At 41.1% G+C, this 61,253-nt stretch overlaps 6 protein-coding genes across 11 annotated transcripts; 4 read left to right on the top strand and 2 right to left on the bottom strand.

Moving 5' to 3' along the window:
* Positions 1-1,822: 1,822 nt before the first annotated feature.
* On the bottom strand, positions 1,823-12,057 carry LOC306790306 (coiled-coil domain-containing protein 81-like; the record flags this gene model as incomplete). The annotated part of the gene is made up of 16 exons (XM_079286490.1): positions 1,823-2,050; positions 2,199-2,324; positions 2,410-2,519; positions 3,175-3,285; positions 4,401-4,479; positions 4,563-4,732; positions 6,600-6,698; positions 7,919-8,065; positions 8,337-8,430; positions 9,411-9,513; positions 10,688-10,817; positions 10,912-10,986; positions 11,081-11,265; positions 11,486-11,639; positions 11,769-11,830; positions 11,982-12,057. The coding sequence occupies 16 exons, from the start codon at positions 12,055-12,057 to the stop codon at positions 1,912-1,914; spliced, it is 1,860 nt and encodes a 619-aa protein (XP_079142616.1). The 3' UTR covers positions 1,823-1,911.
* Positions 5,252-18,748, top strand: LOC306796558 (interleukin-18 receptor 1-like). 4 transcript variants are annotated; one of them, XM_079295558.1, is made up of 12 exons: positions 5,252-5,479; positions 11,431-11,607; positions 12,677-12,805; positions 13,901-14,140; positions 14,920-15,106; positions 15,197-15,341; positions 15,434-15,496; positions 15,582-15,705; positions 15,819-15,961; positions 16,167-16,310; positions 16,432-16,584; positions 16,676-18,748. In XM_079295558.1, exons 3-12 carry the CDS (start codon positions 12,687-12,689, stop codon positions 17,044-17,046), a joined length of 1,689 nt encoding a protein of 562 aa, XP_079151684.1. In that variant the 5' UTR covers positions 5,252-5,479; positions 11,431-11,607; positions 12,677-12,686; the 3' UTR covers positions 17,047-18,748. The 4 variants fall into 4 exon arrangements, with proteins under 4 accessions (XP_079151684.1, XP_079151686.1, XP_079151687.1 ...); XM_079295560.1 differs by having other exon boundaries at positions 13,888-14,140; XM_079295561.1 differs by lacking the exon at positions 5,252-5,479 and having other exon boundaries at positions 11,559-11,570; positions 12,699-12,805; positions 13,888-14,140.
* A 3,501-nt stretch (positions 18,749-22,249) lies between these two features.
* On the top strand, positions 22,250-26,016 carry LOC306790298 (interleukin-18 receptor 1-like; the record flags this gene model as incomplete). Its single annotated transcript, XM_079286477.1, has 8 exons — positions 22,250-22,378; positions 23,939-24,080; positions 24,167-24,232; positions 24,345-24,468; positions 24,581-24,723; positions 24,979-25,122; positions 25,241-25,393; positions 25,485-26,016. The coding sequence occupies 8 exons, from the start codon at positions 22,250-22,252 to the stop codon at positions 25,826-25,828; spliced, it is 1,245 nt and encodes a 414-aa protein (XP_079142603.1). The 3' UTR covers positions 25,829-26,016.
* Positions 26,017-26,679: 663 nt separating this feature from the next.
* Positions 26,680-36,252, top strand: LOC306787922 (interleukin-18 receptor accessory protein-like). Of its 2 annotated transcripts, none has more exons than XM_079283234.1 (12): positions 26,680-26,808; positions 26,928-27,123; positions 28,157-28,322; positions 28,412-28,580; positions 30,782-30,850; positions 31,394-31,514; positions 31,772-31,842; positions 32,551-32,688; positions 33,773-33,883; positions 33,974-34,117; positions 34,210-34,325; positions 35,512-36,252. In XM_079283234.1, the coding sequence occupies exons 1-12, from the start codon at positions 26,721-26,723 to the stop codon at positions 35,767-35,769; spliced, it is 1,647 nt and encodes a 548-aa protein (XP_079139360.1). In that variant the 5' UTR covers positions 26,680-26,720; the 3' UTR covers positions 35,770-36,252. The 2 variants fall into 2 exon arrangements, with proteins under 2 accessions (XP_079139360.1, XP_079139359.1); XM_079283233.1 differs by having other exon boundaries at positions 31,688-31,842.
* Positions 36,253-36,266: 14 nt separating this feature from the next.
* Positions 36,267-39,788, bottom strand: pcnp (PEST proteolytic signal containing nuclear protein; the record flags this gene model as incomplete). Its single annotated transcript, XM_079283222.1, has 5 exons — positions 36,267-38,303; positions 38,422-38,477; positions 38,590-38,667; positions 38,874-39,103; positions 39,743-39,788. 5 exons carry the CDS (start codon positions 39,786-39,788, stop codon positions 38,192-38,194), a joined length of 522 nt encoding a protein of 173 aa, XP_079139348.1. The 3' UTR covers positions 36,267-38,191.
* A 530-nt stretch (positions 39,789-40,318) lies between these two features.
* On the top strand, positions 40,319-46,433 carry stk16 (serine/threonine kinase 16). 2 transcript variants are annotated; one of them, XM_079287209.1, is made up of 8 exons: positions 40,319-40,362; positions 40,767-40,891; positions 41,263-41,482; positions 41,933-42,066; positions 42,461-42,548; positions 43,461-43,589; positions 43,722-43,843; positions 44,481-46,433. In XM_079287209.1, the coding sequence occupies exons 1-8, from the start codon at positions 40,357-40,359 to the stop codon at positions 44,617-44,619; spliced, it is 963 nt and encodes a 320-aa protein (XP_079143335.1). In that variant the 5' UTR covers positions 40,319-40,356; the 3' UTR covers positions 44,620-46,433. The 2 variants fall into 2 exon arrangements, with proteins under 2 accessions (XP_079143335.1, XP_079143336.1); XM_079287210.1 differs by having other exon boundaries at positions 40,342-40,394.
* The last annotated feature ends 14,820 nt before the right edge of the window (positions 46,434-61,253 follow it).

Here is a 61,253-nt window from a genome sequence, read left to right as displayed (position 1 = left end):
GTATCAGTATGTTGTCGTTGGTCTCATGCTGTCTGCTTCTCATGGAGATACCCCATGAGGCAGTGTCCTCCACCCCTCTTATTATAACCCCTCAATGCTCTCCAGTGGCTCGGCTCAGACAACATATTCACCAGATATTGATTTCAAGTCCTAAATCCTCATTTAATTCATCACTCAAACCCAAAGAAACCACCAGAGAGCAAATAATCCACTCTGGAAAATAAGATTAAAGCATGAGTAGCTTTTGTGATATTTCAACTATAGTTGTGGATTGTTCATCATTTATAGGGAATCTTGAACCTAAAAATGAAACACATTTGGCCTCCTTGAGCACAAGCCCGAACACCAGCATGCCAACAAGTTCACTCCCTCAGTTCGTCAAGGGTCGATCTCTTGCAAGTCCAATTGAGTTTTCAGAGTATTGCAACATCACTTCAGGGGAAGTCCATGAGGGTTTTTCTAATCTGTTGTAGAACACACCACAATACTCTGCGGGGGGTGGGTGGGTCCTACACACACACATTCAAACACTTGAGGCAGAGGAGAAAAAAGACGTGGGTGAGGGATGTCTCACTCACTAAATTTGGTCTACTGTATGACCGTGTGTCTGACTCTGATATGGAGTTCCCCATGCATAGCTCATCGGGTCATTTTTTACAAGCTTATACAAATATGTACCCCCCAAGGATAAGTCATGTTTTCAAACTACTCCTGTGAGTTGCAGTAAGGCTGCAGCAGTAATTTATTGTACAATAAATAGTTTAATAGCTTCAGGGTGGATCCTGTTCTCGATCGCACATCTCTTTCTCTGCGATATACAGAATGCGTTGTGAGGTACAGTATGTTTTCTGCACCACGACACACACTAACACACGTTTTTATCCTTACACACAATCTGTCCCTCAGTTTAATCACCCAGAGTGTGTGGGGCAGTTAATTGTGCATCTGTTTTGATACGAAGACCTTCAAAATGCCTCCATGAGCTCATTAAGGGAGTTCTGGTTCACAGAGAACTGGGACTACAGCCAGAATTATATTGTCATGATCCAGCAACACATTCATCATCCATAGAAACTTCCCTCTGCATGAACCCATCCTCCCATATCAAAGCCACATACCTTCTTTCATCCTCATCTTGTTTTGTTTCCCTCACTTTTCTCTTTGCTCCAATTTGTTTTCAACCTTCTGAGGAAACACACAATGATCTGTAATGTTTTGCGTTTCCTTCCTTTTAACCCTGCAGTCCTCACAAACTTGGGGCCCATGTTGGGGCCCTCTTGCTTTTCATCTCTGTAAGTTATGTACTTTTTTGTATGTATGCCTACTGTAGCATATAAAACGTCCCCCATCACTTGTCAGGGTCAGACATGGGACCCTCAAAGTACGTAACGCCCAACAGTCTCTTTACTCCCTTCGCCACTGCTGCACTGGTGAAAAGCATGAATTTTCAAAGTATCAGAATCTGAAAAAAAACAACAGTTTTTCCTTAATCCTTTCGCTCATGTTTTGAAACAGTCAACATTCTCTAAACAGTATTCACCACAGCTTTCTTTCTGTAGATGCCGCACGCGGAGCGGCCATCTTGGGTTTTGAGGTCTTGGTGAGGTTTGCCTGACTTCAGGCTGCGTTCCAGTTGAAATTCCTGGGAGCTGGGAACTGAGAAATTTGGAAATAACAAAAACAACCATATTCTAGGGAAAATAAAAGTACAGCAAACAAGAACTCTGCCCAACAAAAGGAGAAAGAATAAATCTCACATTAACACAGCCGATTAAAGTATGTGCTTCACATGCTTAACGTATCATTTAAATCTTGAGTGACTTTCACATGATGAGGCACAAGGGTTGAGGTCTTGTTTAGGTTCTGAGGTATTGATGTTCAAGTTGTAGCTGCTGTAGGCTACACTGTTCATCAGATCATGAATTGTGAGCCAGAGAGGTATTGAGAGTCCTTCCAGATGTGGGTCTGTCCACAGTTGGTGGTCCTCCTCTTACACTGGCAGCAGCTCCTGTACTGTGCCAGTTTATCGACCAGGAGCTCCCCCGCAGAACTGACCACAGGGAGACAGAAGAAAGCATGAATGATGTCAGCCGTGATGTATCTTTTAGGTTGGTGAGTAAGTGTGTTGAACTGTTTACTTATGATTATATAAGTAGATGTAAATGCATGCTGGCGGAGGTGATCCCACGTCCACAGACCTCAGGAAGCGCCTCTCCTCTTCCTCTCGCTGGTGTTTGAGCATTGCACTGCGACTCCACTCGTCCTCCAGGGACTTACTGATGTCCCGCTTCTTCTCAAAGCGATTGATGCGGTCCACTATAAACCTGGACAGGAAACATAGACAAACTACTGTAGTTTCTTCATGCTCATTGTTATCCAATTCTTTCATTCGTCCCTTCCTTTACTCACTCCATTTTGTTGTGCTTGAGAACTTCTCTCTCTTTATCCAGCTGTTCATGATGATTGTGCAGTTCTTCTTTCTTCCGCTGAGTGGCAGCACTGAAATTTACTCGGAAGAGCTGCCAGTAGAAACAAAACATATACATACATATAAAAAATAACATTACATCAATTTCAATAAATAGTGGATCAATTTAAAAACAAGACTGACAATTACAGGACTGATACTATGTGTAGGCCTGTCAACCAAAAAGCAGTGGTGGAAGTACAACTCAAGGACTGTACTTTGGTTTTACATAGTATTTACATTTTGTGCTTGTTTATGCTTTAACTTCACAACATTTCAGAATGAAATATTTTTCTTTTTACTCCACCACATTTATCTGATATCTGTAGTTTGTAAACATTTTGGAAGTTAACATTTTAGATATAAAACATTTGATCAACTAATAAATCGGATTCATTTCTAAAGTTTATGCCATTCTACTGTATAGTATTTAGCTACATAGCTGCAACATGAAACTGCTTATTGCATGTTAATGCAACAATAATATTAATCCAAGAATATATAATCACAAAACATATTTGCATTTTTTGGGATTACTTCTTTTTACTCAAGTAAAGGATCTGTGTACCTCTTCCACCACTGCAAAAACCCAAAACCAATGCAGAGACTTTTAATTGAACAACAATGACATTGATTATTTATGACATCTGCATGAGGCCAAAAATGAAACAATGAGGTTCATGGCAGCGATAGGAAACAGCGTTAACCTTCTGTGCCCTCTCTCGGCCGTCTGCGTTGTTGGCTGCTGTCGCACAGCGGTTGAACCCGGAGTTGTCAGCTTGGCACTCTGGAGGATCTGTGCACTTCTTATCTCCCACCTCAAGGACAGAACAGACTCAGTTTTATTGGAAGGTGGCGGCCATTGAGCAGACGATGACTTTCTGGCCCACTAGGTCAAAACTAAGTCAAATGAAAAAAAAAGTTTCTGGCACCCTTTGTTGATACTCCAGAAAACATTGTTAAATTCTGTAAACAAAGTTCTCCCTGAAATAAAAAAAACGTGACTTTTATTTTGAAATAGAGGCCCACACTATCTGCATATGCTAAACATAGGACACAAGCATCATTTCGGTCCACAAAAAGAGCAGCTGGTTAGGATGCAAGCCTCTCCCCAGATTTAGCATTGCACTGCTATAACACTGTTGCAGAACCAGAGATATTGTTTTTTATTCCATGCATTCCTCTTCCTTGTCAAAACCTGCCGCCTACATTAACCACAATGCAACTCATGTGTTAGTAACAGCAAATGCAGCCTCCTGCTGCCTCCAGCAGAGACTAGGAGAGGTCTACAGCGGTCTGGTAAGATCTTTTCATCGCAACTCCACTCCTCCAGATAAAAACAAAAATGCACTTCAACAACGACTCCAACAACCAACGACGACTCAAATGACATCGCTGAAGGTAATTTATCAGACTTCACACAGCTCCCTCTGGAGGCATAAAAAACGATATAAACCTTTTAAAGAAATTACGTGGCGATTCTTTATTACCAAAGAAACTTAAATGATTTTGTTGTGAGTGAGTTGGAAAAATACGATCTCTGTTAAAAGTCTTACAAGTAAGGTACACTTGTTATATAAATCCAGTAATTGAACAATACATTGTTGTTAAAAGAATGTAGGAATCAGGGCTGGTTTATTTAAGTGAAAGTTTAACGACATGATGTAACTCTGACATCTTCTTGTGGTGCAATAAAGGCGGCAGCCTCTGGTTCTGTAAAGTGAAGCCAGTTAGGAAGTACCTTAAACTTGATTTATTACCTCAGTAAACATAAGTTCATGGTCTACTACTTACTTCTAATGTTAACTTGAAGGCAATTTTTTTAATATATTCTCTAAGCAATACTGAATAACTGCTATTTTACTCACTCAAAAAAGTTTCACCAACATCCTTGCAAAAGTCTGAAAGTCAACTTTGTGAAGTATTTCCTTGCCTGCGTGTCCAGAGCCCTCTTGTAATGTGTCGTTCTCTCGTGTTTCTGCTGGAGCTGCTGAGCCTTCTGCAAAGCTACCCTAGAACACACACACCAGGTTACACACTCGCTACCACAACAGATGAGTATTTGAACTTCCCGAGCAGTGCCGCTGTTACTCACTCCTGGACCAGCTGCACCTGGTCTAGATGCTCCACGAGCCAACGGTTCTGCTGGCCTCGAGCCTCATGTTGCCGCCGGGTGTCTATCTGGCTCTGAAGCTCGTTCATGTACCGATGCTGCTGGATCCTCCTGGCAGGGGTGAAGGGCCGAGCCGGGAAGACGAATGAAGTCTAAACACATTTTAACAAGCCAATGTTACACTAAAAAGATACAGTGAGTGAGCTGTTAAGTGTGATTTCATGTATTAAAGCAGGGGTGTCCAAACTACGGCCCGCGGGCCAAGTACGGCCCGCGGTCCATTTTTAATTGGCCCGCAGCAACTTCTAAAAATATAATGTCATATGGCCCACACTTGAAACTTGCGCTTGACTGTATTGTACTTCTTAGTTTCACCACTAGGTGGAGATACTGTGTTGAACAAGGCAGCTTCTCCACAAAATAAGAGCAATCAAAGAAACTTTTAGCCCCGGATGATGACACTGGTGCCGAGCGAGAACAGAAAGTTAAATGGCAGTTAGCTCAATAAGAGTATTTTTTTCCGTGCAAACAAAACACAAGAAAAAGTCACAATAGCAGCCACGAGGTAGCTCAACTCATTGCCACGGGAAACCTTTCTCAGATGGTGACTTCATAAAACAGCGCCTCACTAAAGTCGCAAGTGCCCGGAATAAATGCAGGAATTCAACAACGTCAGCGTGTCCAGAAACACAGTTGGGCGGCGAATCGAAGACTTGTCAGCTAACCTAAACCATCAAGTGTCAGATAAAGCAAGTGCTTTTGCGTTTTACTCCATTGCATATGATGAGAGCACAGATGCCACAGACACCGCACAGCTGTTCATTTGTTTGCGGGGAGTTGACGATCATTTCTGCATTCGGAGCTGCTTGATTTTAGGAGTCTAAAGAGCACAACAACAGGTAAGGACATGTTTGAAGCTGTGTCAGATGCAATTGACAAGATGGGACAAGCTGTGTGGAGTTATAACAGATAGGGCTCCAGCTATGAAAGGCGAGCGCAAGAGAGCGGAGGTGAGGCTGTTAAAATGCAGCGTATCACCCACCAAGAAGCCCTCTGCGCTCAGACAGTCCAGCTCGGCGATGTGATGAACACGGTTGTGAAAACTGTCAACATAATTCGAGCACGAGGGCACTCTACGCAACTTCAATGTTGCGCACTTCCCCACGCAGTCCGAAGTCAAATGTGCTTTTCCAAAGGCCAACCTTTCTGCTAAAAGGGGGAAATACGTGTCTGTGATAACGTCTCTCGTGACAGAACTCAGTCAGTGCTTACGTGGCGGCTGGGCAATAGAGGGCGATAGGGCGCCGCCCCACCTTGAGCCACAACAAATAAAATAAAATGAATAATAATAATAATAATAAACTATACAAATTGTCAATATTCGTGTTTTTGAAATATGGAATCACCCAGTAATATGTGTAAAATATGACAAGCAGAATCGGTTCTGCCCCAAGCTGCGCGTTCCCGTCCGGACGAGTCTCTACAGGCGGGCGCGAGCTCCAGCGCGAGCACTACTCCTCCAAGACCCGTTTGAGAGGAGAACTTTGAGGAGAAACTGCAGTGCTGATATCAGATCAGCCTGACCTCACAATCAGACAGCAGACTAGCAGGAAAGGGAAGCAGTACATGCGAAGCTACCAGCTGTAAATAAGATGTCCTGACGTGTTTGTCAAAGTGTTATTTTTTTCTGTATGTGGCCCTCAGTGAAAAAAGTTTGGACACCCCTGTATTAAAGTAATGCTCCTTAACATTTTCACAAACTCAAACCCTATTTGTGACACAATTTATGTTCAAATTTCTTTCTGCAATAGCCTTTCAATGTATTTACATTCTGACCATGATCATTCACCAAAAATGTGTATACTAAACAAGACATTTTCACCCCTTTTACTTTGACCTGCTGTTGTGTGGGAAACTATTTGCGCCGTATACAGTTTCTTTGGCTGCAATGTAAACAACTGGCTGAGTGTTACCTAGCAGGACTGAAATCTTACAACTTCAATATCAAGTTCTACTCACAGGGAAGAGAGGGCAGCAATTCTTCTCTCTCTTCTCCGACATTTGCAGGTTGAATGTAGCAACCTGCTTTGCATGCTTACGTTGCTCATTCAGCTTCTCCTGCCAGACGAACACACGAAAACACGAGCCTTGTATCATCATATTGACTGGAACAGCAAAGACATTGAGAGCATGATACTCACCAGGGTAAAAAGCTAACTTTTTCAGAGGGCAGTTTTATTGATCCATGAAACAATATTGGCAAAAACATCATGCAAAGCACTTCAAGTTGTTTCATTTTGAATTTTACTATCCCAGAAGTACCACACCTCTCCCCCAGTGCTGCAAAGAGGATGAAGCTGTTTTCTCAGCTCTCTGGCCCCAACCAGTCTGGAACCACCCTCAACGCCTCAATTGTTGAGATGTTTTTGATTGTTTATGATTTATTTTGCATTTTTTACTCTTTTTTTGACACAATGGTATGAGTTTACTTCTGCCCTCGGCCTTGTGAAACCAACATTTTTCACATCCTCAATCAGTGTGCTGTTTTCTGATCCATATTTCTTTCTCTCTCAGAAACCACTAAAAAAATCCCCAGAGCACTCACAAAACACCTTCAATAACCCGCAGCAGATGGTATGAAATAGGTGTTCATTCAAGCATTTTACAAACTTTTAGCAGACAGATTACTCAGCTGTTTGTGGACTGGCAGTTCCATTAGCTGACTGCTGTTAGTGAGACACACCATCCAAAACTCTAAAAGTGAGCAAACTGTTTTCCCTCGACTGTGTCTCTGGCCGCAGAGCAGCGTCCGAGAGGAACTCAGCATGTTGTGTACTGGTAGTTCCGTTAGCTGATAGCAGTTAGCAAAACAACCCGCCCAAAACACTAAACGTGAGCAAACTGTTTTTCCGTCACTGTGTCTGGCGGTCGGTGATGTGTTATCACTAGCGGCCCCTACCTCCATGCCGCCATGCTCAAGACCTGCGACCTGTCAATCACAGTAAGTCCGCCCTAAAGCATACTCAGCTTTATGGTCTATTTTACTTTAAATGGGACTTTAATTTACGAAATGAACATCATGCTGTATTGAAGAAGACTTGAGACCATAAACTAATGTTTACAATGTTTACTGAGGGAATAAATTAAGTGAGAAGTAGAGTCATTCTCTCATAGACTTCAATACAATCTCACTCCTTTTTGCAACCACAGGAGTCGCTGTTTCTAGCTAGCCTACAGCTAACGTTTGCGCAGTCCAACTTGTGCTTTTTTTTTTGTCAGAACACACGTATCATCGAAAAACACTCAAACACACTAAGGGCACACATGCATACACACACCTGTTCTTCGTCCATGGACTGCTTGTCTCTCTGTTGTTCTTTAAGCAGTAAGAGTTTCTCCTGAGCTCGCTCCTCTGCCTGCTGCTGCTCCCTCAGGTAGACTGGAACATTTCTTTGGGCCCGCTGCATACACAGGTAGCACAGTTCCTACGACGACAAGACAGTAATAGCAATTATACACAGTTAATAATCAGGAATGTGAACATAGTTATTTACACACTGTCTAATTTAAATACTTTGTAGGTAATGCATTGCTTAGGTTCAACCAGTGCAATATTATACTCAAACAATCATATCAATAAAATGTAATTTTCTATGAATAACATCTAATTTTGGTCTCACTTTCCAATCGCGCCAACAAGAAAGTGAATCTACCTCTATGAAAGCCAGATTGGATCTACGTACAAACCAAACACACCTGTCCAGCGCGAGTGTGGCCAGTGCAGCTAACGGTCACGCGAGGCTTCTTCAGTTTGGGGGTGACCTCTGGTGGTGTGACGGAGGTGGTGGGCCTGGGAGATGAAACGGATCCTTTGACATACTGTTCAGCGAAGAGAGCGACTCCCTGGTGCGCGTGTTATCTTATTACAGGAAAGTGACCAGTACGATTCCCTGCGTAATAAATTGCAACTCTTCTCAAAAGTATTGTTTTGGAGTTTAAATGTCTGCATGAACATGTCAATCTGAGGGCTGTCCTCCACCAAAGAACTTCTTAGTCGACTAACAATATGATTTTGCCAACTAATTGATTAGTTGATTTAATCGACAGATCTGTCAACACATTATTTGTCAGATCCTTCCTGGATTGTTACTAAAACAGAAAAAGAGATGTACTGCTGAGAGAATTTCTATTGAAACCCAATAAATAAACTTATAGTGTTTAAATTAATACCTGTTAAAAGGACCATAACTTTTGAGTTAAAGCAGAAAAAAATACCTCATCATAGTTTAATCGCAAGATAATTGTTGAACAGCTTGACTTGAACAGCTGTTGTATTTGTATGAAGGTTCACATGGGGCCTTGTTGCATCATGGACATGTGTTTGAGGTGTGAAGAGTGCTCGAGCTGTTCATGAGGATATCATAACAGAATCAGTGGCTCTAGAGTCCTCCTGTTATCTGAATTTCAGAGTCACTACAGCTGACACTTGCAGGTGCACTCACGGTGGACTTGCTTGCAACAAGATACAAATAACAGGGATGTCGTTTGTGATCACAGTCAGTCCTGTTCTCAATTTAAGAAGAGTGTGTGTGTGTGTGTGCTCTAACAGTGGAGGTGAGGTGATGGCAGAGGAGGAATCTGTCCCACAGGTAGTTGTGCATCATTGATGGAGCTGGAAGCTGCCTCCGGGCTGTAACAATGTAAGACCACCACAGAGCTCTCAGCTCACACTGACTCATCTACCTGCAAACAAGAGCTCTGTGCTCTGCGAACTGAACCTTTCCATAGACTGTGTGTGCTTGTCTGTCGGTGTCTTTGTGTGTGTTGTACTTGTCTGTGGCCTCCATGGGGGGTTCTGGATTCAGTTCTTCAGACAGGCTGACAGCTTTCATCTTGGCAGGCTGATGGGATTTAGATTGTCTCTGTTGGGGAACTTCTGCAGAGACACACAACACTCTGAGTGGGTTCACTGTTACTGTAACTGCACTTCATATGACAGCACCAGCTCTATAGTTATTCATTCTAGACTCAACCTCTGCTACATAATTCGTTTTTTTGAGATGGGTTTCAATTTCCAGCAGTCATTTTTTCCAAGAAGTCTCAAGTCTCTTGTGGTTGTAATGAGCGTTCTATCATCCAGTCTGCTCAGAATAGACATATTATCTAAGGAACTCAAAGCATGTACTCTAGCATCCCTTCTTTATCGATTTCAAACATCAACATTAGTTGTTTGGTATATGTTCACTTTTACCAGCAATGCAGTATGAAAATAGCATACAATAAAAACTTTCCTTTTAAGTGAATATCTACATGTTACCCTTTAAAGTCCCACAGTGAAGCTTTAACAGAAGACAGTCATAAGAGATTTTTAAATCAAATCCTTTGCATTAGATTGGCTCGCTTAAAAGTGAGCCATTAGACTCGACTCAGAGTCTTGTATAATCCAGCTGTTTATCAGAGATGTCCATTCATAAACATTGGCTATCGTACACCACGTTGAAAGTAACAGCCTGAGTAATTTTGGATAAGGTGAGAACCGGTGCTCCAGCTCATCCTGCTGGTGCAACCAGTTCATCAAGTGCAACGACACTTAGCATAACGACTGGAACCAGGCAACCAGCCAAGACTCCAGAAAGTCACTGCTCCACAAAATAAACACTTTGGCACTCCCTTTTTTTGTACAGATTAAATACGCACGATATAAAGTGTACATTTGTGAGTTTAGGAATGCAGTAGGTGGATTTTGTTATGTTTGTGCAGCTGTCCCCCCTTCTTCCAGTCTTTATGCTAAGCTAAGCTAATCGGCCGTTTTCTGTAGCCTCATATTAAACAGAGTCAACATTTCCGCAAGAAATCCAATAAGTCCTATTTCCCAAAATGACCTCCAAACACATTGATATATGATAAATGTTGATTTACATAATGTCCACATCATGTTTATTTCAGCTGCTAGCTACTGTAGCTCCAGCCTTAACAGTGAGGAACACATATCGTTTTCCTTTGCTGCAAGATTTGAAAGGATTTGGATTTGATCCAATGTTTAATTTAGATTCATTAGAGCGCTATCAAACCCCAAATTGTCAGCCTTGTGCCAAAAGCGCTTTCACCTCCTGCATTCCTCTGGTCTGGAGCTGGTGACAAGCACCATACGTCTTTGTCCCCAGCTTTGTTGTCTGGCTGAGGAGAGCAGACAGTTGGCAGGCCACCAGACCGCAAAGAGACACTGCTCCCAGGTCTCTGCAGGGACAAGAGTACAGATGATCTGTCCCAATGCATACGCATTCATTATGCACCATAACATGCAAACACACATGTATGTATTTATACTCACCTTGTTAAAGGCTGACAGCAGCTGACCAGTTCCATCCATAGCGTTCATAAAACCTCTGTTGAACTTCATCCGCACCTTTGAATAACATCAGACGAGATTACATTTAGCAGAAAACCAGTGGTCATAGTCCCAGACTTATAAATATACAGTAGATGAGCAGGCGAGCCACCTTGTTGTTCTTGAAGGACAAAACTCCAATTCCCTGGAAGGTGAGGAATATGTTTTGTCCAGAGGCCAAAGCCCTGAAGAGGAGAAGAAGAGTTTCTCTAACGCAGCCCTCCACTACGTCTCGAATGAAAGGAGTCTCTTGTGACACAGCTGCAAAGTTCAGCTGCACCACTGGTAGGTGTGTTGCTGTGAGGGACACACACACAAACCTATATTATGATATTATAATCCCTATTTATATATCACTCATAAGAAGCTGATTGAAAAGTAACGTTTCCGGGTTCTTAAATTCTCCTGATATGTGACGCTAGATTTGATTTCTGTTTCTCCATCTTTTTTGTTGTTTTTCAGATGAGTTTGTGGTGACATAAATCCTTAGAAGGCATTTCATCACAAAGGTGCTCACCTGCAGCCAGTGGCCTGACCTGCTTGAAACCCAGAGACTGGACAAGTTTCCCAGCCAAGAGGAAGATGGGTCGTCGGATGATGGTGTAATTGTTTCCTATGTCCAACTTCTGCCGAGAGAAGGTGAAGGTCCCCAGTCCGGTCAGGTGGACCCCCTGTTGGATCAATCAATTATGGATGGATAGATAGATGGATAGATGGGTGGATGGATATATGGATATATGGATAGATGGATAGATGGATGGATGGATGGATGGATGGATGGATGGATGGATAGGTCTAACCTTTTGTAAGGCCATCTGACGTTCAATGTAGGCAGATACGTCAGCCCAAATACATTGTATATCTGAAAAACACAAACAAACATGAAGTTTGGTTATATGGCGACATGGAGATGCCTGCACACTTTATTAGCAGTGTATACACCGAACTAGCAGTGGAATAAACAGTTTATCACGCTCACTCTGGTATAAAAAAACAAGAAGCTTTTGTCTGACCATTTTCTGAGAGCTGGGAGAGAGTCGGTAAAGTCCGCCCGTCCGCTTCTGACAGCAGCCGCAGAATGTCCGTCATGTCTGTTAAACAGTTTGAAAAATCATCACAGGATGAAGTTTTTAGAAACGTCTCTCTATAACGTCCGTCTTCTACCTGATGAGCTGCGACTGCCAGAGATTAAGATGAGCACTCGAGAGCAGCGGTTGCCCGGAGCGATTAATAATTCATCCAATTAAATAATTGATTACAAATAGAAGGGTGGGGTTTTGCATTTTGGGGAACTTGGACTCAGTTCAATCAAATCAATTGTATTAGTACTTCCCAAAATTACAAAAAATGTACAAGGACAGCCTCCTAAAAAACGGGTTCAGGCTTCAAGTGCAATCATTTGAAAAATGTGTTTACGGGAAGTTGTGGAGCAGCCGCCAAACACTGATAAGACCTTTACCCCTCCAGCACACTTGCCATATTCAGAAATTGAAATGCCGTGCGTATGCATGGAGCTGCATACATTTGGTTGTCCGTTACTGAAGTCAACACAGATATAAATATTTAAGTGCTTACTACAGACAGCCCATGTAGTGTAAATAGCTGTGAGCTATTTTAAATGTTATTACTCAGCCAGGCGGCATGTCGGAAGGAATTCCAAGGACTCGTTTATGTTCCAGCTCCTCTTTCATTTTCATTTCATTTTAAGGAGAAGCTGAATGATTCCACAGAACACCGAGACGTTTCTGAGAGGACAATTGTGGATCCCTGATGTGAGGCGTTTTTATCATGATGGAGAAAATACTGATGATTCTGATCCTCCTCACGTCACTGACAGGTAGGTCTAAGAAAATGAGCGCTTCATCAGCTAGAGGTTGAGTAATGTGTTTGTCTGTTTAGATCATGTGGTGTGAAATATCCAACATTCAAAGTACACTGATATGTAATAGCCTAACTATACTACACTCCAGTGCTGAACTTAAGGGAACTCACGAACCATTTATTTGTTTTTCAGTTTTATACTTTACCTTAAACTGTGCTCTATTGTCATCTATGAGTTGTTAGAATTGCCATAAGAGTCATTACCTCTCTAATCTTGGATTATTAATAAATTACCCAGACCCAGAGAGCTAAAATGATTCAGTAGTTCACACAAATGGAAATAATAGATTGATGTTGCAGAACTTTTATATATTTGACATTTATTTTTATTTTCCAGACCTCATTAATCCTCTCACAACCCCTTATTAAATTTATCATGCGACTCTCGGGACACTTGAAGGTTGGGAACCACTGGACTAAACTAATTAAAAGTATCTAAAGCTAACTCTAACTCGACCAACAGTAAAATGCTCCTGACACATTGTTGCATCAGTATTAACAATAAAAGGGGTTGTTATATGCGTAATGAGAACTTTTGACTCAAACATTACTTCTGCATTTTGATGGAGTTGGAACGTTTAATACATATACTATACGTTCAAACTTGGAGGTGAAAAATACTCTGGTACTTTGATTAGGGTCTTGAATAGTCTGTATTCAGACTCCTGTAATCAACAATCCTGCATTGTGAAATATCCACGTGGTTATGAGACATGCCAAAAGCCATACAAAGCTTTCTTAAGTCCTGAGCGCCCCCACAGACTGGCCAACTTCCCTTTGGAAGAAAATCACAAGACGATTAAAGCCACCAATAAATTGGGATGTGGCCGGATAGACAAGTCACCCAAGCTCAAAGTATTGTCATACAAAGGGTGACATACCAGGCTGTTCTCATCCAGCCGTAAAAAGTAAAATAAAAGTAATAATGCGCTGTCATTTCTAGAATTTGTAGGTTTCTTTTCTGTTGGTTGCCTGGCAACTTCACAGTAACAATAGGTTTACATAATAATATGAGTTAACATTTCTGACACTTTGCAGGCGTGTGTCCCAGGAGAACCACAGAGACAGATGTCAAGGCAGGTGAGATGGTGGCGCTGTACTGCCCTCATGACAGAGGTTCTAGTCGTGGTGATGCCAAAGTGATCTGGACCAGTTACACCACCCAGGAGATGGACCTGACCGACATGTCCTCAGCTGAGCAGAGGCAGATGGGGGTGCTGGTTCATGGGAGGAGCCTCGTGATTCTCAGTGCTTCTGTCGACCATCAGGGGAATTACTCATGCTCTCTGGGGTAAAGTCCAAACAAGTTCATAAACAGCATTCCTCTCTTACAAGGGAGCACAATTACCAAAGAGCACGTTTAAACCATGTTGAGTTCCCAACAAGACTATAAAAGTTGCATAAATAGTTCAGGCAGGCAAATGCATTTTACCTCTAAGGGATTATCTTGGCTCTCAGTTCTATGAATGAGGTTTTACACTGGTGATTTCTACATATCTTCTCATATCTAATGAACGCAAAGTGTAGATGTTTTAAATATTTGCTGTATTATAAAATATTGTAGAGCTCATGTTCTGAAAGAATAATTTGTTGATTGTTGTCTTATCTAACATCTGCAGTAACATAAATGTAGTTAACCAGCTACAGCTTTTTTCCTTGCGCTGAACCTTTGGACCAGTTGCTTGTCATTATAATGAGCTGTCTGCATTAAGAGATAAAGCCACGCCAGCAGCTCTGTGATGACGCTGCTTTGAGCTAAATGCTAACACTAACAACACTAACATGTTGATGTTCAGCAAAGAGTGTTCACCATCTTAGTTTAGCTTGATAGAATGCTAACATTCGCTACCTGTCACTAAACACAAAGTACAGCAGAGGCTGACGGGAATGTCATTACTTTTGCAAGCCTGCTTGGCCTGCTGCCACCGCGACCCGACCCCAGATAAGCGGAGGAAAATGGATGGATGGATGGAAACTGATCTTTTTTTAGCTGTCTCCACAATTCATGCATGATGTTTGAACTGTGAATGTGAAATCTTCATATTAACCTTTTCTGTGATGACATGACAGAAATGCCAGCAGCCAGTTCTGGTTCAGGCTGACGGTATGCACGACACAGTCCAGAGAGTATTTGAAGAGGACCCAGTACCCTCAAATATGTTACACACAAGAGGCCTGCACATTGAATTGTCCCGAGGTAAACGTACCTGCTGTAAACACGCCGAATATTACCACCAACGGCATTATATGGCACAAGGTATGTAAACACAGCTGATTTATTTTTGAGGCAAAAGCTGGTTTGCAGTGACTTCATGATTAAAATAAAATGTATTTTTCGATCTTGTAGGAGGGCGAGTCTTTGCCAAAAGACAGCTACTTCTCAAGTGTGGAAGTGAATGACCACGGTGAATACACCTGTAGCAGATCCTACCTGTATTTTAGACAACTATATAACATGACCTTTACAGTGCTGCTTAAAATTAAACCAAAAGGTGAGAAAAAAACGCTTTTTGGGTCTGTTTATTGTCATAGACTTCAAGATGTTTTATTTGTGTGTTAAATGTTTGCTCTTTTTCCTGCACAGAAAAATCTGGACAATCAATGATACTTTCACCACGCAAAAATGGTGTACTTAATGTAGATTTAGGTGAGTGTCTGTGTTATTGTGTAGTTACAGATACACATTATCTTATAGCTTTAAAATGAACTTGTGGACACTCTGCTTTTTCTAGGCGCAACAGTGGTGATTGATTGTGTGGCTGTTATGTATTCAGACTTTGACGAGGTGCTCTGGTTTGACGGGAAATCAGAGTTGAAAAGGAACAACAGATTTCCTGTTTTCTACAATTACACACGGTAAACACGTCACACAACTGAGTCTGGAAGTGCAAATGTTATGTGTATCCACGCACGTCGCACGCACATCATAGCTAACAGTCCTTCCGGATACATTCCTTCATGCATTCCAGTGAAAATAATGCTGGAGAAATAAAGATGACGGCATCTCTCGTCTTCAAAAGCGTGTCAGAGGAAGACTTATCAAAAAGTTACACCTGTAGACTGGAATCTGTATCTGTACCCTCAAGCGTCACCATCACCTTGGCCCAAAAAGGTATACACAACTTGTTTTTTTACTTTTGTATGTGGCTGTTGCCAGCAGTGTATCGTAAAGCTCAAACCAGATCAGCTGATGATGCTGATGATGTTGATGTCTGTCTCTAATCCACACGTTCAAATGACATGGAAGATTCATCTGGCGTCTGCTGCTTTAAATGAATTGTAATTTGAGGGGTTATTTGTCCCTTACGCCCCTACAGCTTCTCCCTCCTCCCTCTCCCTGGCTCTCGGCATTGTGGCCGTCATGGTGGTGATTGTTGTTACAGTTGTTGTTTCAGTGAAACTGAAAATGGACATCGCTCTTTTCCTGCGTGGCACTTTTTGTTGCTGTCGCAGCACCTCAGGTGGGATTCATGTTTTTGTTCGAAGACTTTTGTGTATCAAGTGCACATTGTTCTCAGCACTGATTTGTAAGAGCAGCCAGCCATGTGGTCTCCATACCAAAGCTGTTTGTTGTTTGTTTAGATGGAAAGCGCTATGATGCCTTTTTGATGTGTTACAAGAGCGACACAGACGCAGGACTAAATGAAGATGACAGAAAATATCTGGAGAGTGTTTTGGAAGAGAGGTTTGGGTACAGCCTCTGTCTTTATGATCGGGACGTCTTACCAGGGAAAGGTACGCACGTAAGACATACTCTTAAAATAGAGAAAATCTACCTACACATCTTCATGAAGCGATGTATAATCTGAACTCTGGTTGGTTGCAGCTGCAGCGGAGGCAGTGCTGGACTGCATAGACCAGAGTCGGACGGTGGTTTTGGTTCCCTCCTCCCCAGATCCTGGTCCAGGGTCCGGCCTGCTGAGTGCCATCCATGCAGCCCTTGTGGAGCGGCAGACTCGCTTGGTTTTCATCCAAACTGAGACAACAGAAGCGTCGAGATCTGGTTCGTTACCGGAGGCCTTGCAGCTTCTTGGCGAGGCCGGAGATTGTGTCACGTGGAAGGGCATGAGCTCCATGTCGCATTCTTCCGCCTTCTGGAAGCAGCTACGCTATCACCTACCGGCCCCGCAGCAGGCATCCGAAATAAAGCTTTTACCTCAGACAACCACCCAGGATGATAACTGTTACAGTATTTAGTCATATCCATGGTTTATATGTCATTAAGTTATGTCATACTGCAAGATGGTTGGCAAGTTTCATACTATTTATAAGAGAGAGTTCATGTTTAACATTGTTAATCATTACGTTTTTTAATATTCTAAAGCTTTCTTTGGATTTACAATCGACCCTAAATGTTTCTTTTATCACTACCTGTTCTCACTCATGATGTTCTCCATCCCTTCCTCACCTCCTTATATTATTTCCCCTACTCCTCCTTATATCCCAAAATGCCATGTTTTAGTGTTGTCTGTTGTCTCACTGCCCGTACCTGATCAGCTCGTGGTCATTGGTTGAACACATCTATTTGAAGGAACCCAGGCGTTTGTGTTTTTGTAACTTAACTACCAGGAAGTCATGACAGTGACAGTGAGCCAGCATGCACAGTACCAGGCCCTTGAAAACAAAGTATCTAATTGGAAGTCAGCCATCATTGGTTTGAGTTTTTAACACCTTTTTCTTTCTTCCTGTGAAATGTCCAAATGTGTTCTGTGAAAAAGGCCTATCGGGTGTGGGCACTACAGGTCACACGTCAAGATATTAAAAATGCACTTTCATGTTGTTTTTGTTTTACCACTACTTTTAAACCTGCATTAATACATGTTTTTTTTCGACATCAACAATATGGCAATTCATATGTGTAATGTGAAAAGATGAGCTTTTTAGTCTTGTTATTGTTATTGTTATTGTACATTTTGCTGTCAGATGTTCTCATCAACTCCCTGAAGGCAGACACACTCTGATAAATCCACAAACACTAAACAGTTCTCAAGTTCTCAAACCACAACTAAACCAAAAGGTCGGTGAATATTGGAGAAACACGTTTCTCCATGTCTGCTGAATAAGTGGACTATTGATTGCATGATGAGGGCATTTTATGTCAGCTTGTTTGATGTTTTTCTGCCACCCAGTGGAAGTTTTTTTAGTTGAACAATTGCGGTTAGCTTTGTGATAAATACAAGTCATCCCCCTGTGTTTCGCCAGTTAAATACTTCAGAATACCAATAAGATTATTTGCCAGAAAGAGAAAGTAGGTTTCACTTTCAATTTGCCTTGGTATTTGGTGCACACATATAAACATTAAAAGGAAATAAAAATTCAGGCAAAGTACAGCAAAAGTCAAGAACATATATTTAGAAATTACAATAAAATATGTCATGTCATATGTATAACAAAATGTCAACGCTTCCTGTAACTGTCAAAGAGGCATGTGTAGTTGAAATCGATTACGTTTATGTGGTGCCTCAAGGTATCGTAATTCGTAATGTAATACCGTAAAGTAACGGGCCGCACCCAGAGTTGGCGTGGGCCTATGACCGTGGCATTGTGGGTCGTTTGCTGGCACAGAAGCAGAGAGGAGTGAAGGACCCCAGATTAAACTGATTCTGCACGTGGTCCAAGAGGTGCACACGGTAAAGTGTTCATTTGTACAAATAGTTGTGTGTGTTGTTGTTGACCTGCATTCACGTTGACATATGTTGCATTTTTTTGAGGTTGTAGTTTGTGTATGTCATTATTATTGTGCTAATATGTGCTGGCCTGTTTGGCAACAGCCTGAGAGACTCCCGGAAGAGATCGCAATTTATGTAAAAATGTTTATGTTTTGTTTATAGTTTCCACGGTGTCTGAGGTGCAGAGAGAGAGAGAGAGAGAACGCGGCAAATAAAGTTCATCAAAGACATCGGTACGAAGCGTCGCCATTTTTGCTGGACCAGTGCAGCTACACAAATAACGGTCTCCCGGACAAAAGTCCTGTGTTTCTTTGGTAAGAGGTGATTTTGGGGTGAACTGTCCCTATAAGTTAAGATATGGCAAACTTGTTTGCAAACAATTGCTTATTTAATTGTGCAGCTGTTGAGGAGCAACACCATCATAGCGTTTGAGTCATGTTTCTGGCCACTTGATGTAATGTAAGTCAGTCAATCTCTTTTAGCTCTGGCTTTGGTCTCTCCCAACTCCTGAGGGAGACATCTGTCTCTTTTAACTGCTTTGCTCTACTTTCTTCCCCAGCTAGTCGCTAACTGCACACCTTTCTGATGCTTGGTACTGAGCAGGTACAGTGGATTTTCTGAGCTTTTTCTCTAAAAACAGCCCCCGCTATTGTGTCTGTCAGCTATGTGTTTGTGTGGTCATGGCTGATGTGCCAGACCACGTAATGCATCCACGTTTTAAACGAAGAACATGGCATGTCACATTTGTGTGCATGGTGAATCAGTAAGTACTGCAGGTATTGAGTGGAAATATGTGAGTCACCTTGTTGTTCTTAAAGGGAAACTGTTGATTTTACACATAAAGGTCATGTCATTATGGGGATTAACAGCTCACTCTGAAAACAGTTGCATAAAAGTAGTGGCTGTGGAGAAGCTTCGTCAAGTCTCCAACAATAACCCAAGAGGATGCCAGTGAAAAGAGGCTTTCGGTTGCATTGTGGGAAGTGTAAAGGACCCAGTGTTTTTTGGAGCTTGCTTGACTCATGCTGGGACTGACATTAAGGATCCCTCTGTCTTTATCTGGCACTTCATGGAAGTGCAGTACTGTATCACTGGACTTTAAAGCAGTGGGTTTGGTTGATCACATCTTAAAATGAAGCAGTGTCTACCATGGCTGAGATTTTCTTTTCTTGTTTTATATTTTAAACGTTTAAGCTTGAAGTGGTAACACTTATCTCAAGAATTCACAAGTAAAAAAAACAATGATAGAGCAAAGTCTTCAAATATAAACATGACTTTGTGTGGCAGAAATGTTTTCTCTGCAGGAACCTGTTAATCATCTCAAATGGCACGACGGCAATAGAATGCAGCTGCTATACAGGTACACACTCATGAATCAGTAATACTATTCTAACACTTGAATTGAGCCATCGTGCATACTTCTAACTTTTGACCTCTGCGCTGTTACTCAAGTAAGATTTTGAATGCAGGATTTCTTCTTGCGATGGAGCATTGTTTTCATCTTATTATACGCTCACTTAACTACAGGGTACCTACTTCTTCCACCATGTCAAAAAAGCAACAGCAAGTTGCATCGATTTTAAAAGTACTGATACTCTTTGAATCATCCTTTTGCTCATCATGTCGAATGAAATTCTAAAATCCACTTTCATTGAAATCCAAAACTAATTTCTATCTCATCAGTGCAGCTCTCTTTGTCCGTCCTTCTTCCTCTCTGCTGTTATTCTATTTTCCCTGCTCTCTATATCTTTTATCCGTTCTTTGAAAGCATCCCTGTTTAGCCCTGTTGGGCTTACCTGCAGCCAGTGGCTTGGCCTGCTCTAAACCCACAGAGTGTATCGCTCCCCAGCCAGTAGGAAGATTGAATCATTGTGAAGTTGTTTCATTTGTCCAACTTCGACAGAGAGAAGGCGAAGGTCCCCGGCCCTGACCCCCTATTACAAGGAGTTAATGAGTCAGCCACATTGTTGCCTCTAGCTATATCTGAAACTGCCTCCACACATCTGCGCACAGCACGCATCGATGCGGGTGTCCCTGCCCTTTTTTTCCAGAGCGAATGTCTGCATGGTTCCAACTGTCAGTGCGGAGGACACAAAACCACAACAACAGGGAGTTTGTATGACTTCAAGTTTCGTTTCTCGACATTTATCACGGAGGGAAATGATCAACAACATTACATATCACCATAACACTGATTGTGGAGATCATGTATTGGTAGGAGAAATGCAACGGTTGATGAGCCTACACTGCGGTGGCAGCAACGTGACGCTCTTCCTTACGTTTGACTTTTCATCGTCACCCGGTGTGGTTTCACATGATTTTGGGAAGTGTGCAACTCGGCCACACTACGGCTCTAACGACGCCCGTGTGTGTTTTGTTGTGCAGCGCTGCATGTTATCATGATGGTGAAAGTACACTTGCTCCCTCTCTTCTTACTCCTTGCATCCTTAACAGGTAAGAAAATGCTCTCAGGTTGACTGTTCCCCCTTTGACACTCAACTTGATATGTTGTTTGAGATTACATAGACAGACAGAACTGAATCTTTCAGAATGATGCCACCTTTATGATGTAATTTAATTACTATTATTGATGCATGTGTAAAGCTGGTATATGTAGTGGTATTTTGTGATTACAGTCTATATTTTTAACCTGAATATGCAAAATAACTAGTTACAAAAGTCATCAAATAAATGTAGTGGAGTAATACGTGCAATATTTGCCAAAGTAGTATAAGTATATGAGTATGAAGTAGCAGAAAATGGAAATACAAGTTCTTGAGTAAATGTACTTGACGCTGCATGGGCAAAACCACTGAAAGATAATGTAGTTAGTTGTATTATATTCATGATTCATATAACACTGTTTCTATACACTGTGACATGCAGATGTGATCATCATAGATGTCAAACGTTGTGCAAATGTTTAAATACATTGGCTGAAATCTCTTTGTTTCTTTTGTTGCACTGAACAGTGCTGACTTCCACAAACGTCACTCATTTTCCTTTTCACTGAAGTCACAAGACCAAAATGTACCGAGAAATTAGGATGTGGTGAAGAGCCTCCACTGTGCTTTTATAACGGACACATCCGCCTGTTGATCCCGTACGAGGCACACCAAATGTAACTGACAACTTTCTTTAAATAACAAATCTGCATGCCTGATCAGAGATATCCTCTGATAGAGTGGCCGCTTTAAAGTTTCATATAAGCTTCATATATATATATATATATATATGAATAACAGAAAATGTGCCATATATATATATATATGGCACATTTTCTGTTATTCTTTAAACGGGACCATTCAAAAGTGGAGATTCATTTGATGTGACAGTAATTCAACTAAATCAATATAATCTGTGAGACATGTGGTAAAATATAACCAATAAATAACACAGACAACTATTTAATGAACTCTTTACGACCACACAACCAAACTTTGATGCTCACCTTTTGCTCGGTGCTGGTTCAAAGACGGGTTGGAAAAAAAAAAAGGGTCCAAGCCATTTTGCTCATGAGGACCAGCGCGACAGACCAATCACTTTAAATGCAATCCTCACTTAAACAGTGGGCTGGACGCCAGCTCTCCTTTGGTTCTGGTTTAATTAAAAAAGCCTCAAGCCAGTTCATGTTATAGCTTTACCGACTTAAAATGAACAAAAAATTGTGACACTCATTTTCAGGCGTGTGTCCCAGGAGAACCACAGAGACAGATGTCAAGGCAGGTGAGATGGTGGCGCTGTACTGCCCTCATGACAGAGGTTCTAGTCGTGGTGATGCCAAAGTGATCTGGACCAGTTACACCAGCCAGGAGATGGACCTGACCGACATGTCCTCAGCTGAGCAGAGGCAGATGAAGGTGCTGGTTCATGGGAGGAGCCTCGTGATTCTCAGTGCTTCTGTCGACCATCAGGGGAATTACTCATGCTCTCTGGGGTAAAGTCCAGTCACATTGAAACACATGGTTATTGTTGTAAATTGAAGCAAAACACTACAGAACTACTTTGTGAGGTTTAAGCAACCAAAGTACTTGGTTCACACGGGAGGGAGACAAACATCTCCTGGGTGATAGCCCTGTGTTGTTTTAACCCATCCACCCTACAACACAACTCATTTGAAACTCTTTTGCGTTACGTCAAAAGCAAACGTAATCCATGACATTGTACGTTTTCTTAGACGCAAATTCACAATGCAGTTTCATTCTATGCGAACGTCTGGGACTGACATGTTTGCAAGCTCAGTCGCGTTGCAATGATTTGTGAGATTACAGTGCTGAATGGCTTTATACACAGCAAGCTAGTAGGTAATGTCAGACAATAGCCTGATCCCATGTCAGGGGATGCCTCCTTTGAAGTCTGCATTTTCAGAATCACAATCAGCTTTATTCGCCATGTATGTGTGCGCATACATGGAATTTGACTCTGGTTACACATTGCTCTTTACATACACATGTAAAATATATACAATAAACAAGAGAAATTAAAAAAACAAGGACATTAAAGACAACAAAGTAGAACAGAGAAACTTAAACATAAACATTTAACATTTAAGTACTATGTACAATGTAAATATATATCGAGGAGAATATATACGAGCATAAAGAACATAAAGAACAACAACAATGACAATGGATTCGGGATATTAGTGCAGAAGGCGGTAATAGTGCAAATGAAGATGCAATATGTCCGATTAATTGTTCATGAGCGTGACGGCCAGTGGAAAGAAGCTGTTCCTGTGTCTGGTGGTTTTGGGGTACAGAGCCCTGTAGCGCCTACCAGAGGGGAGGAGTTGGAACAGCTTGTGTAGGAACAGAGAACAGACTGGATTTTAAGACCAAATACATCATGATGGGACAACAAAGCTCCGTTTCCTGAATGTGGAGGATATGAAACTGTTCACAATGAATTATCATCAGTAACTTGTGTTCTTGAAAAACAAATGTTGAGTTTCATTCTACCAACACTTCTTTTTAACCATAGTTGTTCTTTGATGACATGACAGGGACGCCAGCAGGCAGCTCTGGTTCAGGCTGACAGTTTACACAACACAGAGAGAGAAGAGTTCCCAATACAAGCAAACATGTTACACACGAGAGGCCTGCACATTGAATTGTCCCGAGGTAAACATACCTCCTAACACCCCGGATATTACCAGCAAAGACGTAATATGGCACAAGGTATGTAAACACAGCAAATCTTTATATGTAATATTTCAGCTCTAGAGATTTGGGCAGGCGATCCCTCGGGTGGGGACTTCTAACTGCCTTTTTTAACCCATTTGATTAACAGATCTCTCTATATATTTAATTTTCCCCAAAGCATACCATAGTTTTGAGGGGATGTGGTGTTTTGTCAACATTTAAGGCTTGTTTTCATGCACTTCATGCTTTTGAAATTCAGCTTCATTTTCCATCTTGTAGGAGGGCGAGTCTTTGCCAAAAGGCTACTTCTCCAAGGTGGAGGTGAATGATCACGGTGTCTACACCTGTACCAGACCTTACCTGTATTATAGTCAAATATATAACATGACCTTTACAGTGCCTCTTGAAGTCAAACCAAAGGGTGAGAAAAGAGCAGTTTTTTCCTTCATATGGATGTCTTCATATGTTGGGTGAGAAGATGTAAAGTGTTTGGTTTTTTTTGCACAGAAAAACCAGAGAAAGTCCCAGTGATCACGTCACCACACCCAAGTGATGTATATTATGTAGATTTGGGTGAGCTTCCATCTTGTATCGTGGACACAAACACACTTGGACATACATTCAAGCATTTAATGTCTTTTTAAATTACTACTTTTAAATCGTGTGTACACTCTGCTTTTTCTAGGCGCAACATTGGTGATTGATTGTGTAGCTGTTATGTGTTCAGACATTGACGAGGTGCTCTGGTTAGACGGGAAATCAAAGGTGAAAAGGAACAACAGCTTTCCTGTTTTCTACAATTACACACGGTAAACACTTCACACAACTGAGTCTGGAAGTGCAAATGTTTAAAGTGGCCACATAAACACTCAACACACACACACAAAAAGCTTGTCTTTCTCACTTTTCTTTCCATTCCAGGGAAAATAATGCTGGAGAAACAAAGATGACGGCATCTCTAGTCTTCAAAAGCGTGTCAGAGGAAGATTTATCAAAAAGTTACACCTGTAGTCTGGTATCTGGATCTGTACCCTCAAGCGTCACCATCACCTTGGCCCAAAAAGGTATACGTAAGATGGATGGATAGACCTAATGTGTGTTCAAGAACCTTGCCTTAAATCTTAAACCTGTTCAATCTACTTATACTTCTTGAGTGGTGCTGCCACGAACGATTATCACGTTTAAAATAATGAATGAATCGTCTTTCAAACAAAATGTCAGAAAAGCCTTTTTGAGCCAGCTTTCATTCAGATTCAAGTGACCACTATACCATTAATGAGTGTTTTAATCCGTTTATTCTCGCTGTTGTTTCCCCACAGCTCGTCCTTCTTACGTTCCCCTGGCTCTCAGCATTGTCTGCGTTATGGTGGTGATGGTTTTGACAGTCGTTATCTATGTGAGGTTCACAATCAACATCACTCTTTTCCTAAGAGACACTCTTGGCTGCCATAGCAGCACCTCAGGTGGGATTCATGTTTTTGGTTCATTGTAGCGTACAACTCATGGATAAGAGGTACATATCTGAACGTCAGACAATATGACAGAAGTGACAAAGCTGTTTGTTGTTTCTTCTTTGTTTAGATGGAAAGAGCTATGATGCCTTTTTGATGTGTTACAAGAGCGACACAGACGCAGGACTAAATGAAGATGACAGAAAATGTCTGGAGAGTGTTTTGGAAGAGAGGTTTGGGTACAGCCTCTGTCTTTATGATCGTGACGTCTTACCAGGGAAAGGTTCGTACGTAAGACATACTCTTAAAATAGAGAAAATCTACCTACACATCTTCATGAAGCGATGTATAATCTGAACTCTGGTTGGTTGCAGCTGCAGCGGAGGCAGTGCTGGACTGCATAGACCAGAGTCGGACGGTGGTTTTGGTTCCCTCCTCCCCAGATCCTGGTCCAGGGTCCGGCCTGCTGAGTGCCATCCATGCAGCCCTCGTGGAGCGGCAGACTCGCTTGGTTTTCATCCAAACTGAGACAACAGAAGCGTCGAGATCTGGTTCGTTACCGGAGGCCTTGCAGCTTCTTGGCGAGGCCGGAGATTGTGTCACGTGGAAGGGCATGAGCTCCATGTCGCATTCTTCCTCCTTCTGGAAGCAGCTACGCTATCACCTACCGGCCCCGCAGCAGGCATCCAAAGTAAAGCTTTTACCTCAGACAGTCTAGGATGTTATGTCATGCCAGAACGAATAGCTTTCATTATATCTGTTTTCAGTATATGACTTACAAACACAGTATATAAAATATACATACTAGGGAAAGACATTTACTGCTGAAGACAGTCATAATTATTTTCTTTTTTACATTTAACTTTGGTGTCTTAATATGTCAATGTAACATCTTGCATGGTTCAATTGCCCTCCACGTGTTCCCATCTTAGTATGACAGCTGACGCAAAGACATGTAAAGTGATTGTGAATGTAATGTAAAAATGTAAAGTTGCTTCTGGTTGTAACATTAATCGATGCACGATCACATCAGTATACACTGTTACTACTGACATATCCAGAAAGTTGAGGTGTTGCTTTTCACAGGGGCTCATTATTACAATCCCACGATATAAATTTGAATGTAGTAACTGGATTTCTCTTTTTAATTTTTAAACATTTCTTGCAGGTGTTTCTGTTTTGTGTCTCCCTTTTCACCTGAATTTGATCATATTAAAACGCATGCTTGCATGTATCTGTCTGTTGTTCTTAAAGGAACTATGTTTTCTACCTTTTGTATCTCCAGTCGGCAGTGCATTCTACTCACCAACAAGATTTAACAACTCTTCCGTAGTTCACATAGGAAGTGGTATGCAATTCATAGTAACACAATATTACAGCAGTTTCTTGTGAAATCATGTTCAAAGGCGACCAAACAGGAAACCGTACCTGTGAAAATGTTGCCGCTCATGCTGAGGGAGCTAAGGAGAAAAAAACAGTGACGATGACAAAATACCAAGAACTCTAGGTGTGGCTATGCACAGAAAAGATGCTCAAATGTGAAGGAGCCTGGTTTCATCATTAGCATGATGGAAATCTACAAGCAATGTCAAACAGATTAGTGACGAAGGATGCAAACTGGATACATTCTGTTGTTTTTAATCTTTCCCATTTTCGTGGAGGGATGCTGTCAGGGAAACGGTCAACGGAAAAAAACAGGTACTGTGCTTTTGAATGTGGGTTTAAAAGGAAGCATGCATGTAATTATTAAGGGTGTCCTGAATCTGTTTATGTCTGACTGTACAATTGAAGTGAAACAGAAACTCAACTCTCCCCAGGTCTTCAGCGAGATGCTACACACCAGCACTACAGAGCTGTGGAGGGGGAAATGTTTATGATGCCGTGCAACAAGTCTGTGAACCGGCACATGGACGTGATGTGTTCCAGGACCGGAGAAGGAGCTGATGGCACATCCTTCGTCTGTGGGAGAGGGTTCCCAGCGGAAGCAAAACATTCTGGAAAGTACGCGTGCAGGTAAATAATTATGTTTCAATCCCCAGATGTGTCTGATTAAACTTAGTTTAAACAAGTTAATGTGGCAACTCACTGGTAAATACTTTGATGGCGCGGAGTGGAACCACTTTAAAATATAGTATATTCATTAAGGGACTGGTAGATTGACATTTTTTCAAGCCTGTCTTAAATCAACACTCACATGTCCGTATGGACATTGAAAACCATAATAATAACCCATATTGCTTCTTAAACTTAGTGGTGGAGTTCAAAATCAAGTCCCAAGAAAACACAAATATCCTAATCATTGTGTTTCTACTCCTAAACAAGTTGATATGTGCTCTTCAACAAATTTTGCTTAAGAGATCCTGAACCCCTGGTTTTCAAGTGAGCAAAGACAACCGGTTTACAGTTTTTAACCACTAGCACTATGGAGAGATGTTTTTCTGAGTGGGTCCGTGTCTTGTTTGTTCACATACGAGAATGTGGTGCTACACAGTGCTGCCAATGGTTTCATACTCTTCCACTGACCTACACAGGTGGAAATATCTAGTTTCAGGTAATTATACACAAATAAAAACATAGTTATCAATATTATATTCCATTTATGCCAATAGCTCTCTCAAAGTCCTACGCACTGGCACTTCTAAAGTCCATGTCTCAAGTCTGACTCCAGTCAAAGTTGAGTCCTCACCTCTGGTTTGTAAGTCTGCAATTAATGAACAGCACCATTTCCATCAATCCACATCTGATATTTGGTCTCAGTAGTAAAGAGTTTGGCCTGTTTGTTAATTTACATGAACTACATGGACTACAGCAGTTGGGTAGCAAGACACCAATCCAGATTAAGGTTTACTTACATTAAGTCCTTAACCCAAAAATACTTTACTTAGCATTTACAAATGTTTAACATACATTTCATGAAATCATTAGTTGCAACTTTAAAAACCTTTCTGGTATACTAAATAGCAAACAATGGTTGTGTGTGTGTGTGCGTGTGTGTAAACCACATGTGGTTGAACTTCTATCAAGTGTTCAGGTCTATGCTGTCCAGTGGCAGCGAGTTGTTCTTCCAACTGCAGGTGGTGGAGAGGTCTGAGATCAGTCTGGGATGCATCCAGTCTGAGGAGAACAGTATAGATCTGACCGTTGATCAAGGTGGGGAAGTCCCATGCCCCGGTTTCAATTGTAGTAACAACACACATGTCATCTGGTACAAGGTGAAGAACACACATGAACATCGTTATACGTCTCACTATAGAAACATATAAATCGCTGCAAAACTCACAACATGTGTGCTTTCTTACAGGGCAACAAAGCTGTGTCTGAGCAGAAGAGATCCTGGTGTCAGACGGGGGGGACATTACATCTCTGCCAAGTCAATAAACTTCATACTGGTGTATATTTCTGTGATCGACAAATAATTGATCAAGGAGTCAACTGGACCTTCAGGAGGGCTGTTAACGTCACAGTCGTACGTAAGTGCCCTGTGTGTGTGTGTGTGTGTGTGTAGGTGTGTGTGTGTGTGTGTGTGTGTGTGTGTGTGTGTGTGTGTGTGTGTGTGTGTGTGTGTGTGTGTGTGTGTGTGTGTGTGTGTGTGTGTGTGTGTGTGTGTGTGCGTGGTAGAGGTTAAGAACGCGATAATACACAACTATACAAACATGTTATAATTACATTACATTATATTGTATTATATTTAATGAATAATATCACAGTTATCCCATGGCCACTTTGTACAGCAAAAAAAGAGGAGCTGTGTTCACACCACCATGTATTTCTTTTAGCAATGCTAGTGGACTCTGTGGAAATGTTGGTCTGTTACTTGGTCGGTCAGTGGTCCAGACTGAAATATCTTTCCAAATATCCGTTGGTTTATTGCTAATAAGCAAATGTTAGTATGCTCAAATAAGATGAGGCCGTTCTTATTCTGTGTTTTTGTCTGTACTTGTGGACCTGTAACGCTAGCATGCTAACAGGTCCAGTAGCATGCTATGTTAGCATTTAGCTCAAAACACAGCTGTAGCACAGCCTCACAGAAACAGAAAAGGGGGCAGTTGTGCTTCAGGGGTAAATTAAAGAAGGAACTATGTTTGAGGTGTCCTATTAATAACCTGCCAGCCAATCACATATTTGTATTTTCATTGGCCATGGTACAATGTAGCTAAATAATGAGGACCCGAGCCATTTATCTTAATATAATAAAGAAAAAAACTACTACAATACAATAACAATTAAATAACTTTTGTTACTTGTGGGATTATACACATAACCGGAGTTAAAAATGTTCTGTCCCACATTTTTAGATCTTGTGAGATACTCACACAGGTGCTCTCATTCGCAATCTTTGTCACCCACTCTTACACAAAATTGTTTGTTTGAAAAGATATGTGTATCAATGATATATGCTACAGTCAGATGTTTTTTCAACAGTATTTAAACATTTTGAAGAGAATTAACTTTTCTTAGAATACTAGGGAAAACAGATATATTTGTTTACAATGAGGGATGTCTACACCCTATAATACAAACCACCATTTGCATGTTGTCATTTCAGACACGTTTGAGAAGATAGACATTTGATCAGTTTCAACAAACCTTTTATCGGATGTGTGAGCTTCCAAAAGCTACACAAATTACTAAAAATATTAAGAAAGAAGCCTTTGCTGAAGAAGTCACTACTTCATGATGTTTTTTTTTCACATTCAGTAAAAAGGCTAAAAGGCGATTGTTTTTGAACACTCACCCTCTAAATTGTTTCATATCTGGCTGCCTACGCGCAAAACCACAGGCTTTCTCCACTGCATGTGGTTAGCTGCCTGTGTGGTTACTGCAAGCATCGCCCTACTGTGCAGGATGGTATGCATGCTCGAGATAGTTATGGCGACAATACCTTCTAGTCTGTTTTGAGAACAAAAGGCATTAAAGGGTATCACAATCAGGCAATTCTTCTTTAGTGGCCTTGCATGCAGTTTTTCATTGTTATCTGTTGGCATGTTAGCATGACATTAGCGTTTAGCTCAAGGCTCTGCTGGCCCGATATACAGCCTAACAGATGGCATGGCTATTAGTCTGAAATGCAATACACCTCATTACTTTTTAATATATGATTTTCATTTAATTATGACACCTTACATGCACACATAAAAAGGAAATTCATAACAGTGCAGAAATGAAGCTAGTGTAAGTTCATGCAGGACACGGAAGTCATACGCATTTGAATCATAGCTTCCAATCGGCCACACACCAATCACAGCCCACTCTCACTTCAAGGAGGTTTATTTAAATATGACTCCCTCCTCACTGATTCATTCTACACCTACGCTGTTACAGACCGTACTGCTGGCAAAGCTTTGCCTCCTCCACCCCAGCCTCCACCCTTTTTCAGTTCAGAGTTCATCTTTCATGGCAAATGGTTGAAATGTATTTTAAAAATGTACTTCGGCTCATTCCTGTAAACCCTTGGGGGTTATTGCTCGGTGCTCCCTGTTTTAGCTTGGTAGCTGCTGGTTAATCCGGGGAGCATTCAAAGAGCGGAGCCATCATCGCCAAGTTTAACTGTATTTCCATTTGTTGCAATAAATGGTAAAAATCTATGACGAGAGTGTTCCTGACTGAAACATAGTAAACTAGACCAATTATTCTGCAGAACTATCTGACTTTATCTCCCATGCCCAAACAGCTGCCGAAGCAAGTAAATCTCCCAATATTATTTATCCCAATGGCAACATAACAGAGGAAGTGGAGCTTGGTAAGTGTGTCCAAATGACATGACACAATCGCACAGCTGACTTGATAACTCATTCAGATGGTTTTTAAATGCTTTTTCGGAGCTATATCAGCTGTACGAATGGGAAAAACAATTCCAAGTTGTTGTCACTTAAAGCAAAACACTGTTAACACCACTATACTCAGCCTGTAACTGATACGCTATGCAACAAACATCCCAGCATTCACGTGTTCTGGTTTGTTGAAACTCACTTGTTGACAAGTTCCAAGAGTTGCCCACTCAAAGTTAGATCTTTTAGTTATAATGAACTCAGCTGCTATCTAACATTTCATTCTAATGTTGACTGGTTGTAATTGTTGACTTTTAATGCTCAACATGTTGCTGTAGCTTACATTTAGGCTACATATCTGCCCTGATAATGACATGATGCTCTCATCTTTGTCTGAATGACTCATTTGTGCATCTTACAATTTGGTATGATTTTAAGACATCCAATTATAGTATCACTTTTATTATTTTATTAAGTGTTAAATTATAATGGCCATGTTTTTGTACCCATTCTAGGTCAACCTCACACTCTGAATTGTACAGTACATTTTGATTTTGAGAAAGATTTTTCACGGGAGGTGCTGTGGTACATGAATTACGGTAGCAACACGGAGACTCTACTACCAATGGAGCCACAGTGAGTCACTGCAGTCCCTCTGTCAATGTTTGCTTGAGCTAAGACATAACTGTCTTTCATTATGCTGCACCAGTGATTGCTTGTTATATTGTAAACTTGTAAGTATGAGGATTCAGCTAAATGATAAGTATTCCTTGGGATGCAAGGGAGCTGAAATTCTTCCTCTGATTCAGACAGAGGAACAAGACATTTACAGTGTACGTGGTCATACGAAAAGCCATCATTAAACAGGTGACTCCCGAACACTTGAACAACAGATATACCTGCATCACCAGCAATATTGTCGGAAACAGCACGGGCACCATTGAGCTCAAGGAGAAGATCAAAGGTACTGTTGTTTCAATTGTCACCATTATATGTTGTATTCATACAATATTTGATCATAACAATGTTACTTTGCAGCTCAAATAAACCTCATATCGCTCAAACTGAAAACGTTCTATCCGATAAGGTAAAAAATGTAACCAATCCAGTGAGCTGGATGGTGACACATCCCGAAAGTAACTTTTCACAAATAAGGCCACTGATACCAACTGGAAGTTTAAAACATTCGTTTTCATTTTCTGCAGGCAATGATTAAAGCTAGACAAACCAATATTTTGTATTGGCAAGGGATCAAATCACTATGCTTAATATGAAAGGGATCACTCTTATGATCTTCACTCACTTTCAGCTCACGTTTTTGGTTTTATGGCCTGCAACTGCCACTGGTTCACTCCAACTGCTCTCATCAGCATTGTTTTCATAATGTTTTTTGATCTACCCATCACCTGATGATAGACAGGGTGGGGGTGGAATCCAAAACTAAAGAGCTAAAGGGAGAGTGAATACTGGACACAAACGGCTCTAAATGAATGCTAATGTTCCTCTGTGTCTGCTGGATGTGTAACTTAGTAACTTCCAAGAAGTTCACCATATCAACTTCATATGGTGGTAATAAGTCAACTCTGTGTTTAAAGCTCAAACACTCAAGTCCATTATTGATGCTTTAAAGACACAACACAATTCAATGTGCACATTTTTGACTGTGTTTCAGTGAAATGGCCATCACTGGTTGGGTATCCCATTGCTTCATTGCTGTTGGTAGCTGGACTAGGAATCGTTTTACATGTGAAATGGCTGGAAATACAACTTATCTACAGATCCCACTTCCAACATGGAAAACATCATGGAGGTTAGAATGCAGACACACACACACACACACACACACACACACACAGCTGTGTTTTCATGACTTTTGGGGAAATTGCATTGACTTACATTCATTTTCCGGAGGCTTCCCCAAACCCTAACCCTAACTGCTACCATCCTAATCTTAACTTTCACCCTAACCTTAAACCGTTTCAGCATCGTTTTTTGAATTGATCTGCATAAACACGGCAACCTTCGAAAACGGATGTCACGTGACCATTAACACATCATGTGACCATTAACATACACTGGGCATGCGCGTGGCGGTGTAAACAGGAAGTAGATTGGTTGCTTAGTTAAAAAAAATATGACAGAGTCTTTAATAATGAAAGGTTGTGTTTGATACTTTCGATCTTCCTCTAAAATATTCCTCTATAAACTCAAACAGACACAGTTCGTGGAAGGTTTTAGAAGTTTTATTTTTCAGACTTAGTTACAACGCTGCAGGTCTTTCTCTCTCTCTCTCTCTCACACATATCAACTTTACTTTAAAATCAACACTTACATGTAAACGTTTACTCGATTATGGGTCCATAAATGGGGTCAACACACGTCTCTCACCCGTTTCCTCGTTGTTGTCTGTTCTCACTCGTAGCTCTGCTGGTGGCTTAGCTATCTGTCCTACTGAATAGCATTCACTGCTAACCATGATCTGATACACGCCGCACGCTAATCGCTCCAATAACTGCTGCTTCCTCCACAGAAATGCAGACTTTAACTGAACAACAGAGACAAAGACAAGTAGCTGCTCGTCTTTACAGGATGTGGGTTATTTTATAAAGCCTGAACACAAAATGAAGATTTGTTTTCAGCTCATTCAACCCTACAAAGCATTCAATTAATGATCTGAAATGTTATCAAAATACTTTGAAGTCCTTATCTTAATCCACAATATGTGCTCGGACACTATGATATTGCACTTCATGTGGTGTTGACAAAAACAAACTAATCACATCACTTCAAAGTGTTGCTACATTTGCACGAGGAACAAAAAATACATGCAAGAACGCAGGTTTAAATTTCTGTTCTGTTTTCAAAACCTTTCTTTCACGTCCACCACCAATCAGATGAGAAAGAGTTTGATGTGTTTCTGTCGTATGTGTGGAGCCTGCCATCAGCAGAGGTGATGGGAGTTTCGACCCTTTCCTCCCAGAGAGGACCTGACACTGATGAGGAAGGTAGGCCAACGTGTCCTGTGCAAGATATCTGGATTTTATTGTCATGTAACTACACTGGAAGAGTAAATTAGCAAAGACTTTTATTTGCAGCATGTTCATCCTGCATGGACCCGCTCAACACTGAGGAGGGTAAGTCCACCCAGAGGCCACTGGAAGTGGTGCTGCCCCAAGTGTTAGAGGACCGGTGGGGGTATCGCCTCTGTCTGCTGGAGAGGGACGTGGTTCCTGGAGGAGGTCAGAGGATCAAATATGTGTGTGTGTGTGTGTGTGTGTGTGTGTGTGTATTGACCGCAAATGTTCCTGATGGTTCCCATTTTGTATTGCAGCATATACAAATGATGTGGTCCTTGCAATACAGAGAAGCCAAATGCTAATCTGTCTCCTATCAGCTGACTACCTCTCCAACAGCAATGCTGTGTTTGTGCTGGAATCGGGAGTCCAGGTAGGAACTACATTTCACAGAAAGCAAAGGTCAAATGCCATGTTCATGTCACGTCGGAGTTATCGTAACTAACAACTTCTGGGAAACTCAAATTTTTCTGAAGGCTCTGATATGTGGGATTTGGCGCTTCATAATATGGAGGTGTCAGAAAACCAAACAAATATGGATGCCTCACATTTGCCAAAGACAGTCTTGCAATATTATTAAAGCCAAATTGATATGGTTTATATTGTCCATGCACATTATTTTAATCCCCACAGGACCAACTCTGTAATCATACAAATGTCCAGATGACTTGAGTGCTCCCGAGTAATTAATTATTGGATTCTTTCTCATCCCTTCGATAGATATTTAGTTAGTTGACTTAATGACGTGGCAGAAGCACAACGCCAGTGTTAACACAGGAATTAGAGTTACTGGATGTTGAAAAACCACAACAAAACTTTGTATTTTCCATAACAGTTAACGGATAAATAGACCTACTATAGACCCAGGGATTCTGCAGGGTTCGCACATAAATTTAAGTACCGGTAAATTAAAAAAAAAAAATGTAAGACCTTGTAAATACCACAGAATGCAGTTCAATACCTGTTCTGCGTTCATACCGGCCAAAGTATGAAAGTGTGATGGAAAACCAGTAAAGATCAAAAATTGTTGTACTTCCCAGCAGTACATTAAACTAATTCCTAACAATCAATAATTACTTTATTGCAACCACGATTGAATATAAGGGGATAAAATCAATGGATGGATTCAAATACAAAATATCACTTTTCACAATAGGTTTTTGCTCAAATGTACACTTGTATTCTCCATTATGAGACAATGAACTTCCTAGCCACTGTAGTTTGCAGTAGTGACAGTGTTTGCTGCAGATATGTTGTCACTGACTGAAACTTAACAGCGCCCTTTTATATTGAAAGAAACTATTGTCCTCTGGTTTGAGTTCCCAGCAACATAAATCCTGCATGAAACTCTCAAATAACCATTGGTTTCCTTTTATTGATATTCTTACATAAACTAAAACCAGTAGGGAGTGGATGGTAGGAAAATATGTCATCTATATTGTGTTGAGTGGTTAAGTTTCTTATTTTTTATGACATGTGTATTATTTTTTTAAACCACCATTTGTATTGTTCAAAACACAAATCATCACTGATTTGCTATACTTTGTCCATATTTTCAGGCTTTGCTGCAAGACTCTACCCTCAAACTCCTGCTGATATGGACCAGTAGAGCCTCAGCATCCCTCATCCAGCCGGACTCCCCGCTGCCCACCCTGGTCCAAAGGGCCTTGAAGGTGCTACCCAGTCTGGATTGGACCTCAGGCAAACCCGCCAGAGCCACCAGCAATTTCTGGAGGTCTTTGAAGAAGGCCATGCCTCATCAGAAAGTGAAGCTGGTTTCACTCATGCAGAACCAGAAACATTTTATCCTGACGTGATGTACAGCGTTTTTATTTTACAATGCAGCCCGTTACTGCATTCTACACACTGAAACTGTTTGCCGGCCAGCGCAAGACATGAATGAACAAATGTGTGAAGGTAATTTCCATGATGGTAAAGATGCAAAATCATAGTATCGTTTTCAAATGAAGGGAAAACAGTGAGTCACGCTTTGTGCCATGTTCGGGGCATTGAGTGGTATGTAGTCTGATCTTTGATTTCCATCTGTATCAAAAATAAACTTTCAGTTAAACAGTGCAAATCAATCAATTATCAACTCTACAAGCATTAAAAACGACTATAAGTATGTCTACTAATATGTTGATAAGCAAAATATAAAACCCCAAAAAAGATGGATGCATTTAACAATTTAACGCAAACAACCTTAAATGAGTCTCATTCTATATAAGTTTAAGCAGAGAAAACATATGCTGTGGGATGTAGTTCATGTATTGTCACAGCAGACATGTCAGCAATAAACATTTGACACATAATCATCATTCAAATCTTTTATTTGACTGACGTTTAAATATGTAATGAGTTGTTTGATGAAACCGGTCGTAGCACTGGATGCGATTCATTTGGGAAAGCACAACAGTCAGATAGCTCACAGAGGAGTATATATTTTTTAATCCAGAGTATTTTCCAAAAGTCAGGCACAGGACAAGCAACCACATTTATCTGAACTAAAAGGATTGGCGTATTAATTCTGAAGTTTGGGCTTGCTGATGTTAAAAGTGGCAATGAAAAATGTTTTGAGTACCTAATTATTGCTAATTTGCATTGTAACCTGACAGTTCCTCCCCAAAATCATGGGGTTTTTTTTACCTGTAGTGCTATTTATTAATCTATATGGTTTTGGTGTGAGTTGCCTTGTGTAGAAGATATCAGCTGTAGAGATGTCTGCCATCTCAAGAAAAAGATGGAACTACATGGCACTCTGCTTGTGGTGCTCAAAGTGCCAAAAAAAAGTATTCTCAACAGCAATGTCTCTTTCCAGAAATCATGAACCACAGACCTTGTTGTGAGGAGTTTCATGTAGGAACTATTTTCTTTCTACCAAACTGCACCAACCAACCTGATCACAGAGCGGGAGGAAGAACGCATCTATAAATCGATACTGCTAGCTCGCCTAGCACCACTGAACTAGCTGATGTTACTGCTCAGCTGAGGACGCCGTTAATGTTTACATCTCGCGCGTGCACGAGCCTCATGAGTAGCTGCATGCTCTTTTGCACTGTTGTGATACGGTTGGAGGGTGTAGTTCGATAGAAAGAAAATAGTTCCTACACAACACTGCTCACAACACGGTCTGTGGAATAGTTTGAGTAACCTGTGTCATGATTACTGAAAAGAGACATTCCTGTTGAGTTTTTCAAATATATTGTTTTGGCACTTTGACCACCACAACCTGAGCGCCGTATACCGGTAGTCACGTTATATTAGAGAGCAGGCAGACAATTCTACGGCCACTATCGCCAAAACTAGGCAACTCACACCAACCCAATCTACCGGTAGATTGATTAGTAGCACTACGGGTAAAAGGAAAAATATTTATTAATATTTTTGGGGGTTGAACTGTCCCTTAAATATGACTGTTACCAGCACCCTGGTAACTCCGTGACTTCACAGTTGTCAACTAAAAGCACATTAGCAGTCCTGTCATTGTGAACATAACAAAAAAATTACACACATTTTTTGCCAGATTCCGTAAAGCAAACTTACAGAAACACAGCATTGAACAAGAAAATCCAGAAATACTGGCAGGAAGCTCAGACAAAACAAACTGTCCATGAGGCGTAACAGCTGGTGAAAACAAAGCGTTGTACATCGATACCGAGAAACTAAATGAAACAATCCATGTACGTTGAGTCGAAGCCGCACACGCACAACAACATAACTCTTAAACACACACACTGCCATTTGTGGATTTAAAAATAAAACATCATCACAGTTCTATGTACGTTTTATACAAATATTTGACAAGCGACACTTCCTCAGGACCACACCCAACCAGCTTCAGATAGGAACAAGCATGTCACAAAAGGTGAATGAGGGCGCTACGATGTTAGATTTTTTTCATTATCCAGCTGAAAACAACCGTATAATTCTACACAGTTTAAATGGCTATTTTGTTTGTCCCATATCCCCCCCCCCCCCCCTGTACCTCTCATCACAGAGGGTTGACACACTGGTACCTCTCCTCTCACTTTGTGTCAGCCGGTAGTGGTTAGAAACGTAAACTTGAGTTCAGTCACTGAGTATCGAAGGCTTAGAGTATTCCTCATTGCATGTCCACAAAGCTGAGAAGTTATCAAAACCAAGGGTACAGTGAAGAATCCTTTGAGCCTTCGAAGATATCTCTGACATGGTTTAAACTATACAAAAGCATCCATTAGTCACAAAAACTGTGGTAGTCATTTACAATTTGTCTGCTTGGGCCTTCATCTTCCTCTCCCAAAGTTTTTGATGATCAGAGAAACCCTGCTTGCCCTTGTTGAAGGAATTAGGTCCCGCAGAAGTTGGTGTCTCCCTAAAAAGATAGCAGATCAGTCATGCCACAAATAACTTAATTCGGAAAAAATAAATTTGATAAAAGCAGAAGCTGAGGGAAAAATTATAAAGTACACCATGTATCTGTGTGGTTATACCTGCCAATATTCTTCATCCTCATCTTTGCTTCTGGGGGCATCTCCTCGGGTTCACTCTGCATGGCATGAGAGAGTTTAAATCAGCCTCTGCATATATGTTTAAGGATTTCTACAACTATGACATTACTGTGTGTGTGTGTGTGTGTGTGTGTGTGTTTGCGCTCTTACATCATCCTCATCTTCGTTAAAAACAGACGCCAACCCTGACTTTTTTGGAGGAGCTGTCGGTGGGGGCTCTTTGGGTTTCTAGAACAGATTGCAGATGTGAGATACAGGGAAACGAAAAAGCGTCACACCTCTTCACTCTCTTCGTACAATTCAAAAGAAAAGATGGTAAGATGTATCAAATGTGAGGTTTTGCAGCTGTTCTTCACTTGATAAATAAATGGAATCATTTAATCAATGGACAGGCTATGCGTTCAGGCAGTCACTACGCAATGCTGCACACTCACTGTTGCTCCAAGTTTGATAGATATGGGGTTCGACTTCTTCCCCATCGGACTGCTCATGCTAAAGCCTATCTTGGAGACTTTGCGGGGGGCTGGTGGGTCCTCTGAGGACTCGTCCTCGTCTTCAGGTGCGAGATGCTCGGATGTGCGTTTGACCGCGGTCCCTTCTCCTCCCACAGTGCTACAAGAGACAGGCTTAGTGTTCACTCTGTCCTCCTCCTCCTGCGGCCCTGCTTGAGGCAAGACAACTCAACAAGGTGAACAACAGTTTCCTGTGAACTTGAGAATAATAAAAGCTATCACCTTTACCTCTGTTCCTAACGTTACGTTTCTTGCCATTAACTAACCACAGTTAACTTAAGTTCTTACCGTTGTGTTATCAGTTAACTTAACTTAGTGTTTTAAAAGTCCACATAGGGACTGTGTGTATGAGTAACGTACATTAGGGTCTGAGAGCAGATAACGCTGTTACTAATATGATGTTATTAACCTGTGCTAACTAACTTGCACACTAGCTAGGCTAATGCCAAGTTAGCAAGCTAACAAGAGACCTTCCTGCTGCAAGCTAGGCTTTGCTTTATACCCTGTCTAACGTTAGACGTATCTTTAGCTTGGTAGTTTCTGCCCATCGCCTTTACATAGCCAAATAGGGAACGTTAATACAAATTAAAATGTTACTCCGCGTTAGCATTAGCTAGCCAATGATACGTAACGTTAGCTAACATTAAGTTAGCTTAGTGAAGTTGTACGAACGATTCCTCTGTCTAACATTAGCTAGGGACACTTTTAATGGATAGGCAGCAACTCGAGCTAACGCTAAATACTTCCTATTTTTCAACCACATTTACACGTTAAAACAGCATAAATATCACCTCCGTCGTCGGTGCCACCTCTTCTGTTATGCTCGTAATCCGCCATGATTTCTTCTGTGAAACTCTCTCCAGCTCATGCCACTGCACTCCTCCAGCGCTGTGTAACAAACATGCTCCATGCAGACTGTTTTTAGAGAAGAAGAATAAAGAAGCCCTGTAGACTAGAGTAAAGAACTATTCAAGTACCAGTTTCCCTCATGATTGGAAATTAAATATCATTAAGTCAATTTGTAGTGGAATGGGGGTGTACAAAAAAAATCAATTTATCTTTTCAGTCATGATCAAAGACGTTGTTTTCTCGAGTATAAGTACAACAGGATATTGGCAGATCCCTTTTTTGCACATGTTTATTTGCACAATATGTGAACATCTTGCACATTTATGGGAGGAGTAGAAAAAAACCAATAATAAATCTGCCCAGTTGATAAAGTACTAGAATTGTTCGATGATTTAATCTAAAAAACAGGATTAATAGCTGTACATTATCGGGTAGGTAGGGTAGAATTGAATCACGGATCTTTACTCCGAAGCAAAGGTGGCGGTAATGTACTTTATACGCTGGTTGTCAACCTTCTTTAAAGCCAAGAAGAAGAAAAGGAAGAAGATGGAGAAATATGACAGTAAGCTAATTTGGTAAACAGACAGCTAGCTGGTAAGAATAAAGACGTAACGCCACCAATTATAGCATAGGTTTGTTATGTTGAGCTGTTCACTGTGTTAGGTAGTCAATAGAAATTACAAAGCGATTTGGGCTAACGTTAAAAATGGACGTTTATGTGGCATTTTGGCAGTTGTAGCCTGGAAGTAGCTTACCGGTATGTTAGATGTTGCTGATGTGCTATGCTAGCTGACAGCTAACGTTTGTTGACTTTGTAAGCTTTCGTACCATATGTTTCTCTCCAATGGACCAAAAGGTTATCGCGTAGTTTGCTTTCAATAATGAATGTTTCAGCTAATAAGTAGCAATGCATTTCTCTGGCTGTCATTCTCAAATAACTTTTTTTATTTGTCCTATTTCTCCCAGGCCCTTAAAAGCTTGGCGTTAAACAATGTACCAGTCAAGATGGGGCAGACCCTGTGCATATGCTCCCGTGGCTCATTCACCATTGATAACAAAAAATATTACTTTGTCCAGAAACTAGATGAAGGGTAAGATAACATTTTGAAGTTGATGTATTAAACTCCACCTTTAAATTTAAGCGTGATGATATTTAATTTTTCTGTCAAGAAACCATTTAAAACCACATCACTGAGCCTCACAGTTGCACTGGGTGACATCTATCTCATTACAATGAGCACGGAAACTGTGCGTTATTTTAAGTCTATCCTCCATACACTGTCCCTGATACAATTAATACTAACTAGAAATCCAATCCATGTCCACACAAATGCACTATTTATTCCTCTTTGAGGCCCATCTTTGATAAATGCAGTCTTCAGCTGTTATGGTAAATTATTTAGCCATTTAAAAAATGATACTCCAATCTCTAGAATCCAATCTCTCTGTGTCTTCTCATCAGGGGGTTCAGTTATGTGGATCTGGTGGAGGGGGCCAAGGATGGGCGCTTCTACGCCTTGAAGAGGATCCTGTGCCATGACCGTGAAGGCCATCAGGAGGCTCAGACAGAAGTGGACATGCATCAGATTTTTAATCACCCCAACATCTTGAGTCTGGTTGCACACACCTTTGTTGATCGTGGAGACAAGACTGAAGCCTGGTTACTTCTGCCTTATATCAGAGTAAGTTGGTGCAGCTGTGACGGCCCCTGTCTCTAATCACTGCAAGTATGCTTTTGTCCCTCTGTCCCTAGAGAGCAGATTACCTGATGCGGAGCACCTGGTCCAGGAACAGGGAGGGCATAAAACCCTGCTCTAGCGGTGCTCGGGGCGGGTTTACTCTCCGGCGTACGTGGAGGGTTCCCAGCCAGTTGCTGCCGGTTATTTTGGTTTCCTTTGGTTTCGCTGACAACACTCACACTTCATCCCACACGCATCCACGTTGACACTACTGATGTTATTGACTGACACACTTCATAACTTTAACTATTTCTTTATTTGGTTAAATAGACCTTTTCGTTTGTTGTCTGCCGTATTTGTCATGGCCTAGGAGCCGGGTTATGACACAGCAGCTAGTATAACCAAAATAACCCTGGTGGAAATGATCTGATTCTGATATGTTTGTGTGAACAGAAAGGCAGTCTGTGGTCTGTTCTGGAGAAGCTAAGAGACAAGGGGAGCTCAATGGCTGAAAAACAGATTTTGCAAATCCTGCGTGGCATCTGCTCTGGACTCAAGGCCATTCATGAAAAAGGCTATGCACACAGGTAATCTGTCTTCACATACACACACACACATAAAAACAAACATTTGCCCAGCATAAAGACTCTTGTGATGGCTTGGGGTGCCACACCAGAGTCTGTTTGAAGTCCTGGAGTCACTTCTGATCATAGTATACACCCTGCACTGTGATCAAAAAGCAGAAACAGAATCAAATGGATGGATTTACCTCGATTCCTGCTGATAAGCCAACACCAGCTTCTCTAGAGGCTAATAGACATTATGTCTTTCCTATACCTAATTATTGTAATACATTCTTTATTGGCACATAATCTCTCAGATCGGGGCACATAGTCGTGAAAAAAAGCCTCCAATCTAAATATGAACCACTTCAGTTTACTAAATGACCATCTTTTAACATTAATGTTATTATTTACTCAGAGACCTGAAGCCCACAAATGTGCTTCTGGATGACGATGACAGGCCGCTTCTGATGGACCTGGGCTCTATGAACCGTGCCAGGATTGAGGTAAGGGCACAAAGTCTATAAAGATGTTACATTTTACCGATCGCTTTAGAAGCATTGATACTATTTATCAAAGCCCAAATGAGTTGATTTTAAGCCTGAGATCACTTTGTTCTTTATGCAGCACCAAAAGCAAAATGCTGTGTTGTTCATGAGGTTGGATTCTTAATGTGTAAGAACAGAGTGCACCACTTCCATTATTTCATCTGTGATATTAAAAAGTAATGGACATTAATGTGAAAGTAATGCTTTTACTGTAGTAATAAATTTAAAATATTTCAGAATCTTATCTACAAGAAAGTGGTCCTAAATTTAAGACCGAGGGATGAAAGCAAGCTAAGACAAATGGCAATAGTGGGTCATTTAGAAGGGAGGTCCCGATTCTTTCCTCTAGATGGCGGCGTTTTAATGCCAATAAACCACATATTCAAAATATCATGCTCATTCATTTCTCAGATTACAGCTTTCTGGATGTTTTACTAATGTAAATAGAGATGTATCAAGCAGAAGCCTAAGTCATGTCACTTGGGGTTAATGTTAAAGCAAAATAAATTCCACCGTTTTCTGCCTGGAGGAAGTTTCGTAAATGCTTCCAACAATGTTTGTTGCTCATTTTAGCGCATAGAGCTTGTACAAGTTCATCATGATCTTTTTTACATGTTACATAATTACAACAGAAAAGTCACTTTGCATGCATCAATCTGATACTTTCCTTCAAAGCGACTTGCAACAAGAGCATTAAACCATGTGGGCACAACCCCAAAAAGTGCAAGAATCCTGAATTTGTCAAGTATTTACATAACATTTCAAGAGTGTTAGGCAACCTACCTGCTTTTTGTTTTCATTTTATATACACTAGGTCCTCTACGTGTTCCTTACCCTGTATTTAATTTAATGACACTGAGTTAATTTCAGGTTAGAGGAACCAGAGAAGCCATGACCATACAGGACTGGGCAGCCCAGCGCTGCACCATTTCTTACAGGGCTCCTGAACTCTTTAATGTAGAGAGCCACTGCATTATAGACGAGCGCACTGATATCTGGGTAAATACTATTCTTCATTCCCTTTGTATGTTGTGCTTGTTGTTTCTCTGAGACCAAGTGCTAATGCTACTGTGGATCCTTCGCTCACTACTTCTTTCTCTCGTCTTTCGATGTCTTCTCATACTCCTCCAGTCACTCGGCTGTGTGCTTTACTGCATGATGATGTTGGAGGGGCCGTATGACATGGTGTTTCAGAAGGGGGACAGCGTTGCCCTGGCTGTCCAGAATCCAGTGACCATCCCACAGTCCTGCAGGTCAGTTATAACACCACCTTACAGTGTTACTTGAAGAAAGTTTCCTGTTAATGTTTCTGTTGCTGCCATGGATAGTGGATGGAAAATACATGTTTATGCCTCCGCACCGGGTTGTTCTTCCGTCCGTCCTATTCTCGTAACGCGATACCTCTGGAAGGCCTTCAGGGAACTTCTTCAAATTTAAGGATGAACTGATTAGTGACCTCACAAAAAAGGTTTCTTGTCGTAACTTAATAATTAATATGCTAATTATGAACATTTCATTCCCTGATCAGGTAGCCATTACGCCACTGTATCTTTACATTGCACATAGTTGTTTGCTGTTAATGCCGTTGTAGACCAATTTTTTCTTCCATTTAAATTTGTCTTCATTTACTAAAAGCCATTGTTTGCCTGCAGCAAAGTTTTTTTTGTTTTAGGTTGTTTTTGTTGCATATGAACTTGGCTTTGTCCTGGAAACCTCACTTCCTGTTCCATTTTGTGCAAAATATACAGAATTCATATTAATAATGATCCTGTGATTCGTGGAGCATGCTTGTACTTGAGATTGAGATTGAAAGTCACTCATAAAGGTTTGTATAACTGAATACAGATCACACTTAAGTTCTAATTAGTTTTTTGTTTGTCTTGCACCCAGCTACTCGCAGGGCCTGCAGATGCTGCTGAGCTCCATAATGGTGTCAAATCCACAGGGGAGACCAAACGTCAACTGGGTTCTTGACCAGGTACAGGACCTGCAGAGTCGCAGCCCCAACACCCAAACCAACATGGTGTGACCTTGCACGGTGCACTGAATGTGGGATCTTTGAAACCTTTGCACACATAAATGAATGTCTATTATTTTGAGCTAAAAAATATTTCTTTTATTTGTTGACTTTAGTGTAAAAGCCTGGGTGCAGACTTTCTCTGAGTTTGGGGAGCTTGGCAATATTTACTTTACCAGCCTGCGTATCCCAGTGGACGCTTGCAGACTTCATCTGAAGAATCTGAAAGGCCCTGCAATATAGTACATAATGCTTCTAATAATTAAGTGGCTTTACCTTGTGCCGACTTTTATTTTGTTCAATGTGAAGCTGGAGCTCGCAGCCTGTTATCTTAGCTCAGCATAACTACTGGGAGGTGGGGGACGCTGCTAGCCTTCTAAAACTCTCTAGTTATCATGTTATGTCTTGTTTGTTCAATTTGTACAAAACTAAAATGTGAAAACAACGATTGTGGTTCTGTGAATATAATATGTTAGTTCGTGAGCTTTAGAGGTGCTGGTAGGCTGATTTTCTTAGCTTTGGACAGAGCCAGGCTAACTGTTTCCCCCTGTTCCTAGTCTTTATGCTAAGCTAAACTAACCGTCTGTTGGCAGTAGCCTGAGCGTAAAAGTATATTTTTTAAAGATTCCTTGAGGGAAAAAAAAAGAAATCGTTTTTGTCTTAAAATTGTAGTTTGCATTTTTAATAAGAAAAGGGATAACGTAAAAGCTTTGCCAAACTTCCCGGTGTGTGAAAGCTACCGAGTTCAATACATATCAGATTTCATTCCCTACCTAGAAGGAAAATGGTCCAGTTCCCTTCATTTATTTTGTGTACGTGTAACATATTGCGGTTACACATGTGTGCTGTAATCATGGATAAACAACTCCGCCTTCAGCTTTCCTCACACCTTCACTTGTACTGTTTGTCTCTACGGGTGTAGAGTTAAGAGGCAGAGTTCTCCTCACCTGCTATGCTGCATTCAAACACACAGCGGTGCTCCACCATCACAGTCCCCTGCTCCACATATCATGTCTGTACTGTTGATATGGTGTGAATGGGCTCTTTGTAAAACAGCAAAGTGTCTGCTTGCGTAAAAATAAAAAAGAAAGGGGTCAGTCACTTATATACCATTATTATAATAATAATTTGTAATCAGTTTAAGGAGTGACTTGTTTTTATTAATTAAGTCAAAGTCATTGTCATATTATTTCTGCCATTGCAGTTTAGCCTTTCACTGTGTTGTCTTTTTAAACTGTTTTTGTCATTGCAGCTCTGCTCATGTTAAATTCTGGGTTTCCTGTCGTATGAATGTGGTCTCACACTTTTGTTCTCTCAGGGTTCACCCACATCTCAAAGGGCCGGGCAGTCTGAAGCAGTAGACCTAAATGGTACCCTTTTAATAGCATTATTGGATGAAATAATACTTTGGGTATTTAAGTTAAGATGAAAGCTTTTGTGACTCTGTAATGCGGTGATATTGGTAAGAACTAAAAAAATAAATCCTTGGTGGTTAACTTATACAGTTAAATGTTGGAATGGTTATTGGTATGCTGTTTGAATATATTATCTTTTTTATAAGTTTGGTTGTGTCGGATGACTATGAATTTTTCTGAGCTAAGATTGATATCATGCAGCTGGTAAACTAAGGATTTCTGTAAGTGTGGACTGATGAAGTTCACAGATATCAATAAGTAAGAGTGTGTTTGATTATGGAAACATTTGTTGAAATTCAGTTTCATCTCTTATTCATTGCACAGTAAAGGATAAATAAACATTAAATATGTAGTGCTCTGTATACACTTTTTTTTATATAATTGTGAAATAAAACCACATCCTACAATAAAGAGCAGTTGGTCAACAATAGTATTTGAGTCAAAACTCAGTTACCTGTATTTGTTAGTCAGCATGATGTTTACAATACAGTCAAAAGTATTTAAACAGCACTTGTAATTATACAGCAAAGAAGTCTCCGTCGACAAACATTTGCAGTAAAACGGGTTGAACTGAAGAGCTCGGTTACTTTAACCCGACAGTGCGATGCTTTCCAATAAGTCAGGTCATCAATGTTCTGTGTTGGAGGAAGTATTCAGATTCTTTACTGAGGTAAAGTTAGTAATACTGTAGTATAAAATATCCGTTGTAAGTCGCAATTTAGTGGAAGTATGTATCAAAAGTTAAAATATTATTAATTCAGAAAATGTAAATGTATGTATTCTATTATTGCATGATTACTACATTAGTATTATTGATGCATTGATGTGTAAGTAGCATTTGATTGTTGTAGTGGATCATTTAAACTAGTTTAATCTCTAACAAAGCATAATTTATAATTGAATGTGTTTTTTTAAGGTAAAGTTTATGAACAATACCATTAGAAAGATTGCTATTCTATAACCTTTTCAGTACCACGGGGAAACATTGAGGGCATGAAACTAGATTTTTATTCAAAGACACAGTGGTGGGTGGGTGTCAACTCTGTGTCGGAGAGAAGAGCAGGAAGCGCTGCTGGTACCCGTGTTTTGATTCTGTGATAAATGCATATTGAAACTTTCAAGTATTCAGTCTTGATATGTGTTGATACTCCCAGGTTCCAGACTTTCTTGGGGCTTCTGTCCATGAAATGGGTTTCCATGGCTGAGCAGTGGCATTCAGGCCTAAGTTCTCTCTGAGCAATGCCAGTCGATGGATGGAGTGGCGTAAAACACATTTGCCCCCAGAGCTTTGGAAATGGGTTGTTGTGTTAAAGTGATGAATCACGCTTTACTATTTGGCAATCTGATGGATGAAACGTAGTTTGGCGGATGCCGGGAGAACAATAACTCTCTGTATTTATAGTGCCAACTAAATACAGGTCTAATGGTTTGGGCTACGCCCCTTATTTCCAATTAAGGGAAATCTTAATTCTCCAGTATTTAAGACAAAGTGTGCTTCCAACTTTGTGGCAACAGTTTGGGGAATATCCTTTCCTGTTTTTACATGGCAATGCCTCCATGCATGAAGTCAGGTCCATAAATAAGTTGAAGAACATCACTGGCCTGCACAGAGCCCTGACCTTAAAGGGAAACACCACCTAGGTTAAGAATTCCAATATGTTATTCCCATCACCCTTGGAAAGTTAAATCAATATATGTGAACATGAGCTACTCTCTTTCAAAGCCAGAAACCAGAGACGTATATGTTTCAAGTTTGTGATGTCATCAAGTATAAAGTCCAGAGCTGCTCCATCAATGAGTCGGGGACTGACATTTTTGGATGTTTTCGTTTTTATACACAAATGTGCTTTATTCTATTGTAGTGTTCTGAAACAGAAAATGTGCTGCATGTAATCAGATGATTCCCCTGGGTGCTGGCAGTGTCATCTATAACCACCGGGCCGTGGATCATTTGGCACAGAAAGAATAAATATTATATTATTTCCGTTTTATTGATTATCAGAGTCTGAAAGAAGTTTCATTTTGAAAAATGACCGGATTCTCTCGCAATTCCATCCGCCTGTGTGTCTTGACACATGTCAAGACGCTTGTCTCGGTCACGTGATACGTGACCTCAAAAATGAAGCCTGCAAACTCGTGAAAATGAGTAAATAACCTTTGGAGAGCTTCTTTGCAAAGGGGAAAAGGCCACTAAGGAGACAGAAGAAGAGCTACAACTTCCAAGAAAATGAAAGCTTCATTTAACAGACAATATCAGGAGTCTAATTAAATATCAGGAGTAATTCTGACACCAAGCCCGCTCTGCAGAATATGTGGCAACAGAGGAAGATCAGCTGCTGGAGATTGTAAATGATCTATAACGTCTCTCCCAGCTCATCGTCTGTGGAGCAGTTCCAAACTTTACACTTGATGACATCACAAATTTGAGTTTCAGACACAGACTGTACATAAGAGGTGGACGTAGTCAGGACGTCACCCATTGGTTTGTGGACTGCTGTTTTCAAGCCTTGAGTTCTGCGTTTTGGACGTCGCCATCTTGGCTCTTTGCAACCAGTGAACGGAAGTTGGACTGACGTAGGGACGCCTGATACTTTAATTTACTAAATGAACATCATTCTGTATTGAAGAAGACTTGAAACAAGCAATTGAGACCATAAACTCATGTTTACAATGTTTACTGAGTTAATAAATCAAGTGAGGAATAGAGTCATTTTCTCATAGACTTCCATACAATCATACTTCTTTTTGCAACCACAGGAGTTAGAAAGACTGCAGGTTTAAGACACTTCCACATTGGCTCTCTTAGACCATAGGAACAGTTATGAATTTAGAACATGTGCATAGATTCCCCTTTAACTCCAGCAACATCTTTGGGATGAACTGAAACTCTGTCTGTGAGTCAGGCCTCATCACCCAACATCTGCGCCTGACCTCACTACCTCTCTCGTGGCTGAATGGGAGCAAATCTCTGCAGTCAGGTTCCAAAATCTTTTGCCAAACATTTGCAAAAGAGTGGAGGTTGTTACTGTCTATCAAAATGGGATGTTCAATCATCTCATACGTCTGAAAAATGTGGGTGTCCACATAATTCTGGTCACGTAGAGTAGCAAAGAGCGTGGTAGAAGTGACATTCATTCCTTGAAAATACATAAAATATGTATTCTTGCTAATTCATATGTTAACACACACACGCTAATATGTGTGGTTTTCTGAGTTTTTTGGGTATAACTGTGTTAATAGAGAGCTTTATACGTTTTTCATCTAGGTTATGCATTTTCGCACTAAATAAGAAATACTTTACTTTTTTAATTAAGCTGGCTGAGTATTGGATGAATCATCTCCGATGGCAGACGAGCACAAGCTTCATCCGATGGCATTTTGAGCCCTGGTGGCCATTCCCTGCATGTCTGTGTGTGTTGGTGTGTGTGCTTGTGCACACATCCTTGGAAAGAAATATCAAACTGCTCATGTAGCCGGATTTACAACCCTTACGTCCACTCAGATCAGTACGATGTCACACTTCACTGCTGTCCCAATTACTTTCAAAGGTAATTCCGACCTAGACACACACACTCACGCACACACAAATGACCGGTCATAAAGTATACGTAACATACCACATATTTACAGTGCATATGCCCTTTTATACACAAACACCCTAAGGATTCATTACACTTGAATTAATGATATCCCAGCTGATTTCTTCCTCAGGCCCACCTACAAATCCCAGACTCCCCTGGGACTGGGTCTAGGACGGAGCTGTGTTTATGGGTTCGACATGTGCCCACACACACACACACACACACACACACACACACTGTCTCACACCTTTTATATTCACTATCAGCTGCCTGTGAGGGGCTGCAATGATGCCATACAACACAAGCGCAAGGTCATCCCAATGTTCGCCTACGTTTTAGCACCAATTTCATGTGCTTTTGCTTACCGTTCAGTTTAGTGGGGGATGCACCGATTGTTTGGATCGTGTGTGCGTTTCATCTGTAGCCCAGCCCCAGTCCTCAAACACAAACACACTCTAGCTACTCTCACACCATAAACCATCTGCAGGCGTTTATTGATTTGGCAATGAATCAATTAGTGAATTATTTAATTAGCAAAGCATTATGGGTCATGCCAGAGCTGCGACCACCCTGTGGTGTTCCCAGGTCTCTTTAAATCATTTTACACATATGTTTTGTGGCCCATGGTGTGAGCATGTCGTCGTATCGGTGCAAAAGGACCGTAGAGAAGTTTTCAATGACTCTCAGTGAAATCAGACGTGGTTCCTGTGAGACCTGGTAAAGTCGCCCATTAAAGTTTCTGTTGTTACTTCCCAGACAAGGGATCCTATTTCTTTCAAGCTTTGTGTGTGCAGACCCAGAACTTTTGCTGTCACTCGAGTCCAAATTAGCCTTGGCTGCTGCTGAAAGAGGGAGAAATATGGACGTTACGTCTGCCCCGTTGAGTGGATGAGTTGTGACTTGTGTTTGTGTTTGAGGCGTTCTTTCCGTCCGGGGGCTTTCTTTGTGCTCATTAATTCATGGGAGTGTTTGGGTTAAAATGCATAATGAGTTCATTAAGGTGGATTGGCGTAATCAGGAAAGGTATTGCCTTAATTACTGGCTCAGGGCCAGACCTATCCGTTCTCTGTGAGCTCGGCAACCCACCCTGTCCACAGAGCTCACTAATTTAATTAAGTGTACAAAATGCTACACCCTAACGTTGCCCTTGGGGGCAATTATGGCAGTAGAGATTGAAAGATCTCCGCCGGGAGTGTTTTACTTACTGGCAGGAGATTGCCTGTGTCAGTTAGCTGATTGCATTGATTATATTGATTTGTAACAGCTTTTCGGGTAATTTCATCTGCAAAGGTGAGAGCAACACGTTGGGCCGGGGACTTTTTTTATTTATTCTTTCTTTATTTAGACCTTGGACTCTTTTGCCAAGTGATTCGATGAAATGGAGCTCCACAATAAGTATTTTAAAGTGGGAGTTGGAGAGGGAGGATTGATAGTTTTTATTTGCCGTATAAGGTCAGTTGGATGTTATGAATTCTTCTAAAGACAGAACAACTCTTTCACAGTGAAAGTGCTGCGTGGTGGTGCTGAGGCAGCAAAGTTCGGCTTAAACAGGTATTTGGCTTTTTATTTTTTCAATTTTGTCAAAGTTGTGAAGATGTTTCCTTGCAGTGCGTTGAGAGTCGAGGTCTCGGTCGCTGTACAACAGCTACTGAAATGGCTTCTATTCTGTCAATGAAGTAGAGAAATAGGGCCCAACCGATTAGTTATAATTACAGACGTATGAGCTGTGTGAAGCATGACAAAGGCAAAAGGAGGCTAATAGTTTGATGAGCAGTTCATCAGCACTGATTAAGAGGATGGGATGACAAGATAATCCAGAGGTGGCGCGGTCATTAACGGCAGCCAAAGAGCAAATTAGCTGATTAAACAACTTCCCGCCCAGCCAATGCCAAGACGGCAGAAGGGAGGGGCTTCCCGAGTGATGGATGAGGAGGCGTGGAGGAAGTGTTTATGTCGCTTGCCAGTAGAGTTGTCACTGAATGAGTGAAGTGTCTTCATCAATTTGGAGCCATTACCATGTCAAAAGGAGAGGATAGTGCTTGAAGGAGGGGGACAGATTGGGGGAGGAGAGAAGCAGAAAATCCATCTGCATACTACAAGCTTATTCATTTTCACACACACACACACACACACACACACACATACACACTCCTCCAGCCCCTCCCTCCAGGCAGGCCAGTTTACCGTAAGGCCGTTTAATTTTCCTGAAATAGGGCTGTGACAGCTGTGTCATGCTGATGAGAAGGTGCTGAGAAGAGTGGCGGCCTGTCACATCCCATCTATCTCAGCACTGATACTGCTGAACCTCCTCTTCTTCCTTCTCCTCCTCCTCCTCCTCCTCTTCTGCCTTCACCTCCTCGTGTCTCTCCGTTCTTCCTTCTGAGATGTCAAATGTTCTCCTGGAATAAAACGCAGCAGTCTCAGTCTGTTAAACTGATGGAGGGGCATTGATTGGCGTTGGAAAAGGACAAAAGTAATAACGGGGAGCTGTTTTTTATTTCACCTGCATTGATTGTTATAGGTCTCTTTATCATCTGACCCAGCTCAATTATGCCAATTGGATAGCTTGGTGACACTGTGAGGTTGTGGGGACAGTTAAATGAAGCACAGAAAGTGAGAGGGGGATTGAAGCGCGTCTGTGTGTGTGTGAGAGAAAAAGGTGGAGTAAAGATGGTGTAGATGAGTGTAGAAATAGCTTGTTTGCGGAATATGCATCACTTAGGATGTATTACTCTGCAGAGAGAAGGACAACAATTTAAATGTTTGTGATGTCATTTCCACCTGTCAGTCATGTCTTGGTGCAATAAATGTGGAGCCATTACATAAATGAGATGTTGACGTGACCCTTTATATGCATGCAGACACACGTACACACTGGTATCTCTTTAGTTTTATGTAAATAGGGTAGAATACAAATCTAGCAAATGACCTGAATCCATCTTGTTTGCTCGAGGAAACACTTGTGTCGAAACACTTTGGTCGGGTTGTAAATCCGGAACGTCGAACAACAACGGATCTGAATTGAATTTGTCTTTTTGCTTGTTTTTTTGCAAATCAATATAAAAAGCAAGCAAAACACATCTTAATATATTCCTGAACTTCTGCATAGTGCAATTAAATTTGTGGCAAGTAATGTTATGTTTTGCGTGTTTGCCCCATAGAACTTTTATTTTTTTGGTTTCAATTTCTCACATTTCCCAGAACCCCTTTTTGACAAACCCCAGATACCTTTCCTGACATTAGCAGATGCAAAATAAACCAACGATTAATTATCATAAAATTATAGTTTTATTTAGAACAAAACAGACTTTTAGGCTGTCCTACCCAATAAATATGTTTGCCATACACATAGTTAGTCATACACCCTCTGCCACGCTACCTGCTGCTGTTCGATCAGCAGCTAATAGCGATTAAACATAATACCCCCTGTCGACACTCCAAAAGGGTTTTTCTCTGCACTTGACACTCTGCTGTACCTGCAAGAGCTAATGCCGTGCACCCGCTGTGATAATCATAGTAAGAGAGTGAGTGCAAGCAACAGCTGCAAAGCACAATGTTGTGGATGTTTTGCACTTAAGTATATCAAAGACATTGTTATTTATTGGCTTTTGTTCATTTAAATTCAGCAGCACCAATCCTTGTCTGTGTGATTACATTCACACAGTCATAATTTGTAAGAAGGGCAACCATATAAATATCCTCAACTTTACGAGTCAGTTTTACTAATGCCAAACTGTGAGACGTCTCCTGTTCACTAGGAATTGAATATCTCTTTTACTTTAAAGCAATTGTATGTTTTTCCTGTAACAGACGGAAATTAGTTTGCATTTCCTTACATTTAATCTTCAGGGCACATATGTAATAAACATAGCATCAGAGGACCAATTTCTGCAATAAATGTAATAATGTCAGGCTTATTTGTTTTAAAAAGAGTTTGATGTAAGTCGGGAGCACCAATATCTGGCGTTAATAGTCTGAGTTTCTCTCGGTCCACCACAGGTATTTCTATCTTCCATGGCGATAGAATAAAGAAAGTTTTCCTTGGAACCTGCCAGAACCATTGCAATGTGCTAGAGTAAACACACTGTCACACTATCTGCCTTTTAAAGATGCACTGTGACTGATGGAGTCATCTTTTGACATTCATCACTGCTGTGTGAGATAGTTCAACATTTTCGTGCCAATAAACTTTGTAATTTGTGTTAATAAAATATCACCAAACTCAAAATGGACCCAGAAAATCAACATCACCATTCATTAAAAAAAAAAAAAGTTAAATTGGATTTATTCTTCTAACTTGCGCATACTTCTGTCCACACACAAACACGGGTACCTGTACGTACATGCGGGCATGCAAGTTCATGTGTAACCTTCACAAACAGTGGATGGAGCCGCTGTGACTACGCCTCGGCCTGGGACTGTATTAATGATGCCAGCTGCTTTGATGCTGTCAGCCAGACAGATTACCCTGCTCTTAACCCGCTTTTGAACCCAGCGTGCCACACAAAAGCCAGCTGTGCGCCTTCACACCAGTGCAAATACTTATTCACATTAATGCTACTTTATTCACCGTCATTACTTCACAGGTGAAAGAAGGACACATTTATTTTGAGTCAGCATTTAGATCATATGCCGCTCGCACTGAAAACAGGCTGGATTAGAAAAGCTCAGTGAAGGCATACATAGTTGAAAGGGGAAACGCATCATCATCATATGTCGATTACCTCAAAAACCCTGGGAAAGTAAATACAGTTATTACAACAAAAAACTAAAATTGATCAATGTGGGGAGAGTTTTACAAAGAACACAAATGTTCCTGTTTTACTCAGACTCTACATGGATTCATTTACTGCTTTTTTGCCGCAATTTCTAAGAGCAGAAGAATTTGATCCACTTAATTTGTGTTTATTCCGGGCCTTATGGCTTTAAAACCTAATTTCTCATGTATTAATGCAGAGCAGCGAGTGACAACAAATGTCTTTCATTAAGCATAGTACTGTAAGTGACATTAAAGATTGAGGTGTAAACTCCCATTAGAATAGAAAACTCTTTCCATGTGTCGCTTTGCAGTTTACAGAGCTGAGGTGGGAGATGCTGGGAGTAGGTATGGGGGAGGCTGGGTTGGAAGGTCAGAGTCTCTCTTGCCAGAGGAGGGGAGGCGGTATGTGTAGGTGTGGAGGGGAGGGGAGGGGAGGATTTAATTAGAGCGAGTGCCTGCATCCCCCATGGTCTCCTGCTCCGTATTACTGCTTGCTGCCAAGGGTTAACTGGCCTGATAAATGGGATCAGTCACACTTGTACACACATATACACACACACACACACACACACACCTACCTACCTGTGCTGTAGAGAGGGAATGACTAAGGCCTGTATGATACTAGCTAAATGGGATAAGATACATATATTGAAATAGCACGTAGCTGTTCTGATACGCTGCAATTAGACACACGCATTGTAACTATAACAAAAACTTAAACGATCGCTTGTTCAATGTTCGATTGGTCAGAAGCATCTGCTTATACATTTGGAAGCGACATGACCAATGTGACTGACACATATCAACCACTATTTTATATGAATTTGGTACAGACATTCATGGTCCCCAGAGGATTAATCACACTGACTTTGGTGATCTCTGACTTTTCATCTAGCGCCATCATCACGTCAACATGATTGTTTTCTAATACTTTGTTTTATGACCAAATTATCTGCAAAACTAGTGACATTCCCATCAGGCTCAGCTGTACTTTTGAGTTCAGTAAGTCTAAAGTGCTTCGTAATAAAACAGCATGAAAACAAATCAAATTTATAAAATTGGTAGGCCACCTGGTACAGCAAATGAAGCAGGCAAATAAAAACATATTGCATATAGAAACCTTGCACAAAAATGCATGCCAATAAAAAAAAATGTTTTATGTTGTATGGACTCAGCTGATCTGACAGGGAGGGTTAGGGAACCGCATAATGTTGGTGTGTTGATGTTTTGAAGCTGTATTGTGGGGGATTTAAGAGCAATTGGTTCGATGATCTTAGTATTGGGTTCAGAAATATTAAAGGCTGTCATGCCATGAGGACGTTGAATGTGATCACACGGATCTTTAACTCATCCCGAAAAGTACAGGGAGCCAATGAAGTAGGCCAGAATGGGGGAAACACTCTTCGTTAAGTGTTTGTCAAAAGCCTGGCTGCCACGTTACAATTAAAGTCGTTCAATTGACCCTTCGCCAAGCTAACGCAGGCTGGCCAATCATAGTGTAGCATCTGCCAGCTCTGACTCGGGTCCTACAACTATCTAGCTCTTCTCTATAGACTCTCATGCAATCGTTTAAGATTTTCAAAATGTTCAGGTTTTGTGGATTTCCAGCTAGTCATAGTTTCAAGTTGTGTGGTATGAAACTCGTAACCCGGAGAGGTTTGAGGGAGATTTTAGTTTCTGAAATGTTTATATGTAAAAAAAAACCTGTTGAGCTAACATTAGCAGATTACTTTAGCACATCATTAACCAGCTAACATTAGTTAACGGAAGTCTGGGCTTCATGGTAATTCTGATAGCAGGTGGTGGGGGGGGGGGGGGGGGGGACTTAGTGAAGGGTCAGTTGCAGACTCCGTTAAAAAAGAAAATAAGGGGTTACAGTAATCCAGGCAGGAAAAGATAAAATCATGTACGATTTTCTATTGATTTAAATATTTCTGAGTTGCAAAAAACAAGACTGAACCAATTTCTTAATTTGTTTTGATTAAAATTCAGATTTAGATCAAACACAACACCAAGATTTCTAGCAGATGGTTGTATATTCCCTGGCAAATTACCTAAATAACCATCTCAGAGCAGTTCCTTCTATGCCGAGCCAGTGCTTTAGTCTGTGCAGCAGGATGGTATGATTGACATTGCCAAAGGCGAAAACCAAATTGAAATGGGTTGAGAACATTATTAGTTTCCATTATTTCCAGTGTTTGATTAGTCAGCTACAGCCTTTTCAATTATTTTTCAGACAAAAGCTAAATTAGAGATTTGTCTGTAATTATGAGGTAGTGTTGGGTCAAGGCCAGGTTTCTTTCATGGGTGTTGAATACAGGCTTGTTTGAGATATTCTTTGTACAAACCGGAGGAAGGGGACTCATTTACAATTGAGGGAAGACAAGGGGCAGTGACTTCTAATACCTCTTTGAAATGTCTGCGGTGTAGAGTGTCAAGCCCACAGGAGGATAAGTGTGACACAATGTCAAGCAGATTATTCAGGGGAATAGGGATAAATTCACTCAAGAGTGCGGGTGAGGCATCTAGAGGAGTAATACATGAGGTAAGGCAGCATTATAGAGGCTTTGATATCTTAACTATCACAAAACAAGCTTAAAAACATATCACAATCTTGAACAGAAGAGGCTAGTTTTACAAGACTATCAATGGTGGTAAACAGAACGTAAGGGTTATGCCATTTTGTAGCTATAAGGTTAGTAAAATACTTCAGTCACTCTTTTTTGGTCTATAGATTACAAGCAGACAATTACACTATCACATGAAGGAAGTACACTTTATTTTATTTTTCTTCCACCTTCGTTCTTCTACATTCTCATTTTAGTTGACGGATATCATCACTTACGATAACTGACACCTTAACCTTGCCTTAATGTGCGCAACGTGATCTAAAACTGATGACGAACTTTAAGACGAAAATGATTTTTGTACATCGCTTAGCAAGTGACACACTGACACTGACTGAGTTCAACCTAATTAGTTCTCATTGGGAAATGTAGAAACGCTAACAGGCTAAACTAAGATGGTGAACATGGTAAACATTTCACCTGCTCAACATCATCATGGTAGCATTGTCGCTGTGAGCATGTTAGCATGCTGACGTTAGCATTAAGCTCAAAGCACCGCTGTGTGTAATTGCAGCCTCACAGAGCCATTAGCATGGCTGTAGCCTCTACGGCTTGTTTATCTGGCACTGGAGATAATGTACAGTCTTCATATTAACACAGACCACAGTGATGTAAACCAAACAAAGAATCAAATGTAAGTAAAATTCATGTGTGGAGATATTTAAAGAACTTCACCCCAGAGTTCTGACAGTCTTTTACATTTCATGTTTACTGTCTTCGCTGTCTGACTTTGCCACCGTGAATGTCAGTGTGAGCAAAAGAGAAAACTGTGAAACAATAGACGAGGTGTCTCCCAGTCTGGTGATGTTCATAAGGTCATTTTCTGTGAGGTGCAACACAATGTATGTTGGGTGCGTGTCTTTTCATAAATCTTCAGTCTTAATCAAAGCGGAGGCCGTGTCCATTAATAACCCAGTGTGGTTGGCCTGATGACAGAACACAATGCACCTAATGGAACAATTTATTTCCATATTGCTGCATTGTCAGGGCAAACGCACAGCCTCAGGGAGCGGGGAACAGGAGAGTGAAGGAGCCGGTGCAAGAAAAGGACAATGAAGGACATTAAAGGCACATTCAGTGAGCTTTTAAAACATCAGTGGGTACATGTGTAGTCATATTTAATGGTAGAACTCGCAGACAGAATGGAGATGAACTAGGATCTTATGTTCTTCATGTTCATGTTTCTCCCATCTTAATCCAAAATCCTGGCAGCAATCTGCAGTGATATTTCAACTTCAGACAGCTGGGGCAAACACTTAACACCTCTTATACGACAGGGTAAAACCTGTCGACAGATACAGATGTGTCCATAGGTTTTCTTTAAATAAGATAATTAATACCCCATTGAACACTGCTGCGCTCACATATTTAGACAGGAAGGCTGAAGTATCACTAAGATAGGGGCACTTTAAATTGCGGACTGTGAAAATGAGTGTTTCATTTCCTTCTCTGGTTGAAAAGTTCAAATGCATCGCGGATGGGTGTGGTCACAAGTTTGCTCTGTTGTATCTTTACATAACCACACCCAACAGTGATGTCACAGTTTATGGACACACCCTCATGTACAAGTCTACATTGCATGCATTTTTAGCTTGCGTTAAGGTGTTTTTTTAACTCAAAAGCTCCTCCACATTTACCAAACAAATAGGTAGTTTGTAATAACCACATTGTTGAGGTAAGAGAACGATTGTAGTGATGGTTAAAAGAAAACCTGGCTCGTGGTAGGAAACAGGAAATAAACAGCTGTCTCCAATGGTAATGTCTGACATTTTGTTGACCCGTCCATCCACTCTGACGACCTCCTCTTCCTCACGCAGACTTTGTTGCTCTATAAGAACATCACTTGATCTCTTCCTTTGCCACTGATGGAGTCATCCCTAATCCTTGTCATCTGTGCCATTGGGTCGGAATCCGTGTGAAATCAGACAAAACCATGCAGGTTCACCAGAAACTCCTTTACCTCAGACTCCACCGCAGACAGACACAGATCCAGCTTTGCTGCTCCGGCAGCGGCTCCTCTTCCGGCCAGGAGCAGAGCTTCACAACACTGCTCTGCTGGTCCCAGCTGGGAGCGAACGCCGACACCATGCTGCTGGAGGCCCAGGCCGTATTACTGAGCCCGCTGGAGGTAACAGAGGCACCGGAGAACCAGGACTGAGCGAAGCAGACTGTCAGACCCTGCTGCAGCAAAAGGAGAGGTATTCTAAATGGACTCTGGTGACACTACACTTGCAGAAGCACTACTGCTTTTGACAACAGGGACCACCTAAATCAACACCTAGTAGCATCGCATCCATTGGCATGTGCTTTCCTTGCGGCTCTTTAAGCAGTACCACTGGAGTCAGGACACAGCTCAGTTCACTAACCCTGGCGATAGCGCTGTGAAAAGCAGGACGTGGATGCTCTACTTAGTGAATGAAGTTTTGTTTTGGGCTGGCACAGTGTGAGACAGAGCAGGAGACAAATCACAGAGTGACCGCTTCATCATCTTGACTTGTCAGAACCCCTGACAGGACAGCCAATTATGGTATTCCTAATTCCTCAGTTAGCTTGCTCTGAGCCGATCCCAGCTTGGCACATCTGGAACATTTCCTGAAAGTGAACACTTTAGTGCACCAAGAGCAAACAGAATATCATAAACAGTGCTAATCTCATCAGGATATTTGAACAAAACCAAATGTCAACAAACATGAGATTTAGCTATGTAAATATGGCAGGTGCAGATCTTTGTTTCCCGGAATCATTTTGGGACACGTGGAAAGAGGACGTCAACTCAAGTGCTTTACAATCCAGGAAAACTTTAACTTTTCCTCTCCATTCAAAAGTAAGTTATGTTACAAACTGCCACTACCAAAGGGAGTAGCTGGATTCAAATTGTGCAGTAGTTTCAGACTCACTATTTCTATTGCCTGTAGGGCTGCTGGTGATCACAAAGCTGAGTGCATTTCCGAACCCCACTCTGTGCTCACTTTTATTATTTTGGACGGTGTGTTTGGCTATCAGGTAACAGAACCACACATACAGCTGTCTGCATCGCCGCCCAGCCGCTGCTCTGCTACTGCTCTGCAGCTGTAGACACAGTTGATCTGCGTCTCTTCATTGGATCAACTTCACGTTTACAAGCACATTTTTGTAAAAATAGACTTTGAGGCCTAAATAATCACTTCAAGTTGTAGATTACGATAAGTTTGTATCTGAGATGGATGACAGCTCTGATCAGGCGGCAACTTCCGTGAAGCCAATGTGTAAGTGTCTTGAACATGCAGTCTTTCTAATGGCCATCAGAGGGCGACCTCTGCGCAAAAAGAAGTCTGATTGTAGAGAAGTCTATTACCTCAGTAAACTTTGTAAACTTGAGTTTATGGTCTCAATCGCTAGTGTCAAGTCTTCTTCAATACAGAATCATGTTAATTTAGTACATTATGTTCCCATTTAGAGTAAAATACGCAATAAAGCAAGGTATGCTTTAGGGCGAGTCTACCTTGTGATTGACATGTCGCTACCAGAGCCATATACATTGTCTCTACCACGGCCTTACTCCTTTACAGTCCAACCGTGGTAACTTCCGTTCACTGGTTGCAAGAAACCAAGATGGCGACGACAAAAATCCAAGCTGGCGATCGCCAAAATAAAACAGTGGTCCACAGACCAATGGGTGACGTCACTACGACTATGTCCACTTATTGCATTAAGTCTATGGGTCTGATACACTAATGTATAGATAGGAGGTTAGAAAAATATGGGTTGCATTCATTTAATCAACTATTACAGCAGTAGTTGTTGCAGACACACCTGGGGGAGATCTGCACACCTTTTCGAATATATGTCTTAAAAGTATTTATATTAATATGGGGGTTTAAAAAATGTAACAGTACAGTCTTTGAGTCTATTCTGTGCTTATTTTGACTCAAAGACTGTACTGTTAAATTTTTTAAGGTTTGACACCTGCAAAGCACATCTTTCCACCAAACGAGATGGAAAATGTGTCCTTTTCTACTTTTCTGTGACAGGGTGACTAAAAAGGATTTAGGCTGTCGTAAAGATTGAGCACATGTAGTTTATCGGGAGGAGGGGCAGTTTATTCAAACCAATTAGCACACTGACAGAGAGGGATGAGGTGCCTGACCTTGCTGCCCTTGTAGCCATAATAGGAACAAATATAATGAACAAGTGGTGAAGAAAAGACGAGGGAATGAGGCAGAGATGATTGTATTGAAACTTACGTTGTTCCTTCAAAGTCAGTGGTGCAGTATATGCTGTACTG

Source organism: Melanostigma gelatinosum (genome assembly GCF_949748355.1).
Source record: "Melanostigma gelatinosum genome assembly, chromosome: 2".
NCBI lineage: Eukaryota > Metazoa > Chordata > Actinopteri > Perciformes > Zoarcidae > Melanostigma > Melanostigma gelatinosum.
Note: the sequence above shows the minus strand (reverse complement) of the source record. Positions and strands in the feature narration are given on the sequence as shown.

What these genes read in the sequence shown, in the direction of transcription:
- LOC306796558 (XM_079295558.1), top strand. Translation starts at nt 12,687, where the DNA reads ATGATTCCACAGAACACCGAGACGTTTCTGAGAGGACAATTGTGGATC. An exon ending in CATCACCTTGGCCCAAAAAG is followed by an intron (nt 15,962 to 16,166) that starts GTATACACAACT and finishes ACGCCCCTACAG; the next exon opens with CTTCTCCCTCCTCCCTCTCC. An exon ending in GGACGTCTTACCAGGGAAAG is followed by an intron (nt 16,585 to 16,675) that starts GTACGCACGTAA and finishes GGTTGGTTGCAG; the next exon opens with CTGCAGCGGAGGCAGTGCTG.
- stk16 (XM_079287209.1), top strand. An exon ending in GTCCAGAAACTAGATGAAGG is followed by an intron (nt 40,892 to 41,262) that starts GTAAGATAACAT and finishes TCTTCTCATCAG; the next exon opens with GGGGTTCAGTTATGTGGATC. An exon ending in GAAAAAGGCTATGCACACAG is followed by an intron (nt 42,067 to 42,460) that starts GTAATCTGTCTT and finishes TTATTTACTCAG; the next exon opens with AGACCTGAAGCCCACAAATG.
- LOC306787922 (XM_079283233.1), top strand. Translation starts at nt 26,721, where the DNA reads ATGCAAACTGGATACATTCTGTTGTTTTTAATCTTTCCCATTTTCGTG. An exon ending in AACAGAGGAAGTGGAGCTTG is followed by an intron (nt 30,851 to 31,393) that starts GTAAGTGTGTCC and finishes TACCCATTCTAG; the next exon opens with GTCAACCTCACACTCTGAAT. An exon ending in GCTCAAGGAGAAGATCAAAG is followed by an intron (nt 31,843 to 32,550) that starts GTACTGTTGTTT and finishes ACTGTGTTTCAG; the next exon opens with TGAAATGGCCATCACTGGTT.